Source organism: Camellia sinensis, chromosome 10 (assembly GCF_055761805.1).
Source record: "Camellia sinensis isolate YWXY chromosome 10, ASM5576180v1, whole genome shotgun sequence".
Classification (NCBI taxonomy): Eukaryota; Viridiplantae; Streptophyta; class Magnoliopsida; order Ericales; family Theaceae; genus Camellia; species Camellia sinensis.
In genome coordinates this window covers 56,867,169-56,939,257 of record NC_138970.1, presented here as the reverse complement: position 1 = coordinate 56,939,257, position 72,089 = coordinate 56,867,169, and the positions used below count along the sequence as shown (strand labels likewise).

General features: G+C 36.6%; 3 protein-coding genes and 1 long non-coding RNA gene across 11 annotated transcripts; 3 read left to right on the top strand and 1 right to left on the bottom strand.

Annotated features, from left to right (window-relative positions):
* The first annotated feature begins 11,962 nt into the window (after window positions 1-11,962).
* On the top strand, window positions 11,963-13,495 carry LOC114264062 (uncharacterized). The gene is made up of 3 exons (XM_028204671.2): window positions 11,963-11,993; window positions 12,078-12,226; window positions 13,202-13,495. The coding sequence occupies exons 1-3, from the start codon at window positions 11,963-11,965 to the stop codon at window positions 13,493-13,495; spliced, it is 474 nt and encodes a 157-aa protein (XP_028060472.2).
* Window positions 13,496-25,844: 12,349 nt separating this feature from the next.
* On the top strand, window positions 25,845-54,399 carry LOC114264025 (transcription factor-like protein DPB). 8 transcript variants are annotated; one of them, XR_014342043.1, is made up of 11 exons: window positions 25,847-25,971; window positions 33,316-33,567; window positions 33,747-33,814; window positions 44,371-44,414; window positions 45,222-45,287; window positions 45,382-45,522; window positions 46,188-46,256; window positions 50,883-50,981; window positions 52,085-52,350; window positions 53,486-53,556; window positions 53,907-54,399. XR_014342043.1 is itself a non-coding variant. In XM_082891442.1 (10 exons), the coding sequence occupies exons 2-10, from the start codon at window positions 33,413-33,415 to the stop codon at window positions 54,091-54,093; spliced, it is 900 nt and encodes a 299-aa protein (XP_082747568.1). In that variant the 5' UTR covers window positions 25,845-25,971; window positions 33,316-33,412; the 3' UTR covers window positions 54,094-54,399. The 8 variants fall into 8 exon arrangements, 6 of the variants coding, with proteins under 6 accessions (XP_082747568.1, XP_082747571.1, XP_082747570.1 ...); XR_014342044.1 differs by having other exon boundaries at window positions 52,085-52,168; window positions 53,907-54,360; XM_082891442.1 differs by lacking the exon at window positions 52,085-52,350 and having other exon boundaries at window positions 25,845-25,971.
* Window positions 36,991-37,930, bottom strand: LOC145801126 (uncharacterized). Its single transcript, XR_014342045.1, has 2 exons — window positions 37,589-37,930; window positions 36,991-37,274 (listed from the first exon to the last, which is right to left on the bottom strand). It is a non-coding gene; the product is annotated as an uncharacterized LOC145801126 (long non-coding RNA).
* A 6,197-nt stretch (window positions 54,400-60,596) lies between the features above and the next one.
* On the top strand, window positions 60,597-62,745 carry LOC114308329 (dof zinc finger protein DOF5.1). Its single transcript, XM_028253897.2, has 2 exons — window positions 60,597-60,988; window positions 61,229-62,745. The coding sequence occupies exons 1-2, from the start codon at window positions 60,935-60,937 to the stop codon at window positions 62,204-62,206; spliced, it is 1,032 nt and encodes a 343-aa protein (XP_028109698.2). The 5' UTR covers window positions 60,597-60,934; the 3' UTR covers window positions 62,207-62,745.
* Window positions 62,746-72,089: the final 9,344 nt, after the last annotated feature.

Genomic DNA, 72,089 nt, shown 5'->3' with positions numbered 1-72,089 from the left:
CACCTATACCCGCACGTGCGGAGCGTCCTCCTGCACCTCTAGCCGCACCTGCCTTTTATGCAGTAGGCAAACCAGAATTTCCCTTAATTCCCACACATGAGGCCTCACCTTCCGCACGTGCGGCCCTCTTCCTGCATGTGCGGCCCAAGTTCCCCGCATGTGCGACTTAGCCTCCTAGCCCAAAATCACCCCAACTCGACTCGGGACACCTCGGATTCAACCCCCTACTTTCCAAAACAAGAGAAACTTGACACGGAAATAAACATGCACAAGGATTTTGAGAAAAATTTTCAAATGCGACAAACCTCAAACCGTTAACAAGACTCTCGGCAAAACCCAACACTCTAGCAAAGGCAAACCCAAGGTTAAACAAAGAGGGATGAGATGAATAACATACTCGGTCATCACAGAAATGGTGGAGATAATGGAGTATATACTGTAAATGTAGATGAAGAATACCATGAGAACAATGTCTATGGGTTTAGTGATGAGAATATGGATTGAAATGTAACTGTTGATGATGAACATGCATTAGAAGGCATTAAGAGTTTGAGTGATGAGGGTAATGAGGAGTCAAATGAAGATGATGATGGTGTACTTAGTGATTACCAATCTGATAATGATGAAGTAAGATATTCTAGTACTGATGATGAATTTGGTAGTGAAGTAGACTGGATGGATGATAAAGAGATGGCATATCCAGGCAACCAATTTGATAGTACCTGCAGTGTGAAATAGCCATATTTCAATCAAGAAGGAGAAGTTGTATTAGAAAAGGGAATGATTTTTCCAAATGTACATACGTTCATAGCTACATTGAGGGACTACACAGTGCAAACTGGTTTCAAGATAGTGAGGGACAAGAATGATAAAGCTAGAGTGACAACCCATTGTGTTGTTAAGAGATGCCCTTGGAGGATTCATGCATCTCCTCTTCCAGATGAGATCACTTACAAGATCAAAACCTTGGTACCTAATCACACATGTAGCAGGATGAACCAAAATAATGAAGCAACATCAACTTGGATTACCAAGAAATTGGTTGACAATTTTAAAGAGAATCCACACATGGGGTTAGATATTATGCAAGTGAAGCTCAACAAATTGTTTGGAATTGAGGCTTCAAGAATGCAATTGTATATAACCAAAAGAATGTGCAAGGAGGAGCTGGAGCGTGATCATGGGAGCCAGTATGTGTTGCTACCAACATATGTTGAGGAAATTAAGAAAAAAAAACCCCGATAGCTTAGTTGTCATAAATTATGACCTGCCTCCTACCCTAGTCTCAGAAGATGGATAAGAACTACACCATATTCCTCAGTATCCATTGTTCCAAAGGATCTTCATATCATTTGAGACAATGCAAAAATGGTTTATTGATGGATGTAGGCCCTTCATAGGGGTGAATGGTTGTCACTTGAAAGGTCCCTATGGTGGAGTGTTAATTTCATCAGTTGCCTTAGATGGAAATAATGGTTTGTTTCCATCGGCATTGACAATAGTAGAGGGTGAATGTAAGGATAGTTGGTCTTTCTTTTTGGAGAACTTGAGAATAATCATAGAAGATGCACTGCCTTCTAGGCCATGGACTATCATGTCTGATCAACAAAAGGTAATTTACTTACATATTTAACATCTGATATACTTACATAATTCATTATCCTCTATTTCAATACTTGTAATGGTTACTAATATTTCATTGTTTGTGTGTACAGGGCCTTGACAAGATTGTGACTGACATTATACCTGAGGCTACTCATAGAAAATGTTGCATGCACTTGTTCAACAATTTCAGAGCCAAATTTTCTGGATTGATATTGAGGAAGCAACTTTGGAAGGCTGCAAGGGCATACAATCAGAAAGAGTATGATCACGCTATGCAAGCCATTAAGGACATTTCAAATGATGCTTTCATATGGTTACAAAAAGTTCCAGTTGAAAGAAGTTCTAGGCATGCATTTGATGGTATGACAAGGAGTGATCACATCACCAATAACATGATAGAGTCCTTTAACAATCGGTTGGGAAATATAAGATATTAGCCAATTCTAACCATGCTGGAGAACATAAGGTGCAAGTTGATGGGTAATTTTCAGTTGAGATATCAAAAGGCTCTACAATGGAAGTTTAATGTTACTTTGAACATATTAAGAAACAGTTTAAGGTCACACTGAAATGGTCAAGATATTGCAAAGTAGAGTATGTTGGAGGTCATGAGTATGAGGTGAATGATAATCAAGGAGTGAATCATATTATCCATCTTGGCATGATGACTTGCGTATGTAGAGAGTGGGAAATATCTGGGCTTCCATGCAAACATGTTGTGGCTACAATTAGTCATAGTAGATTGACCTTAGAAGATTTTGTCCACCTATACTGTTCTAAGGAAACTTACTTGAGAGCCAATGTCATGACCGAGTATGTAAAGTCGCCTTGTTCTTCTTTGATTTATGTTAGGTTACTCTTGTTAGAGTGTCGGGTTTAAATTGAAGTCTTGTTAACTGTTTGGGTTTGTTGTAATTGAAAACCATTCTCAAAATCCTCATTCTTATTTATTCCGGTGTCAAGTTTCATATGTGTCGGGCGGCATGAGGTTGGATCTGGGATTTTCTGTGCAGCTGGTAGAATTTCTAATGGGAGGCAGGGCCACACATGCGGAAGAGGGGCCGCACGTACGGGAGATGAGGCTGCATGTGCAGAAAATAGGGGTGGTCTGGGTGCAATACTGGAATAATTGCATGTGAAGTAGTAGGTGTGGAGAAGGGAGGGCTGCATGTACGGGAGTGGAGGTGGCACGTGGGGTGGAGGTGGCACGTGGAGCGGAGGCGTGCCGCACGTGCGGGAGTCTGCTGAGTCCGAAAATTTCCTCATTTTCTCTTTCTTGGTCTACGTGTATACAACTTTTACACATTTCTCTCCCTCTCTAAAACACTTTTCTCTCCCTTCTGTCTACATTTCCTTCACCAAACTAGATTAAATCCTTGATTTCTTCAAATCCATTGGAGTTTTGATCCTAGTCCCTTCTTCAAAGTTGGATAACTTTTTGAGGGCTAAGTTTTGTGCGGTGGAGATCAAGTTTTAACACCGTTGATTTTGGGGGTTTCATCTTACTTCTTCTTCAAAATTTGAGGTAGGAATTTTCTTAGAGTTATATATATATATATATATTTGCAAGATTATGTTGATTTGGAACTCTTTTGGGAAGTATAGAAACTTTGATTTTGGCTCATGTGTTGTGAATGATTTTAAAGGTGGGTTTCCATATTTTAAAATAAATAAATAAATAAATAAAAATCCTTGAGATTGTGAGTTATATTATTGTAGAGAAATGTTAGCTTGAAATAATTTCTTTCAAAATGAGGAGGAAACCTAGTTTATGGAAACCCTAGAAATTTGGGAAATTTTGAGAAAATATGGTGATGTTATGAAATTGATATTTGACCAGTATTATGACAAATGTGGACATGAGGAATTTCATGGTATATGAGAATTAGTGGGTTTGGAAGTTTGCTAATGGAAATGCATGAAATGTGGAATGTGTTGCTCTTCGATAGAGATTGATGAGCATATATTTATCTTATGAAATTTCATTGAAAGAGAGTTGGGAATTGTGATCATAAATGGAAAAATTAAGTGGAAGAATATTTTAATGCATTGATATATATATATATATATATACATATATATATTACATTGGCATTTCAATTCGTTTGATTACTACGAGTTTTGAATTGAGAAATTGAAAAATCTTGCGTTGAATTATTTTGGGATAAATACGTTGGTAAGACTGGATAGGGTATGTAGATGAAATTGATTAAGTTGGCCTGAGTGTCCAAGGTGAAAGACCGGAAACACTCGCGGAGGAGGTACCACGTGTCTTCCGGTTAGCTATCGGTAAAGTGTTGGTTTTTGGTAGTGCTAGTTATGCCTACTTGCAGATACTAACCTAGAGATTACTTGAGTCATATTTACCGCCCCTTAAACTTGATGTAAAATCATTGAATTGTTAAATTTTTAAATTTTCATTGAGCATGATGGTTTTAAAAAACATGATAACGTGACTTTCTTTTAAAAGCATGGCATGGCATATGCATTTCACCTTGTGAGAATTGTATAAAATGTATATACTTTGTTAAGAATTTTCTACTGGGCTTTATGCTCACCCTATGGGATTTTGTGCAGGAAAAGATGTGGTGATTCCGCCAAACTAAGGGCATGGATGTGTGTGTTGAGAGCACAAGGCTCTAGCTTGTTGTGATTATATTTTTTGCAAGCCAAGGGTAATATTTGTATGGGTTCGAGTAACCATTTTGTGTAACCGGCCTTAAGTTTTGGAGTTTGTAACCCCTTGAGGGCATTTATTTATTTTAACTGGATGTTTTACATGTTATAGATTCATGTACTAAAGCCATTGAATGCATAATTGCATGTGGAACTATTTTGTAAATCACATATGATTATGTATTCCAGTGTTGGAGATTCACTTTTATTTATCATAAGGAGTGGTGGTGGATGTATTTTATTGGGCATATTTTCTTGGGGCGTTACAACTTGGTATCAGAGCTACCGGGTTTGAATAATTGGGGCTTGTGGGAAGTGGTTGTTTTGTCACGATGGGTTCATCTCGTTTGATTAGGAAATATTACATATTTTTGTGGTTATGTGATAACATACTTATATGACTAGATTTGTATGGGGTTGAACTTTTGGGATGTGATTCGTGCCTATTAAATTCCTTGAGGTCTTATTAGAAGGGTACTTGATCAATACTCGTTCTACGAAGAATTCTTGGTATTTCGTGGGACAAACTTCATCGTAAAGGAATAATTTGTATGTGTTTACGTGACTAAGTACTTATGTGGAGTGGAACTAAATTGTTTATATGGTAGATAAATGTATATAATTGTTGTGGTCAAATGTGTGAAGCCAATTGCGAGCACATTTGAGGTTATGTGCTAAATTGTTTACTTTATTCCTTAATTAGGATGTTAGGAAGGGGTGAAGCTCATGGTGGTAGAGATAGGAGGCACCGTAGGCCTCACCGAGGTGTACATGAAGTACCGGTCCATGAGGTTCTAGTGCAAGAGAAAGGATTCGGCCAACCTAATGCGGCCGAGCAGGCGGGCCAAGCTATTGTGGCCGAACAAGTGGGGCAAGTAGGGATTCTAGAGCAAGCAGATCAAGCCGTAATGGGGGCCCTAGCTCGAGAAATGGCAGAGGTTTTGAGAGAATCAATGAATTTGTTGAGGGTGGAGAACCAAGCCTGAGAGAACGCTGTAGAGACAAAGGCGAGTTTTCTTACTAGAGAGTTTTTGTGGGCCAAACTGGATGAGTTCCATGGGGGCCCCGAGCCTAAGAAAACGGATGAGTGGCTCGAGCAAACGGTGAAGACATCTGAGATGCTTCACATTGAAGATAGCGAGCTAAGGGTGACGTTAGCGAGTTACTACCTCAAGGGAGGTGCGGGCCAATAGTGAAAGTACACCAAGGGTAGAGTGGAGCCGACATGGGAAGCCTTTGTGGTTACTTTCAAAGACAATTATCTACCTCCCACTAATAGGGAGAGATTGAGGCAAGAGTTTCAAGACCTCAAGCAACTTAACCTAGCTGTGGCCGAGTTTGAGGCGGCCCTCACTAGTTTGTCCCTGTTTGCGCCGAAGTTAGTGGCAATGAAAGAGCGTCGTTACATAGAATTTGAGAAGAGGTTGAGAACTAAAATTTTGTTCAAAGTTGCCGAAAATATGATTCGGAACTATGACCGTCTTGTGGAGGCAACGGCACATGTAGAGATTACTATGCAGGCCAAGGAGGAGAGACTTCGGGGTTCCAGGTCTAGGGGCCAGGAGCCACAGAGAGATTTTAGACTAAGTAAGAAGAACAGGGGCATCTTTTCATCTCAGTCCCAACCACAGTAGTCTAGATCTACTTTTCCCTTGCCTAGTGCGGGCTTGGGAAAGAATGCACTGGGTGATTTCTTATGTTTCAAGTGTGGCCAACTAGGTCATAAGGCTTTTTCCTGTTCACAGAAGGAAGGAGGGCTACAGATGTTACTATCACCACCACCTAACCGATCTCAGGGTCAGTCTCAGAGTAAAGGGCAAGGACTTACTTGTTTTGAGTGTGGTCAGTCGGGGAATATGAGGAGGACATATCTGCAGTTGGGAGGCATATATAGTGCATCAAGATCGAGGCAGACTCAGAGCCACCAACAGGCTTATTCAGTTCAGACTTCACAGGCTAATCAGGGAGCCACTTCGACTCAGTCAGTGTAACAGGCCCATGCTCCGAGAGATGAGCAAGTTGATCAACGGCCACAGGGGCGCGTGTATACTGTTACCGCGCCAGAGCAGTTACCAGGATCCTCAATTGTGAAAGGTATTTTTGTTGTGTGTAATTCTTTGGCTAATGTGTTGATAGATACAGGTGCATCATATTCATTTATATCTACTGCATTTGCTTTTGTATTGGGGTTAGAAGTGGAGTTAACGTCTCCGCTCAAGGTAGAGTCGCCAGTTGGAGGTATGGTTGACTTAGATCGAGGATGTTGTGGTTGTGAGATAGAGGTTTCCTGGTGCCGACTTCCGTTTGCTTTTGTGTTGCTAGACATGCTGGGTTTTGATATCATCTTAGGTATGGATTGGTTGTCTTCGTACCGAGCTGTGATTGATTGTTACCGTCAGAGAGTTACAGTGTGCACCTCAGGTGGTGACTGTTTTTATTTTCTGGGAGATCGAGTGGATAGGGTCTGTAGACAACCCATTTTTGACCGACCTTAAGACTCAGATGTCATTATTTGTGCATTCGATGATTGTGCATGTTTATGCTCATTTTGGGTGACCGAAATTCTTGGCGGAATGCTGTGTCTTTGGGCCTCTAAACCCTCTTTGTTTTGTGTTTGTTTTTGAACCAAACTTTGGTCCCTCTTGCCTAGAGGGAGAGAAGGCCTTGTCGGCTACTTTTGGCACTTGTCGGCCACTTTTCCTCCTTGCCGGCCACTTGAAGTGGTTGGTTGGCTAGGGGAGGTGGCCGACGACCATTTTTCTCCTTTTTCAGATATTTTCTTTGCCAGCTGTGCCAGCTGTTGATCACTGAAGTCATCTTCCATACACGTGTATGGAGGGATGAATACAAGCCTTTGGCTTGTATTTCTATATAAGGGGAGGTCTCTCAGAAATTTGATGAGCAAATTTTCCTCTCTCTCCCTAAAATCCTTTCTCTCTTCTTGTTTTGTTTTGAAAGTGAGCTTTCTCTACACATTTGCACTAAGACCCTTGATCAAACACCTTTACCTTGGAGCTGAGGTTCTTGGAGGCCTTGTTTGAGCTTCTAAAAGTGGTTTTTAGCTCAGAACTTTTGTTGTTTGTTGATGTGTTTCAAGGGTAAGGACTTGTCCCTTTTAAGCTTTGCTTTAGTTCATTGTTTGGTCATCTTTACATGCTACTTTGAGGCTGGTTTTAACCTCCAAAAAACTCTGTTTTGAAGGTTTTAAAATGGTGGTTTGAGCCTTATTTAGTTAGAGGGTGGTTTCCCCCATTTGCTTTTTGGCTTGTAAAGCCTTTTGTGCCATCTTTCAAAGCTTTTGAAATAACATTTTCTTGGCCTTTTAACCACTAAATTTTAGGGGAATTTCAGTGGTAAAAAGTTGGTTTTGAGGTCCAAAATAGAAGGGGGTGACCTCCTCTCCTTGTGTCTTGCTTGCATGTGTAGTTGGCCTAGCATGTGAGCATGTTTTTCTACCTCCTTATAACTTGATCTCAGCATGTTTTAGCCACTGATTGAGCATGCTTTAACTCTATTTTGGGTGGTTTTGGTCATATGAGCTTAGTCTTGCATGGTTGTAGCGTAAATGGCTTTACCAGCTTTGTGTTTTAAGGTCTCTAACATGCTTTATTTGAGTTGTTTGCATGACATAGCATCATTTAGCATGTAATTTTAGTGCATATATCACTGTCATACTCTCACATATACTACTTTTTCATTACTTTTGAGAGTTGTACTTTGTGTCTTGCTTGCAAGCCAACATGTGCGCATGTTTTTCTTGCCTTTTGTGCCTAAATTTCAGTATGTATTGGCTACTGTTTTGGCATGATTTAGCTCTGTCCAGAGCTAGTTTGATCATTTAAGCTTGATATTGCATGCTTCTAGTGTAGTGCTCTTCACTAGTCTTAATGCTTTTGGCTCTTAACATGTTGTGCATGTGTTGCTTGCATGTTTAGTATTATTTTAGCATGCCATTTCAGCATTAAAAAAGTCTACAACCTTCTTCATTTCTTCATTTTTCCATTTGTTTTGAGGGTTGGTTAACCTTATGATTATGTTTAAGCTTGAGATGGAGCTTGTGCTCAATGGCTTTAACTCTCTTTAAGGGTTCGTCCTAGTCAAAGGCATGAACTCTCTCATGTCTTAAACCATTCTTTGGTTAACCCTCTCTCTCATTAGAGGACTCTCACATTGGACTTGATCGGTTAAAAAACTAATCGGTAATGTAAAATGTGTAAACAAGAATTGGACAAGTAAAACATGAACAAGATAAGCATTTGTGTTGCATTGCATGTGTTTGGATTGGACGTTAATCCAAACACAAGAAATGCGGGATGTTTCACACTCAAAGTGATGAAATGTGTCACATTTCTTGGTCGCCGTCACCCTTGATCATGCATGATAGGTTGGTGGCCATTTGACTCTTACATGTGCATTCATTAAGCTTGTACAAGCTTGGTTCTTTGGCCATCATGCATGAAAATGCTTGATTGGTGGCTTGAGAGCCAAGTGTCATTCTTCTTTGAGCTTAAGACATGATAAAGAGGTGGTAGTACACACATTTCCTTGAAAATACATTGCTTTGCCTCTATTGCTCTCTGTTGCAGTAAAACCATAGGCCTGGAAAAAGCAGTGGCCGACCGACTGACCACATAAAGTGGCCGACCACTTATACTAGCTGACCGACCAGTTTAGGTGGCTGACAGCCACCTTTTGTGGCCGACTGGCCACCAGTCCATTTTTGTGTAAAATGTTCTTGTTTTGAAGCAGAAGCAGTCTGCAACATTAGTTCGATGTTCAGAGATCATAACAAATGCAAATAGAGGCAGCCGTTGGCAAGGCGATGGATTTTCGGAAGGAAGCAACCGAGCATGCATGTCTCCCTTGTCCACGAGGCCACTTTATCGCTTTATTAGTTAGTTGTAGCTAATTAATACATGTGTTGTAATTAATTAGTTTAAATCTGTGTTGTAATATTTTAGCTAGCTTAGAATAGTTAATTGATTTATTTCAATTGTGTTGTAATAATTAATTAGCTAGAATAGTTAATTAGTTGTTTTGTAATAATTAGCTTAGCTTAGTGTAGCTCAGCTTATTCATTCGGACCCTCCTTCGAGAGGACATAATATTGTAATAAGCGTGCGTGTGTGTGTGCATGTCTTCCAATCCCATGTCATTCTCCCTTTTATTTATCCGCTTTTAGTGATTAGATTAGGCCACATTTTCAATTAGCATACCTTATGTTTGCATGCGTGCATCATTCATTTGTCTTGCATGCACCGGGCTCGGCGCATCATACAAACTACATTGTATTTCAATACTTCTTTGAATACATGTATCAAATTGTTGCATTCATATGCCATCTTAGATAGCCGAGCCTATTTTGTTGCATTATTGCATGTTTTGCATTAGGCATCTTGTATAGTTAGGATCATGCATTGTTTCTAACTAGATTTTGTTTTGGCTCGAAGTACACTATAAGTTTTACGCTTTAGCATACTTGCATGAGTGTGAGTGTTGCCATGATAGCATGCTTTCCATGAGGCTATTTGCTTATACGCTAAACTGCATGAATGCTTGTGGATGAAGGCTTTGTTGCTTGAATTGGAACAATTCAATAAATGTGAGTTTTAAGCCCACTTTGCGAAGTGGCAAATCATGTTTTAAATCCCATCATGTTTGGTGGCAAATCTGCACTTTAGCCCACTTGAGGGTGGCACTTTCAAACCATTTTTGAAAACAAACATGAGTTGATTTGTTCCAAGTCTTGCGACTTAGTCTATACTTGTGTGTGCGTCACATAGTAAAGTTAGTCTAATAACTGGATAAGAACACGTGTTTATAAAATAACATATCATGCTTAATAGAGGCCGATCCTTTGATCGGGCGAGCAGGGGTGCTCATTTCAGGACCTTTCCCTCTCGTACCTAAGTTCTCGAACCGAGGCAACTTTGGTGATGACGGACACGTGGCCTTTGGCACGAGTCGGGGTTTCCTAAATTTCCCAAAAATAAAATATTTAGGTGGCGACTCTGTAATCTGACAAAGCAGTTTAATTTTGGCATTATTTGATTTAAAATAGATTTTCCAAAATGATTTGCCGGATTGGACTCTTTGGTGTTTATCAGTCTCACATTGCACTTTGTGAGATTAGATTTAGAATCGTGACAGGAGTCCGAACTTTAGGACCAATTCGAGCTCTCTAAGAGGGAGGTGCGAAGAAAGTCGAGTTCACAGGTCTTGTCACCAATTTTTGACCCTCGTAGTAGGAGTGAACTTAGTGGTCTTTTTGCAGCTCTCTTGGATGGTGAGAGTGATGGGGGCCGTATTGAATTGCCAAGGGTAGTTTTTGAATAACCGGATGTCCTTCCCAAGGATCTTACTAGTTTTCCATCCCACTGGGAGATCAAGTTCTGCATTGACTTAGTGCTTGGCGCGGCACCAATTTCCATGGTACCTTATAAGTTTGCAGTGGCCGAATTGCATGAGTTGAAGATTCAACTCCAAGAACTTTTAGACAAGGGCTTCATCCGCCCTAGTACATTACCTTGGGAATCGCCAGTTCTCTTTGCGAAGAAGAAGGATGGGTCGTTGCGGTCATGTATTGATTACCACTAGTTGAATCGAGTTACTGTTAAGAATAAATATCCTCTACTCAGAATAGATGACCTATTTGACCAACTTAGAGGTCTCGTTGCTTCTCGAAGATAGACTTGAGGTCAGGGTACCATTATTTGAGAGTCCGGGAGGAGGACATCCAGAAAATGGCCTTTCGCACGCATTATTGCCATTATGAATTCCTTGTAATGCCTTTCGGATTGACAAATGCATCCGTTTCCTTTATGGATTTGATGAACTGAGTTTTTTGAGAATTCTTAGACTGCTTCGTGGTCGTCTTTGTGGACGATATTTTGATTTATTCAACCTCCGAGCAAGAATAAGAGAGCCACTTGCGGTTAGTGCTTGATTTGCTTAGGAAGCACCAATTGTATGCCAAATTTGAGAAATGTGAGTTTTGGTTGACCGAGGTGAAGTTTTTGGGGCATGTGGTGTCAAAAGAAGGAGTAACTGTAAACTCTTCCAAGATAGAGGCCGTGCAGGATTGGGAACAACCTAAAACTGTTTTTGAGATCCGGAGTTTCTTGGGGTTAGTCAGGTAATATCGCCGTTTTGTAAGGGACTTCTCTAGACTAGCCGCACCTTTGACTAGGTTGACGAGGAAGGGTGTCAAATTTGTGTAGAGCGAAGCTTGTGAAAAATCATTCCAAGAACTTAAAACTAGATTGACTACCGCACCGACCTTGGTAATTTCGAAAAGAGGTTTGGGTTATACCGTCTATTGTGATGCATCCCAAAATGGGCTTGGTTGTGTCTTGATGCAAGAGGGAAATGTTGTGGCCTATGGTTCATGACAATTGAAAACTCATGAGAAAAACTACGCCACCAATGATTTAGAATTAGCGGTGGTAATTTTTGCCTTGAAGATTTGGAGTCATTATTTGTATGGTGAGAAGTTTGAGGTTTTCTCCAAGCTCAACAGCCTAAAGTATTTGTTTTTCTAAAAAGACTTGAATTCACGCCAACGGAGGCGGATGAAATTTATGGAGGTCACGACTTTGAGTTACACTATCATCCGAGGAAGGCCAATGTAGTGGCCGATGCCTTGAGTCAGAAATCAGAGAGTAGTTTGACAAGTGTGGCCATGCGGGAATGGGATATTCTAGGCGATATCGGTAAGTTTGACTTGCAACTAGGTGAGGCCAGCGAGGGTGCTACCTTGTTTACTTTAATTGTTCAATCTGCCTTGATTAATAAAGTCATAGAGGAACAACAGGGGGATCGTGAGGTAGAGTCAATCCGTAATAGGATCTCCAATGGGAAGGAAGAGAAGGGTTTGAACATTCACTCAGATCTGAGTGTACATTATCTAGACCGGTTGTTTGTACCGGAATCTTGTAGAGAGAAGGTACTCCGAGAGTTCCATCACTCAAGCATTGCGGTACATCCAAGAGGCACCAAAATGTATCATGGCCTTAGTCGTCAATTTTGGTTGAGGGGTATGAAACGAGATGTTGCCTTATTTGAATCAAAGTGCCTTGCTTGCCAACAAGTGAAGGTTGAACACCAAAGGCTAGCAGGTTTGCCCCAACCCTTACCAATAGCGGAGTGAAAATGGGAGTATGTTATCATGGATTTTGTAGTTAGGCTTCCAAGAACTCGACGGGGCAATAATGTCGTTTGGGTGATTGTTGATAAGTTGACTAAGTCTACACATTTCATTCCGCTGCGTACCGGTGACTCAGTTGGGTATTTGGCAGAGTTGTACATTAGAGAGATAGTTCGACTTCCTGGGGTCCCTGTGACTATTGTATCGAATAGAGATCCTTGTTTTACCGCTCGGTTGTGGCAAAGCCTTCAAGAGGCATTGGAAATTAAGTTGACCTTTAGCACCGCTTATCACCCTCAAACCGATGGGCAGTCAGAGTGTACCATTCAGATTTTGGAGGACATGCTTAAAGCTTGCGTCCTTAATTTTAAAGGGTCTTGGGAGAGACACCTACCATTGATTAAATTCGCCTATAACAATAGTTATCAAGCTAGTATTGAGATGGCACCGTTTGAGGCCTTGAATGGTTGACCTTGTAGATCACCAGTTTGTTGGGCCGAGGTGGGTGATGCACCGTTATTGGGTCCGAAAATTGTTAGAGAGACAATCGAGAAAGTTGCTCTCATTCTGAAGAGGTTAGCTACAACTCAAATCCGACAGAAGAGTTATGCCGATACGAGGAGATGACCCTTATCTTTCGAAGTTGGTGACCACGTGTTCCTTAAAATCTCACCAAGGCAGGGTTTGATGAGATTTGGTAAGAGTGGTAAATTGTCTCCAAGGTTTATTGGGCCTTTCGAGATATTTGAGCAAATTGGGGAAGTGACATACCAGTTAGCGTTACCGCCACAACTTTCGGGGATTCACAATGTGTTTCATGTATCCATGCCTAGAAAGTATGAACCCGACCCTTCTCATATGCTTGATTGGGTTGATTTTGAGGTATATGAGGATGCCTCTTACGAAGAGCAACCGGTTCAAATTTTAGACACCCGGGAACAAGTGTTGAGAGGAAAGACTATACCATTGGTCAAGGTATTATGGAGACACCATAGGGTCGAGGAAGTGACTTGGGAACGAGAGACGGAGGTCCGCTCCAAGTATCCAGATTTGTTTGAAAATGTTTAATTGTTTTAATTTGTGATATTCCATAGTGTTGGAGGGAAATGTGTTACATTGTTAATCATGTGTTATTGTGCATGTTGTTATTTCAAACATGTGATTATTGTGATTGTCATAACTATGGTTGGAAAATTTCATGCTTATACTCATCACGAATCGTTGTTGTTAATATTGTGACTAAGGCATTTGGAAACCACGATGTTAATGGTGAGTTTTGGTTGAGAATTGGTGTTGTGATTTGAAATTATGTTTAGTGTGGTTTGATTACTAGAAATCCTTTCTTGTTTGAGAAGTTGATTAAATTTCAGGGATGAAATTTCCTATAGTGGGGAGGTTGTGATGATTAGGTACGTAAAGCCGCCTCGTTCCTCTTTGATTTATATTGGGTTACTCTTGTTAGAGTGTCGAGTTTAACTTGAAGTCTGGTTAACTGTTTGGGTTTGTTGTAATTGGAAACCTTTCTCAAAATCGTCGTTCTTATTTATTCCGGTGTCAAGTTTCACATGTTTTGGAAGGCATGAGGTTGGATCAAGGATTTTCTGTGCAACTGGTAGAATTTCTTACTAGGAGGCAGCGTTGCACGTGCGGGGGCATGGGCCGACAGGGGTGGTTTGGGTGCAATACTGGAATAATTCTATGTGAAGCAGCAAGTATGGGGAAGGAAGGGCTGCACGTGCGGGGGTGGAGGCCGTACGTGCAGGGAAAGGCGCACACGTGTGGGAGTCTACTGAGTCCGAAAATTCACTCATTTTCTCCTTCTTAGGCTGTGTGTATACCACTTTTACACATTTCTCTCTCTCTCTAAAACACTTTTTTCTCCTTCTCTTTACATTTCCTACACTAAACTAGATTAAATCCTTGATTTCTTCAAATCCATTGGAGTTTTGATCATAGTCCCTTCATCAAAGTTGGATAACTTCTCGAGGGCTACGCTTTATGCGATGGAGATCAAGTTTCAACACCGTTGATTTTGGGGGTTTCATCTCACTTCTTCTCCAAAATTTGAGGTAAGAATTTTCTTAGAGTTATATGTATTTTTGCAAGATTATGTTGATTTGGAACTCTTTTGGGAAGTATGGAAACTTTGATTTTGGCTCATGTGTTGTGAATGATTTTAAAGGTGGGTTTCCATAATGTTTTTTTTAAAAAAAAAAACAAAAAAGCAAAAAAATCCTTGAGATTGTGAGTTATATTATTGTAAAGAAGTGTTAGCTTGAAATAATTTCTTTCAAAATGAGGAGGAAACCTAGTTTATGGAAACCCTAGAAATTTGAGAAATTTTGAGAAAATGCAGTGATGTTATGAAATTGATATTTGACCAATATTATGACAAGTGTAGACATAAGAATTTCGTGGTATATGAGAATTAGTGGGTTTGGAAATTTGCTGATGGAAATGCATGAAATGTGGAATGTGTTGCTCCTCGATAGGGATTGATGAGCATATATTTATCTTGTGAAATTTCATTGAAAGAGAGTTGGGAATTGTGATCATAAATGGAAAAATTGTGTGGAAGAATATATTGATATATATATATATATATTACATTAGCATTTCAATTCATTTGATTATTACGAGTTTTGAATTGAGAAATTGAAAAATCTTGCATTGAATTATTTTGAGATAAATACGTTGGTAAGTCCGAATAGGGGGTGTAGATGAAATTGATTAAGTTGGCCTGAGTGTGTAGGGTGAAAGATCGAAAACATGCGCGGAGGAAGTACTATGTGCCTTCTGGTTATCTACCGGTAAAGTGGAGGTTTTGGCAGTGCTAGTTATGCCTACTTGCAGATACTAACTTAGGGATTACCTGAGTCGTATTTACTGTCCCTTGAACTTGATGTAAAATTATTGAATTGTTAAATTTTCAAGTTTTCATTGAGCATGATGGTTTTCAAAAAGATGATAATGTGACTTTATTTTAAAATCATGACATAGCATATGCATTTTAACTTGTGACAATTGTATAAAATGTACATACTTTGTTAAGAATTTCCTACTGGGCTTTATGCTCACCTTATGGGATTTTGTGCAGGAAAAGATCTGGTGATTTCGCCAAACTAAGGGCGTAGATGTGTATGTTGCGAGCATAAGGCTCTAGTTTGATTATATTTTTGCAAGCCAAGGGCTATATTTGTATGGATTCGAGCAACCATTTTGTGTAACCGGGCTTAATCCTTGGACTTTGTAGCCCCTTGAGGGCATTTATTTATTTTGACTAGATGTTTTACATGCTATAGATTCATATACTAAAGTCATTGAATGTATAATTGCATGTAGAACTATTTTGTAAATCTCATATGATTATGTATTCCAGTGTTGGAGATTCACTTTTATTTATCGTAAGGAGTAGTGGTGGATGTATTTTATTGGGCATATTTTCTTGGGGCGTTACAACCAATGGTGGGATAATACATCTCATCTTAGACCATACCATGTGGACACTTATACCTGGGGACCCTTTACAACCCTCATCTCTGAAAAGATTGCCAGGAAGGCTAAGGAATGCTAGAAAAAGGGTTGCTCATGAGCTTCTAGCTAGAACAAGTCACAGTAAGAGGTCTAGTACATTGAGATGTAAATGGTGCATGCAATTTAGACACAATAAGAGAACTTGCCAAGGAGGTCCACTAAGGGGCAGAGCTAGTGGCAGTGGCACAAGTGGTTCTAGGGGTAGTGGCATAAGTGCTAGTAGGGGCAGTAGCATACCTGTGGATAGGGGTAGAGGTTCTGTGAGAGGCACTTCAACTGGAAGGGGTATAGGGGTGTAAATCTGGCCTGGCCCGGCCCATGTTAGGCCTCACGAGCTATCGCCAAAATTCGAGTTGGGTCTGGCCGGTCTATGGGCCAAAAAATTAGGCCTAGGTCCAGGGGTATTCAGGCTGGTGGGCTGGGCCTTGAGTTGGCCCAGTGGACCTGGGCCTAACCTCCGGCTTGGGCGGGCCTGACCATTTTTTTTTTATTTTTTAAAATTTTTTCTATCAAATTTTTTTTATTTTCCACTAAAAAAGACACTGGGCCTCAGGTAGGGCCTTGAGCGGGCCGATAGACCGGGCTTCAAAATGATAGCCCAGGCCCAAGCCCACGCCTAGGGTCTCGGGCCCGAGCCTAAACATGCTGGGCCCACCATGGGTCACGGGCGGGCTTCGGGCCGCCCACAGGCCGCGGGCCATTTTTACACTCCTAAAGGGGTACTTCAAGTAGAAGAGGCAATTCAATTGGGAAGGGACATTCAACTAGAGCAAACATTTCAACAAGTAGAAGAAGAAGTGCAACTAGGAGAATTAGGGGCTAAGGATGGCAATTTGAACCCGACTCGATAGGGCACTCAAGCTCGAATTGAACAGTTATTCCTCGAAAAATATCCCCAATGGGCCGGGGATGGCATTAAAAAATGAATCCCCGATAATATTCGGGCCGAGGACGGGGATATATGTTCCAGCCCCGACCCGACCCAGACTCTGGTCCCGACCTTTACCTTGTTTAGCCCCGATGTAAAATTACTATTATGTCCCTATTTATATATATATGTGTGTAGGGTTTGATTGACACACTCACTCACACAAACACAACACTGCTATGCTAATCTATGTCTGTCTGTCTGTCTGTCTGTCTCTCTCTCACCGTCGCTGTTTAGTTTAGGGTTTCACCTCCCTCTCTCTCTCTCTCTTGCACAACGACGGTTGCCGCTCCTCCGTCACTGTCGATCCTCCGTTACTGCCTCTACTGTTTAGAGTTTCGCCTCCCTCTCTCTTTCACACACGATGGCTGCTGCTCCCTCACCGCCGATTTTCAAAGGGTATCTCTCTCTCTCTCTCTACGCATTTTGATCTAGGGTTTACATACATACATACATACATACATATATATATATATATATATGAGTGTATGTATAGTCTCTCTCTAGGGATTTCAACCTCTGTTTTTTTTTTCTCTAAATTTATTTATTTTAACTATATATATGATCTGCTATTGATATGTTTTCGACGATCTATTATATATATATAATAACGATCTGTTATTTATTTTAAATATATATATATATGATTTATTTTAAATATATATATGATCTTTTTTCAACCTCTATCATTGATAGGTATGATATGTTTATTTTAAATATATATGTCATTGATGATATATATCTAGTTATTTATTTTCTATATCTTTTTTTTTTTATATAATTATAACCTGAGGCTAAATATGATAGTTTGAGGGGGTAATTTGACACAAAATTTAACAAACCATGAGAATTTGAAATTCTAACTTTCTAGATTTCTATTATTTTCATGTAATATGATATTGATGCCTCTGTTAACATTAATTCAATCCATATTATTTTTATAAAGGTTAAAAATGTCAGATGTTAACTCTCAAGTATCATTTGAGAGCGAGAAGTCACAACAATCATCGCCAGCTACAAACTCACCTACAAACTCACAGTCTCCACTCTCTTATCAAAATGTTATTGATTTAGAAGAAGAGTCTAATACTTGTGGATGAACTAAAAGAAAGCCTAGTGTTGTGTGGGAACACTTTAAGAAATAACAAGTCAATAGGGTGTGGAAGGCATTATGTAATTATTGTAATATGCATCTTGGCGGTGATTCAAAAAATGAAACTAGGCATTTGCATGATCATTATAAGAGTTGTACTAGGAAAAAAGTGATGTACATGTGGCAAAAAGTTTTAACTAAAACTTAATAGAGAGAGTCCAAAAATGAATTCTTATATTTTTTATCAAGATTTTCTAGGAAAGAGTTGTCACATGCCATAATATTGCATGAATATCCCCTCTCTATCGTAGATCATGTTGGTTTTGAACGATATTTAGCAGCACTTCAACCATTGTTTAAAGTACCTTCCCGAAATACGATAAAGAGTGATATTTTAAAGATTTATGATTATGATAGGGTGAAGACATTGAGTTTGGTGGAGCATAATAAAAGTAGGGTGATAATCACAACTGATATGTGGATTGCTAGCAATAAAAAAAAAAAAGGATTCATGGCTATCACCGCACACTTTATTGATGATTCATGGACTTTGCAAAGTCGCATTTTGAGGTATATATTTGTAAATTTGCAAATCATTTAAAAGTTCTATCTTATTTAGTTCAATTTGCATGTTATTAATACTTGTTCATGAATATTATATTTTAGGTTTATTTATGGTCCATGTCCACACACAAAAAAAGTTCTTCGTGATACTTTGCTTAGTGTATGATGGACTAGAATAATGATAGAAAAATCTCTACTGTTATTATTGATAATTGCTCCACAAATGATGCCATGATTACCATGTTGATGGATAAGTTGAGTAATACATCGCTTTTGTTGGGTGGTACTTTGTTTCATATGCGTTGTTGTGCGCATATTTTGAATTTGATTGTGAAAGATGGATTGGATGTCATACGAGTGGGTATGGAGAAAATTCGAGAGAGTGTAGCTTATTGGACAGCAACACCAAAAAGACAAGAAAAATTTGAAAAAACAGTCAATCAATTGCGTAATCTACATACTAAGAAATTAGGACTTGATTATGTAACTAGGTGAAATTTAACTAACTTGATGCTTCAGGTTGCCTTATTATATAAGAATGTGTTCTCTCGGTTGAAAAATAGAGAGCCCCAATAGAAAACCATGCCAAGTGAAGAAGAATGAGAGTTTGCTAGAGAGATTAGTGAGAGGTTTAAGATATTTTTTTTCTATCACAGAGTTGTTTTCTGGTACTAAATATGCCACAACCAATGTTTGTTTTCCAGCTTTATGTGAGATTAGGATGACACTGTCTCAATGACTCTCTTGTGAAATTGAAGTGATTAGAACAATGACATAAAAAATGGTGGAAAAATTTGATAAATATTGGTTAATGATACATGGTGTTATTGGAGTTGCTGTTGTACTTGATCCTAGGTATAAGATGTGTGTATTGGAGTTTTATTTTGAAAAGCTTTATGGAGACAAAGTTGAAGATGAAGTTGATATGGTTCGTTAGATTTGTTATGATTTGTTGCAAGAGTATCAACACCGAGTTGGTATAGAGACCGCTGTTGTTGGTGACTCTTCTATTCATCCAGAAATTGTTACAAAGACCCTTTCAGTGTATGATTTGTTTATTAGTAGAAAGAAAAGTAAAAAAATGAAGAATGTAAGATCAGAGTTGGACCATTATCTAGAAGGTGCTATTTTGCTAAGAACTTCAGGTTTTGATGTTTTGAATTGGTGGAAAGCCAATGGACCAAAGTATCTGACCTTATAGGCAATAACTAGGGATATTTTAGCTATTCTTGTATCCACTGTTGCTTCTGAGTCAGCATTTAGTACTGATGGAAGGTTGGTGAGTTCATATCGTAGTAGACTTTATCCAAACACATTAGAAGCATTAATGTGTGCACGAAGTTGGTTGTGAGGTGCAGAGATGAAAGGTACTCATATTATTATTTCATTTAATCTACATATTATTATTTCACTTTTATATTACTATGGAATAATTTCAGTATTGAATTTATATTCTTTACTTTTTAGGAAATTCAACATTGGAATCGGTGGGCTATATGACTATATATGATGATGATGAGATAGACTCGGATGAGTCGTGTGCCACTTTTTGTGTTAGTTGTCATTTTTTTTTTAATTGTTAACATTTTTTACATCTTATTATTAGTATTGATTATTTGTTTTTTTCCTTTGTTATTTAATAGGAATTCAAGTTGAAGGAGATGATGAAAGTTATGGTATGGCTGTATCAGATTATTGGAGAAACAATGTTGTTGTTATTGTTGTTGGTTTTTTTTTTTTTTTCATAATGGATTTAGTTTTTTATATTGTAATGGATTTTTATTTTATTTTATTTTATTTTTTGGGTAACTTATCCCTTGCGAGCTGTGCTTGGAACTAATTATTCTCTTTGCAACTTGCTCAATTTTCCTTTGTGTAAGTTGTTGGATGGAATATGCTATTTGAATATGTTGACAGATATGCTATTGATAGATTGCCATCCCTATTTACAGATATGCTATTTGAATATATTGGAAATATGTTGACAGATATGGTATTTGAAAATATGTTGACAGATATGCTATTGAGTGGAGCTTGAATATGCTATTTGAATATCTTTTGTGTAGAGCTTAAATAGGATATATTGACAGATATGTTATTTTTTAATTTGAAGATGTTTATAGATCACTGTTAATCTTTTCTTTGAATAAAAAAAAAATTGATATGTTACTGTAATTCGGGGTTTTTTCGGGGCGTCGGAGGGGGGGGGGCGATGGGCTCCCCGTTGGGGATCGGGGGTGAAGACAGCAAAATTTATCACTTTTGGAGATCAGGGACGGGGAGTGTAGTCCCCGCTCCCGCCCTGCGTCGCCCCACCTCGCCCCATCCCGTTGCCATTCCTAGCAGGGGCGAGGCAGGGGCAAGGCCAAGGCCAAGCATGCACATGTAAGTCTTTCTTGTTTGTTTAGTCTTGCCATTTATGATACTCGTGCATATTTATTACCTTACTTTGATTTGCAATTTAGGATATTCCAAGAGAGACCCTCCAATGCCTACTCAGTGTGTAACACATGTCACACAAGATTAACTTAGTTGGTTAGTTAGTTATGAAGTTACAATTTTTTTTTTCTTATTTTTTTACATTGCATGAATCCAACGTTGGTTTATTTTTTTATTTTTTTCTTTTCTTGCAGAGGGCTTAGCTAAGATGATGATGTTTTTTGTACGAGTTCTTCTCATAAGTTTAAGGTATATAACACATGTTGTTGTAGTGCACAGTTAGTCTCAGATAATCTTTCACTTTTTGTATTTTTGTAGTGGAAATGAAATAGTAATCATAGCAACAAATAGTCTCAGATGATGCACTCATTTTTTTTTTTTTTTTTTTTGTAGTGGTATGAAGTCTATTCACTTGGTGTTTACATTTATATTTTGGGAATTTAGTGGGATGATGTAATTGAACAGAGTACAGACATGATGCTCTATGGTGCTTACATAATAGTTAACTAGCTGCATCATATTGATATATTGATGATCACATAAGGTCCATTACAAAACATTTCTACAAAACATTACAAAAGCTTGAAACTCCTACCAATTCCCATTACATTTTCAAAGCAACCATTAAGAAAATCAAACATAACACAATATTCGTGATCATTACAATCTTTATAAACCCGATGTTTGCTTCAAGTACTTGCATCCTTGATTGCATAGCTCCTATTTGGCTCATTAAATTCATTGTAGCATTATCTTCTTTATGGGTGTAACATACTTGGGGAGTACCTGCGCACGTTAAACAGTTTGGACTTCTGAGATCTCTTTGATTTAGTCTCACGAGTGCAATGTGAAACATAGATGAGAGTTCAAATTTGACAATTTTATAGAAAATTCATTTTATTACAAAATTATTGCCACAAATGGAAGGCATCATCAGATCTTAAAGTCACCACCTAATATTTTGGAAAATTAAGAAACCCATGACTCGTGCCAAAGCCACTGTTCGTCATAACCAAAGTTGTCTCGGTTTAGAACCTTAGGTATGAGAAGGAAAGGTTATTAATTGAGTACCCCCGCTCACCCGATTAAAAGATCGAGCTTTACTAACCATGATATGAATTTTATTTTCTTTATATGTTAATGTTCTGATTATTGAATAAATCCTAAAATTTACTATGTGAAGCATACAAGTATAGACTATGTCACTCACTTTGGAACAACTTGATTTTATGTAGTTTTGAAAGAGTTTTGAAGATGTACAATCCAAATAAATTGAGATTACAAGCATGAAAATCAACATCATTACAAATTAAGCGACACAACCTCCATCTATTGGCATTCATACAATTATATCACACAAGCATATAGCCACATGGTAAGATGCTAAACATAATAAAAATATTATGTACAAGCAGGATGCTAAAGCATAACAACTTACATATTTACCGACGTCCCGCGAACAACTACAAAACAAAGTTAGTAAAATATGCATGATCCTATATACAAAATCCTAATGCAATACATACACAAGAATGCTTATAAAGATTTGACTTCTAAAACATGACATGTGAAACATTGTAAAATATGCGATAGCACACAAAATCATGTAATAATCAATTAAAACACAAAGATGCAAATTTAGCCGGATCTAAGCATGAATCATGTATATAAAAGTATGGATGACATATAAGATATATACATATGCACAGTTATGGAAAGCGATTAAAGAATGTGATAGATAAGAAATAGGAGTGGGAAATTATTACAACATTTGAAATATTACAAATCCAAGGAAAATGAATAAATATTACAACATAGTATAAAAATCCTCACAAACACTCAAAATAAAATAAACATAACAAAACAGCAGCTTCAAGCACCTCAAAGACCATCGAAGGTTGATCTTCTCAACATCGGAAGGCTGCCCATTTTGCCTAGAGGTCGCGGACGCGATGGTGTACTTTTAGGTGGCTACCTGACCAACCAACGGGCCGGGTAGCCCGGTAAACTCGGCCAAACTCTGTTTTCTTAGATTTCCACAACAAAAACAGAACTAAAAACAATATATATTGGAGTCTCAACTCACCACTTTCAATTAGATTACAACAATATATAATACAACAAGAAATTAAAGCAAAATAGTAAAGAAATCAAAGCAAAAGAGCAAAATAAGTAAGAAATGCAAGAAAATGAAAAGTTTGTGAAATTCACCTTCCAAGAAAAAGATGAACTCGTTAGTTCACAAACTCCCTCTTGATCACCCTCAAGTGTAGGAAGTGTGTTCTCAAATCCCCAATTCGAAATTATGGAGTTTATGGTATGGAAAGTGGCTAACTCTTTAGTTTTTCTCACTTTCAATCACTAAACACTCTTCCTTATGATCAAGGCAATTGGTCTTTGGCTATATCAGAATTTTTGGAGTGGTTTGGTGTATGGAAATGAGGAATTTCAGTAGCTATGGAAGGCATGGGGTGTATATGGAATATAGGAGTATTTTTGGCTCAAAAACTCAAATTTTCTCTATTTTTTTCACCATTTTCTCACTCTTTTCTCTTCAATTTCGCGGTCCTATCTCTCTCTCTCTCTTACAATATGATCATTCTATATAGGCAATGAGGGAGAGTGAAAGTAGAAGGTGGGAAATAAGAATGTGATAGGAGGGAAAAATTTCAAGGTGGTTGCATGGGATACTCCTTTATGGATGCAAACAAAACTTCTTTTTGACAATGGGGGGTGAGTGGAGATAATGGAGGATGAGTGGATACACTTGAATGGGTTAAAAAATGGCTCAATGGGGTGTCCCTACTGTGCCAAAACCAAAAAAAATGGCCTACCGCTGTTTTGGGCCGAGTCAACAAAATCTGGTATTAAACCCAACTTCAAACGGACATATCTCCCTTATATGGACTTGGTTTTAGGTGGTTCTCGGGTTTAAATTGAAGCCCCAGAAGTCTACTTTCCAATGATGATGGTCTTACATCTAAATTCCAAGTGTACAGAGAGATATGCCTAATTTAGTGAAGGTTGTTCATTTTCCTTGGCCCAGGTCAACAAAATTTGCTCTTAAGCCCAACTTCAAATGGGCATACATCCCTTATCCGGACTTGGTTTTAGGTGGTTTTTAGGTCTAAATTGAAGCTCCAGAAGCCTAATTTCCAATGGTGGTTGCCTCACATATAAATTTCAAGTTTATAAAGAGATATGCCTAATTTAGTGAAGGCTGTTCATTTCCCTCGGGCCAGGTCAACAAAATCTGCTCTTAAGCCCAACTTCAAATGGGCATATTTCCCTTATCCAAACTTGGTTTTAGGTGGTTCTTGGGTCTAAATTGAAGCCCCAGAAGTCTAATTTTCAATGGTGATAGCTTCACATCTAAATTCCAAGTGTACAAAGAGATATGCCTAATTTAGTAAAGACTGTTCATTTTCTTCTTAATGATTTGATGCTCATTCTTTTCCTAAACCAGTTTTCTTCTATCCTCTCCCGTTTCCTTCGAATCCAAACCTATCCAAACCTATAAAGAAGATGTTTTTAAATATTGTTTTCAAAGAGTTCACTTCTTTTTCATTTATTTTCACTTTGTCCTTACTCGATTTATTGAAAAATGTAATATTTTAATTAAAATGGGAGTCTCGGAATATCGTAGAAACATTTGAAAAAATATTTTGAAAAGAGGGTTTTAAGGTCTAAAATAGTTTGGCCAAAAATGTATGAAGGTTGGAATTAAAGCTCAAATTCTATTTTTCTTGTTGAGGACTGCTGGGGAACACATTCTGATTGTCATCATTGGATAATCAACAGAAAGCATTTAGTCTTAGGGCTGGTCAAAATGGGATGTCTACAATAGGGTAAAGTGTGTTTGTTAACAGTAGCTTCAGTGTTTTCTATCATTGTTTCTCTTTCAATAGATAAGTTTACTGGTTTGCACCAGTCCTAGAAAGAGCATTTCCCATGTGGGCATAAATAATACAATTTGTCTTTGTTTTTCTCTGATTCAGTGACTTTAATTGCTACTTTGCTTCCACAATAGCAGATCTTACTCATATACTTCATTATCCTTCATCCATTACTTGATGATGACATATCCATATGATCCTACATTTCATGAAATGTGAGAGTTATAAGGTATTTTTAGAACATATATTGCATTATTTGTAACTAATTCTTTATTTGTGGATTGTGGTTGTGCTTTATTCAGGACTGTGGTTGTAAGTAATTCAGGACTGTGGTTGTGCTTTATTTGTGTTGCACTTGGTTTTGATTTCATTTTTTTAATGGAAATGGTTTGTTGTGCTTAATGTCAATTTATTTTATTTTATTTATTTATTTATTTTTTATAAAAATACTTAAAGTGAATGGTAACATACTTGTGTTGTTCTTGGTTGTGGAACTCTGTCTTATGCTTCTTTCCTTTTACTTCTGGCTACTTTTTTGATTTTTCTCTTAGCTTGGAATTTCTGAGTTGTGTGTACTGTGGAGCTGTGTTGTGCTTGGTATATATAGCCGAGTTCAATAGCCTTGAGGATATTATTGGTATTTTTGGATTTATCTTTGATGATATCAGTAGGTTCTGTTACTTGTGTTAACAGAGGTTAAAAAATAGGAGAATCTTGACAATGTCAATTAAAGTAAAGGAGATTTTTGTAATTATTCAAACTATAAGGGAAGTCTTTACATTTGTTAAAAATCTTAGGGGAGGTGAGTGTAATTTATCCTTTTTTTTTTAATTTCAAGAAACAGGACCGAAACGGAAATAGAGAGCAGCGTAAGGACTATATCGTCAAAGTGGGTGTTGAGAGAATTTCTTTCAGTGTGTAAAGAAGCATCCGTATATAAAGGAAAATCAATTCGTATTTCAAATAGCGGGAACAAAATAGTGTTGTTTCCTGAGAAAAAAGAAAGGGCAAAAAAAAAAAAAAAAAAAAAAAAGGTAAGTCAGAAGCTTCGACTAACATCGTCAACTAATCAAAACAGTCCGATCTTCAGGTAGGTCACTTTGTTTTCGCTTCAAGTTCTATCTTCGTATTTGCTTTATAGATTTGAACTCTCATTTTTATACAAGTATTTATACACAGGCATATACATACTTTAAAGTTGTTTCCTTTTTTTTTTTTTTTTTTTTTCCTTATAAGAAATTGATTTGTTTTTCATTGTTTGATCTTCATTGAAAGATACTATTATATATCTCAACGTTGTTTTGCTTTCGAACTGCTTGTTTTTTGAAGTGTATGTTGTGTAGTGTTATGCTAACTGATTGAGATCACACCTATTTGACCTTTACCTTTATCTAATTGAGGTTTTGATTAATAGAAGCAAGGTTGTTAGGTTTCAGTGTGATTCAAAGGTTATGGAGTGTGAGAGTACGAGTAATGAAGGGACACCTAGGTTTATTAAAACAGAGGAAGAGGGCTTTTATGGGTATGAAGTGTTAGGGTTTCACTTGAATGCCCATTTAGAAAAAAGGAATTGGGTGTTGTTATGTATACACCCACTAATTTAAGCCTCGTTTGGGAACCCTCATTTTTAACCAAAAAGTCAAAAAGTTACTAAATTAGCCAAAAAGCCAACAACCCATACCAAAAAGTCAAAGATTCTCTTTTCTCTCTACTTTTTGCAGATCTTTTCGTAAAAAGCCAAAAAGTCATTCCAAACATACTAGTTTTTTTTAGCTCATATTTTAGTCAAATAGCCAAAAAGTTACTAAATTAGCCTGTTCCTAACTGAAAGTTAATTGAAAGAAGTTTGGGTTTTAAGCACTTTGATAATTACTCATTTTTATTTTTATTTTTTGGGTTAGTTGTTGGAGAACATTCGGTTTTGAACACAAATTGGGTAGGCATCAAATCACCTGGATGATCTGCGTTACATGTTCAAAAGGATGAAATGCCGTATGTGCATATTGATTTGCCAAATTCTTAAAGCATTGAGTGGAGAACTCTTTCTTCTTCTTGTTATTTTAAGCAAACAATGGTTTGCTTTTAAAAAAAAAAAAAAAAAATCTGATAGTTAATGACCTTTATTATGTATTTCTTTACAATAATACGATTTTCCAAGTAGGCCCTTCCATGATTGTCTTCCTAGTGAAAAGAAGTCTTGTTTGCGTGTTCGAGTTTTTAAAATTATTTCTGAACTGTGGATGCACTAGGGCATGCTTGCCAGGTGTCTAGGCCGTGTTGTGTCCAAGATGGCACATTATCCTAGCTCCTCTATGGAGGTACCCTGTTTCTTAGTGTATGAGAGGGTTTGAGGATGTCGCTGGAAAAGTCGTTGGAATCTTTGAATGTCCGTCGGAAAATTCAAATGTCGCCGGAAAACTCGAATCTTCTAAAAATGGTGAGATGCTTAGATTCTTTAATGGTCGCAACTAGAAATACAATAGCAAAGAGATGATGGAGATAAGAGATTGGGTGATGAAGAAGGCAAAGTAATTAAAGAGAATAATGACAAGGCTCTCCCGTGGATCTCTCACTTTCACTCTCAAGGTAGATAATAGAGAAGGGAAATTAGTTCTCTCCCAAGAATTGTCTCTCTAAAATCCATCCCTTGGAAAGCTATAGGTGGGTGCTATTTATAGGCACCTCATGATGTAGGATGGAGCCCATGTGTAAGGCACATGGGGAACATTCCCTCTAACTACCTTGTCTGAGGAGGTGACCTCTACGAGGATGAGGAAAACCCCGAAAAGGAGATCAACCTCTCGGCGAACTCTTCTTCTTAGTCACACCTAACCAATGATCCCTAATCATCCCAAAGGGTCAGGGGTAGTCCCAGGGGACGCCCTGCTGCAAATATTGCCGAGTCTCAGGGACCCCCTAGATCGTGCCACCTCGACCCGAGTATAGGCTAGTTTAACCGAAGAGTGAATTTATCTCCACTCACCGTCCTCGGGATTGGATCCTTTGTTCAGACTCCATCACACCCATGGTTCTGGTACATAGATCCCGGAAAGCTTCGAGCCCGCAAGTGTTCTGGGACTCATTAACGGAGCGACTTCTAGATTGTGTTCGAATCTGTTCGAAGCCAAGTGTTTTGGATCTCTAGGTTTGTGGATTTGAACCCTTTCAAGTCCGAGCTTAAATAGGTTTCTAGGTTCGTGGATTGGAACCCTTTCGAGATTAGAGCAATCTGGCCCATTCAATGATGATATCTCTGGGCCCACTAATTTTATGCTTTCTGACTGGGCTTCGATTGGGCTTAATCAATTAGACGGGTTCGAGTTAACCCCTCTTATATTTTGCCCCTTGCGTGTACGGGAAGTCTATGATCTTCTTGGACATGCACATTTGACCTTCTCGGATAGGCACTTCTTGTAGTGGCATTCGGACATGCACATTTGATTTTCTCAGACAGGCAATCTTTGTAATGGTTTGTGCTTAGGCTGTTGTTAATACGCCTCTAAAGCTGTTAACGTTCTCACGAGTTTCATGGAATCCATTCTATTGCCCCTTTTTGTCCTTTTGAAGAAAACGAGTACTTGGTAACAGTTGCTAGTTCTGTCTTGAAAAGCTATCCTAGAGCCTTTGCCCTTTTTAGATGCAAGAGTTATCCTAGGGTATTGCCCTTTTCGGACGAAAAAACTATCCTAGGGTGTGGCCCTTTTTAGACGCAGAAGCTATCCTAGGGCCTTTGCCCTTTTTGGACGCAGAAGTTGTCCTAGGGCATTACCCCTTTCGGATGCAGAAGCTATTCTAGGACATTTGCCCTTTTCGGATGCAAAAGCTATCCTAGGACGTTTGTCCTTTTTGGATGTGGAAGCTATCCTTGGGCATTGCCCCTTTCGAATGTGAAATGTCTTTCCTCTCCACGTTCTGATTTCAAAGATAGCTTCAGAGTGTTGTTCAAGAGAAAATCTCTTCGATGTATTCTTAAGGAGTCAAGACCTTTTCCGATGCCTGAGACAGAGATAAGAAGTTGAGGTCATTGGAGAGGAAGAGAACACAAACTAAGAAAAACCTTTTTTGGCTCACTCTTAGATGGAGGAAATTAGCGAAGAAGTTGGCATAGTCCAAGAGTTATTCCATTCGGCCCATTTTGAGATACATGCAAATATAAGACTTGAAGAGGCAAGTGTCATAAGAGTAGATGGTATCTCTAACTCGATTGGTAGCATGACCTCTGACCCGAAGATGAGGGAATATCAAAGCGTTGTTATCAATTGTTCAGACCGAGTTACTCCCTGAGATGATATGGTAGTTGGTCTCAGCCTACATAAAACTTTGTGGTTGAGCGAATTTCTTTGAGGGTTAGATCAGCCGTCACATAGCCAAGAGTAATTCTCATTTCTCCTCTGAGCCTCGTAATTGCAATGGGTTGGTTCACAACATGTTTCTCGGGGATTCCGACCTTCTCAAGTGTTGCTCGGGTCATGATATTTAGCGAAGTCCTTTTATCAAGGAAGGTTTTCTCAAACTTGGCCATATTAATGTAAGTTGTAACATAAAGTAGGCAATTATGAAAGAATGTGTACTTTCAGTCTTCCTCAAAGAAAGTTATAGCACTTGAATTTCCTCGATCTTTCCTAGAGACTGGACTTTTGGTACCAGTACATTCTTCGTGAAGTGTTTCATTAATACTGATAATGGCCTTGCTAATTTCAAATCTAGCCATCTCAGATAACCCGAGCAGATCAAAGAACTTCTTGAATCTTCACACAATTTTGCAAAATTTTCACATGTTGGTCGGGATCGACCATTACCTTCGGTGGTTCATAGTTGCCAACTTCTTTGATTTCATCATAGTAATCCCTAATCCCCTTCTAGATCTAAGGTGCCTCCGAGGAAAAGATCATCGTCTTCATAATGGTTCCTCTTCTGTCCTCTAAACCCCTTCCCATTCGAGATGACTTGTAACTAGCTTTGTAATTGGACTTGAAACTAGACTTATGAGCATGAGAAGTGTTGATATACAACTTCATGAACTTGGGGATAGTGTACCCCTTCAGATATAGATAACTTAACATTTCCACCAAGTATGTCCGGATCGGATAAGGAGAGAAGAGTCTTTTTTATCCCACTCTTGATCGAGCATGATTTTCGATATAGTTTTGTTGGACAGGACTTTCTTGGGAGCAACATCCTTGGGAGTGACTTCTTTGGGAGCAATATCCTCGAAAGTGACTTTCTTGAGAACAACATCCTTGGGAGCAATATCCTCGGAGGTACCTTCCTCGGGCTCAATATCCTCGGAGGTGACTTTCTCGGGAGCAATATCCTCGGAGGTGACTTTCTCAAGAGCAATATTCTCGGAAGTGACTTTCTTGGGAACGACATCCTTGGGCAATATCTTCAGAGGTGACTTCCTCGGGAGCAATATCTTCGGAAGTGACTTTCTCGAGAACAACATCCTTGAAGCAATATCTCCGAAGGTGACTTCCTTGGGAGCAATATCCTCGTAAGTGACTTATTCGGCAACAACATCCTTGGGAGCAATATCCTCAGAGGTAACTTCCTTGAGAGCAATATCCTCGAAAGATATGAATTCCTTTGGAAATAGAAATGAAAGACTAGAGATTGTTGATAATCAAACTATACTCAAGAAGAGATTGAGAAAAATGGTGTTTGTATGAAAGATTAAAACAAGCAATCTAGAAAGAGAAAGTTGTAGAGAGACAAAATGGTAAAGAGAGACAATTGTAGAGAGAGAAAGTATTGTGTATGTCATCAATGGCAGAGAAAAAGTGTTGGGTAAGTGTGTATATAGCCATAGAAGCATGGAAGGTATTTGGAATGCTTTACCCATTTGGATTAAAGACATGTAAAGTTGATGGAACAACAAAGTGGGTTTGTAATGGTAATGGAGCAACAAAGTGGGTTTGTAATGGTGATAAAGCAACTAAGTGGGTTTGTCAATTTCTACAATTTAAAACATCATAGGAAACCATTTGAACACCAATTTGGACATTTGGAAACCCATTTGGGTGGCAAAATACCATTGCTAATCAATTTCTCACCAATTTGAGGACTTGGAAACCCATTTGGGTTTGATGGAATATCATTCCCAATAAATTACACATCATTTTTGGACATTTGAGAACCCATTTGGATTTGGTAGAAAAGTAGAGAGTATTACCCTTTGTATGTTTTGAAACCCTTGAATAGCTTCCATGAAAATAGCTTGGTCTTGAGTTTTGTCACCATCATTGACGAAACCTTCATGTTGATGAACTTTTTCTTTCATTTTCGCCGGAGTAGTATGCATTCCAGATCTCATTGCTACCATCAACCAATCCGCTTCCCCAGTGAAGTCGCCAAAATGTATGAGAGGGTTCGGGGATGCCGTCGGAAAATTCGAAGGTCGCCGAAAAATTCACTGGAATCTTCGAATGTCTGTCGGAAAATTCGAATGTCAGCGGAAAACTCGAATCTTCTAGAAATGGTGAGAGACTTAGATTCTTTAACAGTCACAACTAGAAACACAATAGCAAAGAGATGATGGAGATAAGAGATTGAGTGAAGAAGAAGGCAAAGTAATTAAAGAGAATAATGGCAAGGCTCTTCTATGGGTCTCCCACTTTCGCTCTCAAAGTAGATAATGGAGAAGGGAAATTAGTTTTTTTCCAAGAATTGTCTCTCCAAAATCTATCCCTTGTAAAGCTATAGGTGGGTGTTATTTATAAGGGTTAATTACACTAATAGTCCCTATAGTTTGGGACTTGTGTCACTTTGGTCCCTGACTTTTCAATTGTGATACATTTGATCCTAAATTTTGAATCTTGTTCCAAATAAGGACAATTGAAAATATCATTAGATTTTTCAAGGGTAAAATCGCCAATTTGATAAAATATAAACTAATTTGACAAAAATAAATGTCAAAAAAATATTTTTAATTTTTAAAAAATTATTTTTATCTACCAATGATAAAATTATGTAAAATTAATAAAAATTACATGATTATTTTTTAAAATTAATTTTACATGATCATCATCTAAACACATAATAAAAATTAATTTGATAAAAAATAAATAAATATCTAAAAGATTTATCAATTTTACATAATTTTATTTTTAGTAGGTAGAAATAATTTTTAAAAATTCAAAAATATTTGTTTGACATTTATTTTTGTCAAATTAGTTTATATTTTATCAAATTGACAGTTTTACCCTTGAAAAATCTAATGATATCTTCAATTGTCCTTATTTTAAACAAGATTCAAAATTCAGGGTCAAATGTGTCACAATTGAAAAGTTAGGGACCAAAGTGACATAAGCTCCAAACTGTAAGTGTGGTAGGTAGAGTTGAGTGTGTTAGGTGAGAGTTGAGTGTGGTAGGTAGATGTAAGTGTGTTAAGTGAGAGTTGAGTGTGGTAGGTGAATATGTTTTTCTCTTCTATATATAGGAGAGTCATTGTATACAAAAATAAATCAATCAATAGTATACATCAATTTATTTTCATATACATCAATTTATTTTCACATGGTATCAGAGCTATAAGATTTAGGCCTATACTCCTTTTCTTTCCGTACCTACCACACTTACACAAACTATAGGGACTATTTGTGTAATTTGCCCTATTTATAAGCACCTCATTATGTAGGATAGAGCCCATGTGCAAGGCACATGAGGAATATTCCCTCTAACTACCTTGTCCGAGGAGGTGACCTCTCTGAGGATGAGGAAAATCCCGAAGAGGAGATCAACCTCTCGGGGAACCCTTCTTCTTAGTTACACCTAACTAATGATCCCCAATTATCCCAAAAGGTCAGGGGTACTCCTAGAGGACGCCCTGCCGCAGAAGGGTCAGGGGTAGTTCAAGAGAATGACCTGTCGCAAATGTTGCCAAGTCTTAGGGACTCCCTAGATCGTGCCACCTTGACCCGGGTATAGGTTAGTTTAACCGAAGAGTGAATTTATCTCCACTCACCGTCCTCGGGATCAAGTCCTTTGTTTGGACTCCATTATGCCCATGGTTCTGGTACGTAGATCCTGGAAAGTTCCGAGCTTGCAAGTGTTCTGGGACTTATTAACGAAGCGATTTCTAGATTGCATTCGAATCCGTTCGAAGCCATTTTAGATCTCTAGGTTCGTGGATCTGAACTCTTTCGAGTCCGAGCTTAAATAGGTCTCTAGGTTCGTGAATTGGAACCCTTTCGAGATTAGAGCAATCTGACCCATTTGATGGTGATATCTCTGGGCCCACTAATTTTATGGTTTCTGATTGGGCTCCGATTGGACTTAATCAATTAGATGGGCTCGACTTAACCCCTCTTACACTTAGTCCAGGACTTTAAGTGATTTTTCACTTTGCAAGATGGTACAATTTTTTTTTTCTTGTTATGTCTGGAGCTCTAGTTGTTTTTTTGGTCTCTTTAGCTCATACACTTGTTTATTGCAGGCATACTTGACTTAAAGATACTGTGTTATTGCTTGGTATTTTAAAGGTTTATTTCTTAACTCCTCTCTTGAGGTAAAGAGTGCAGCACTGGATTGTGATGGATAACGGGTGCTTGGGAGATATTTTTGATGGCTTTGGTCAAAAGCATTCTGGTGGAGAGGGTTCCATTCCAGCTTTGACAAGCGACAATAGTACTGCAGCTGCTTACAAAGATCCTCAGATATCAAACCAGTTGTCTATCCATCATGATGGGTACTTATATCATTATTTTTTTCATTTTTTTCTTTTCCTTTCCCAAATAACTGTGAAGACTATGAGTTCTTTTTATGAATTTCTATGTTCAGTGCTAGTTGGTGATTTTGCAGGTTGATATATTATTTTACTGATGATTTATTTTGGTTTTGACCTTATAATTTCTTTTCCCTAAATAGTAGTGCCACAAAGAAGAAAAGAGTATCAAGAATCATTGGCGGGGGTCTGCGCCAGTTCAGTATCATAAGTCAGTAATTTCTTTTATATAGACTTGATTGATTCCTGCATATTTTATAGCATCAGGTTCTATTCTAATGTATGCACAATTAAATCATTCCATTAATGAAGCTTGGCTATATTAATCTACTTAGAAAATATGAGGAAGAAGAACTCCGAAAATATGAGGAAGAAGGAATATATTTCTGTTATATTCAAAACTTCTTATCTTACAAGACCAAATGACACTCCTTATATAGGAGATATTACAAACATCATTATAACCCATTATATGCCACTTACATATTATATATTACCACTATCTACCACTATCATATTATATACATGCCACTATCTACCACCAACACCACTATCATATTCTATACATACCACTATCTACCACCAACACCACTATCATAATATATACATGCCACTATCTTATTATATACATTAACACAAATTTCCAGCACTCCCCCTCAAGCTGGTTTGAAGATATCTTCCATAGCCAGCTTGCTAGTCAGCTTATCAAATTGCTTCTTGTGTAGTCCCTTCGTTAGCACATCAGCTAATTGTTCACCTGTTGGAAGGTAGGTCATACAGATTATGCCAGCATTGATTTTCTCCTTGATGAAATGTTTATCCACTTCTATATGTTTTGTGCGATCATGTAGAACTGGATTATGAGCTATAGATATAGCTGCTTTGTTGTCACAATAGACCTTCATAGGTGTCGGGTGAGAAAGCTTTAATTCTTCAAGAATTCTTTTAATCCACATTACTTCACAGATTCCATGGGCAACAGCTCTGAACTCTGCTTCTGCACTACTTCTTGCTACCACATTCTGTTTTTTACTCCGCCATGTAACTAGGTTCCCACCTACAAAGGAGTAGTATCCGGATGTTGATCTCCTGTCTGTAACACTTCCTGCCCAGTCTGCATCTGTGTATATTTCAACTTGAAGATGTCCATGTTTCTTGAACAGTAAGCCTCTCCCTGGAGTTCCTTTCAAATATCTTAAGATCTTATAAACGGCCTCAAAGTGCTCTGCCCCTGGTGAGTGCATGAACTGACTTACCATGCTGACTGCAAAGGCAATATCAGGCCGCGTATGAGACAAGTAAATCAATTTCCCTACAAGTCGCTGATATTGTTCCCTCTCTTTGACTTCTTCAGCCTTAGCAGCTTGTAACTTCAAGTTAGGCTCGATCGGAGTCTCCACCATCTTACAACCAAGCATACCTGTTTCTCCAAGGAGATTAAGAACATATTTTCTCTGGTTAACAAATATACCTTCCTTGGATCTTGCAAATTCCATTCCGAGGAAATACTTGAGGGCTCCCAGATCCTTAATGTGAAACTCTTTTGCGAGTTTCTCTTTGAGGGCTGCTAACTCTGCTTCATCATTACCAGTTAAAATGATGTCATCAACATAAACAATCAAAATTGCAATTTTACTGTTTTTTGAATGTTTATAAAATATTGTGTGATCTGCTTGACTCTGCGAGAAGCCACAACTGATAACTGCCTTCCCAAAGCGTTCAAACCACGCTCTTGGTGATTGTTTGAGTCCGTATAATGACTTGTTCAATCTGCATACTCTGTCGCTTCCAAGTCTCTGCTCAAATCCCGGCGGTAGGCTCATGAACACCTCCTCTTCAAGATCACCATTGAGAAATGCATTTTTAATGTCAAGTTGATGTAGAGGCCAATCTGAATTTACTGCAAGAGATAACAGTACTCTGATGGAATTTATTTTAGCAACAGGAGCAAACGTCTCCTGATAGTCGATCCCATAAGTTTGAGTGAAGCCTTTAGCCACCAGTCTCGCCTTGTATCTCTCAACGCTTCCATCTGCGTTACATTTTATCGTAAACACCCATTTACACCCAACTGTTTTCTTGTCTTTGGGCAGATCAACTATCTCCCAAGTACCACTTCTCCTTAAAGCATTCATCTCCTCCATGACTGCTAATTTCCAATTCGGATCATCCAATGCTTCCTGTATATTCCTTGGAACAAACAAGTGTGAAATCCTAGATGTGAAAGCTCTATGGTTTTTAGACAGTCTTTGATAGGAGAGGTAATTTGCAATAGGATGTTTAATGCAATTTCGGACACCTTTCCTAATTGCTATAGGAACATCAAGGTCGGAAATAGAAGGAATAGGATTACCTAAAATTTCGATGCCAGAACTCGGGTGGACATTCGGGTCATTAGGATGGACATTCGGGTTATTATTCCTCAGATGAAATCGCTTCCTAATATAAACCTGAAGCTCAGGATTTAGATCATTTTGTAGTACTTCTCCCCCTAAACAAGAATCTTCTTGACTAGGCACCATAGAACTTGGTTCTCCTAAGTGATCATTATCAGACAGATGTGGTTTTTGTGTAGGATAAATGACATTGGGAAGCGGGATAGAAATATCCCAAAAACGGTCTTCTACTCCACTTGTCTCCCCCTGAAGAGAAGTGTTGGGGAAATAGGATTTTGTTTCCACAAATGACACATCCATACTCACATGAAATTTCTTGGTTTGAGGATCGAAACACTTATACCCCTTTTTGTTTGAGGAATAACCCAAAAAAACACATTTTATAGCACGGGGGTCAAGTTTTGAACGAAATTGACTGGGAACATGAACATAGGCAGTACATCCAAAAACTTTGGCGGGTAAATCAGAAAATAACCTCGTGTCAGGAAAAAAAGTTTTGAGACAATCAAAAGGTGTTTTGTATGTTAACACCTTTGTAGGCATCCTGTTTATCAAATAAGAGGCTGTTAAAATTGCTTCACCCCATAAATATTTAGGAACATGCATGTAAAACATTATAGCACGTGCTACTTCAAGTAGATGTTTATTTTTTCGTTCTGCAATGCCATTTTGTTGAGGGGTATCCCGACATGTACATTGATGAAAAATCCCCTTTTTTTCCAAAAACTCACCCAACTGCTCATTGAAATATTCTGTTCCATTATCAGAATGTAAAATACCAATTTTGGTTTGAAATTGGTTTTCAATCATATTGTAAAAATTTGTGAATAAATTTTTCACGTCAGATTTTTTATTCATCAAATAAATCCAACATAAGCGGGTATGGTCATCAATAAATGTAACAAACCATCTTTTACCAGAAAGAGTAGTGATTTTAGAAGGGCCCCAAACATCACTATGAATCAAATAAAAAGGTTTGGAAGCCTGGTAAGGTTTTGGCAAATAAGTAGAGCGATGAAATTTTGCAAAAATGCAACTTTCACAATGAAAAGAAGAACAATCAATCCCTTTAAATAATTCTGGAAATAAATGTTTCAGATAAAGAAAACTAGGATGTCCTAGCCTATAGTGCCATAGCATTATTTTTTCTCGAACAGAGATTGAACTAGTACTATTAAAGCTCTGAGCTTTTTTATTACTAACAGGTACTTCATCAAAGTAGTAAAGACCTTCAAGCATCCTAGCACGCCCAATCATCATCCCCGAGTTCTGGTCCTGAAATTCACAATGGGATTCAAAAAATGTAACACGACAATTAGAATCCTTAGATAGTTTACTGACAGACAAAAGGTTACAGGCTAAGTTGGGGACGTGAAGAACAGCATTGAGATTAATTTTCTCAGTTAGTTTAATAAATCCTTTTCCTGCAATAGGTGAAAAACTACCATCGGCTATTCTGATTTTGTCATGACCAGAACAAGGGAAATAGGTACTAAATAAATGGGAAAAACTAGTCATGTGATCGGAGGCACCGGAATCTATGATCCATGGAGAGAAGTTTAGGCAAGAGAAGGCTTTAGGATTTCTACCTGTTTGTGCCAACAAAACACTAGGAGTACCGGATGAGGAGTTGGATTTTATCAGCTTTAAGAGTTGATCAATCTGCTCTTTGTTGAAGGGACTTGAATCGGCTTCATTAGCGGTAGGAAAGCCACGATTCTTCTCTCCTTGTTTGCTGCTTTTCCAGTTGACAGGTTTGCCATGGATCTTCCAACACGTTTCGCGTGTATGGCGAGGCTTGTTGCAAAAATCACACCAGACCCGTGGCTTATCATCAAACCTGCGCTGGTAATTTGCAGCCTTGTTGGCCGCAGCATCGCTAATTAAAGCAGAAATTTCAATTGATTCACCAGTACCTTTTTTCTTAAGCATGACGCTCCTTCGGCTTTCTTCCCTTCTGACTTCGACAAATACTTCGCCAATGGATGGGAGAGGAGGTCTGCCAATTGTAGAAATTTAATGTATAAAAAAATAAATGATTGTATTATTGATTGATATTTTGATACATTGATTTATAATATTACAAAGCAGAGTAGCTCATTATATAGGAGAGGGTTTGGGTAGTAGGTGAGGAGTAGGTGAGGGTAAATTGGTGGTAGGTGTAGTAGGTGTGGTAGTAGGTGGTGGTAGGTGTAGGTAAATTCTAACAGCCCCCCGCAAACTCAAGGAGGATAGAAACTAACCAACTTGAGTTTGAAGAGAGAAACAAAACAAGAAAATACATAAAAATAAAAAAGGATAGGAGACACTGTATGGTCGTGTCAGACCGTTGGTGAAGACACTGAATGGTTGTGTCATAACGGTGTAGAGGACACTGGATGGCGGTGTCAGACCGATGTAGAAGACAGTTTATGGGGTCATGTCGGACCGTTGTAGAAGACAGTTTACGGGGTCTTGCTGGACCCTTGTAGAAACTAACCGGAATGTCGGACCGGTGTAGAAGATAGTTTACGGGGTCATGTCGGACCGTTGTAGCAGACAGTTTACGGGGTCTTGCTGGACCCTTGTAGAAACTAACCGGAATCAATGTCGGGACAGTTTACAGAGTCTTGTCGGACCCTTGTAGAAACTAACCGGAATCTATGTCGGGACAGTTTACAGAGTCTTGTCGGACCCTTGTAGAAACTAACCGGAATCTATGTCGGGACAGTTTACAGAGTCTTGTCGGACCCATAAAGGAGCTAACCGGAATCAATGTCGGGACAGTTTACAGAGTCTTGTCGGACCCTTGAAAAAGCTAACCGGAATCAAATGTCAGGACAGTTTACAGAGTCTTGTCGGACATGATGATGGCGAGGCACGTGGGCGCCTTGGCTTGCGCGCCCGTTTGTCGTCTGTCGGTAAGAGGCGCGCGATGCGCGTGGCTGCCTCGGCTATAAGACAGAGGCTGAGGCTGAGGCAAAAAACACCTGTGAGAGATATTCTGAGAGAGATTTCTGAGAGAGATTCTGTATAACACTCTGTTGCCCAGAAAATGGCTTCGTCTTCGTCTTCTCGTGGACTGCTCACCCTCTTTCCCGACCTCAACGAGTCAACAAGAGAGAGAACTGGTGCGGTGGCACTGGAACCTCAACCAAGCGCCCCGGAGTTTGCTCCGTTGAACTTTCCGATGCGGTCGGTGGAGCAAAGAATGGCAGTGCAGTCAGATGTGGAGGCCAATCAGTATACTCTGAAGGCATGTGTGGAAAGCATGACGGCGGTCACAAACTTGTCGAACCGGCTGCAGAGTAGGACAAATGAGGTGCAGCATTTAAACTCCCAGCTGGCTCTGCTCCAACGCATGTATAAGGATGCGCGAGCAGAGATAAGCGTGCTAAGGGCAGAAAACAAGGAGCTGAAGCGGAAGGCCACCGTGATGTTCCGATTTGGAGGGCTGCCATATGCTGCAGTGGAGGAGCAAGGAGTAGTGATCATGCCCAGTGGAGTAAAAAACACGGAGGCAACACCGGCAAGGGCCGCCCAGGACGGAGGCAAGAAGAAGAGACCGGCGGCAGAGTAGAGAAGAAAAATCCCACTGTGGGTGTGGTTGGTTTGTTTGTTTGTTTGTTTGTTTGTTTTTTTTTTTTTTTTTTTGATGTAAAATGGTGAACGGGGTGAGCCCCGACATGAAGAAAAGGAGTTTGGTGTGCAAGTCGTCTTCGGCTGTGTTTTGTGTTGTTTTTTGTTTTTGTGTACAGAAATAATAATAGAAAAAAGATGAAAATTAAGGTGAAAGAAAAAGAAATAAAAAAAAAGGAATAATAATAATAATAATAATAATAATAAGATGAAGATATTGGAAATCAAAACGAAAGAGTGGGTTTCTTGGCCCACGGTTTGGTAAAAATTGTTTTTTTTTTTTTTTGTTTTGTTTTGTTTTGTTTTGTTTTGTTTTTTTTTTTTTGTGGTAATAAGAATAATAATAATAATATATGAAAGGGGAAAGCAGGTGCGCTGGTGTGGGGTTGGAAAGTGAAATAAGGAGAGAGTAAGAGTGGGGTACAACATGATGAGGTTGGGTCCATGGAATGGAGAGAGAGAGAATCCACAGTTCGGGAGGCCTGATCTGATTCTGGGCGTGAAACCTCATACAGATGGGTCAGGATACGCTGTGATCTTGTAAGATGAAGTAGGTCTTCAAGCCTTCAGCAATGAGAAATGGTATACAGTTCCCAAAATTCCTCACGCTCTCTCTGTCTCTCTCTTGTGTTTCTTTATCTCTCGAGAGATCTCTCTCATCGGCCATGCGGAGAGTCAGAGCAACTGCGGCGGCCAAGGCCGCCCCGACGACGGCGGCGAAACCAGCTATGACTGCCGGAGTACCCAACGGATCTGGATCGAGAAGCCCAGCGAAGGAGATTAGGGTTCGCGGTGTGAGAAAGAGACCCTGGGGAAGAAGGCTAGGGTTTGGCTCGGGACCTTCGATTCCGCCGAGGACGCGGCACGCGCTTACGACCAATTGCCTCACTGTCTCTCGCTCCGATGATTCCGTAGGAGGAGAGAGATCGATGGCGATGCAGCAGAAGAGTTGGAGACATGGATTTTGTGGTTGTTGTTGGTAAGGACTTGAGCCTGCGGAAGCGAGGCTCGAGGTGAGACGGAAGAACAGAGTCGGAAGTGAAACCAGAGAAGACCTCCGGGTACAGGGAAGACCCGTTTGGCTCGAGCAGTGGCCGGAGAAGCTGGAGTGTGCATCAGAGGCATTCCAATTCTATACGCCGTCGCAGATTGGCTCGAGTTGACTAGATGCATGGGACGTGTTCTGGGTGCCTCGCCGGAGTTGATGATTGGTTTCCATGGTGGTCTTGAGGTTTGGGTTACATGGCAGACTGAAGATGACAGTGTGCTAATAACCACTTCAACCCCTGCCGCTGCCATTTCGGTGAAAACGTCCAACTCTCACTCTGTCCAAATCACCACCATCCGCCTAAATGGTGATAATTTTCTCCGCTGGTCACAATCTGTCCGGATGTATATCCGTGGGCAAGGAAAGATCGGTTACATCACTGGTGACAAGAAGGCTCCTGCTGTTAATGATCCGCTGTTCGACAATTGGGACGCTGAAAACTCCATGGTTATGACATGGTTGGTCAATTCCATGGAGGGGGATATAAGCTCTAATTACATGTGCTATACTACTGCACAAGAATTGTGGGATAATGTTAGTCAGATGTATTCTGACCTAGGAAATCAATCTCAAGTTTTCGAATTAACTTTGAAGTTGGGAGAGATTCGTCAAGGAGATGATTCCGTCACCAAATATTTCAATTCGTTGAAAAGGTTGTGGCAGGATCTTGACATCTTCAACACATACGAATGGAAATCGGTTGACGACTGCAACCACCACAAGAAAACTGTGGAAGACAGCCGTATTTACAAGTTTCTTGCCGGTCTCAACATTGAATTCGATGAAGTGCGAGGAAGAATTATTGGCAGACCTCCTCTCCCATCCATTGGCGAAGTATTTGCCGAAGTCAGAAGGGAAGAGAGCCGAAGGAGCGTCATGCTTAAGAAAAAAGGTAATGGTGAATCAATTGAAATTTCTGCTTTAATTAGCGATGCTGCGGCCAACAAGGCTGCAAATTACCAGCGCAGGTTTGATGATAAGCCACGGGTCTGGTGTGATTTTTGCAACAAGCCTCGCCATACACGCGAAACGTGTTGGAAGATTCATGGCAAACCTGTCAACTGGAAAAGCAGCAAACAAGGAGAGAAGAATCGTGGCTTTCCTACCGCTAATGAAGCCGATTCAGGTCCCTTCAACAAAGAGCAGATTGATCAACTCTTAAAGCTGATAAAATCCAACTCCTCAACCGGTACTCCTAGTGTTTTGTTGGCACAAACAGGTAGAAATCCTAAAGCCTTCTCTTGCCTAAACTTCTCTCCGTGGATCATAGATTCCGGTGCCTCCGATCACATGACTAGTTTTTCCCATTTATTTAGTACCTATTTCCCTTGTTCTGGTCATGACAAAATCAGAATAGCCGATGGTAGTTTTTCACCTATTGCAGGAAAAGGATTTATTAAACTAACTGAGAAAATTAATCTCAATGCTGTTCTTCACGTCCCCAACTTAGCCTGTAACCTTTTGTCTGTCAGTAAACTATCTAAGGATTCTAATTGTCGTGTTACATTTTTTGAATCCCATTGTGAATTTCAGGACCAGAACTCGGGGATGATGATTGGGCGTGCTAGGATGCTTGAAGGTCTTTACTACTTTGATGAAGTACCTGTTAGTAATAAAAAAGCTCAGAGCTTTAATAGTACTAGTTCAATCTCTGTTCGAGAAAAAATAATGCTATGGCACTATAGGCTAGGACATCCTAGTTTTCTTTATCTGAAACATTTATTTCCAGAATTATTTAAAGGGATTGATTGTTCTTCTTTTCATTGTGAAAGTTGCATTTTTGCAAAATTTCATCGCTCTACTTATTTGCCAAAACCTTACCAGGCTTCAAAACCTTTTTATTTGATTCATAGTGATGTTTGGGGCCCTTCTAAAATCACTACTCTTTCTGGTAAAAGATGGTTTGTTACATTTATTGATGACCATACCCGCTTATGTTGGATTTATTTGATGAATAAAAAATCTGACGTGAAAAATTTATTCACAAATTTTTACAATATGATTGAAAACCAATTTCAAACCAAAATTGGTATTTTACATTCTGATAATGGAACAGAATATTTCAATGAGCAGTTGGGTGAGTTTTTGGAAAAAAAGGGAATTTTTCATCAATCTACATGTCGGGATACCCCTCAACAAAATGGCATTGCAGAACGAAAAAATAAACATCTACTTGAAGTAGCACGTGCTATAATGTTTTACATGCATGTTCCTAAATATTTATGGGGTGAAGCAATTTTAACAGCCTCTTATTTGATAAACAGGATGCCTACAAAGGTGTTAACATACAAAACACCTTTTGATTGTCTCAAAACTTTTTTTCCTGACACGAGGTTGTTTTCTGATTTACCCGCCAAAGTTTTTGGATGTACTGCCTATGTTCATGTTCCCAGTCAATTTCGTTCAAAACTTGACCCCCGTGCTATAAAATGTGTTTTTTTGGGTTATTCCTCAAACAAAAAGGGGTATAAGTGCTTCGATCCTCAAAACAAGAAATTTCATGTGAGTATGGATGTCTTCCTCGCACTTCATCGAACTCAATGTTGAGGCCGGCAAGAAACTTGTAAATACGGCTGTCTTCCACAGTTTTCTTGTGGTGGTTGCAGTCGTCAACCGATTTCCATTCGTATGTGTTGAAGATGTCAAGATCCTGCCACAACCTTTTCAACGAATTGAAATATTTGGTGACGGAATCATCTCCTTGACGAATCTCTCCCAACTTCAAAGTTAATTCGAAAACTTGAGATTGATTTCCTAGGTCAGAATACATCTGACTAACATTATCCCACAATTCTTGTGCAGTAGTATAGCACATGTAATTAGAGCTTATATCCTCCTCCATGGAATTGACCAACCATGTCATAACCATGGAGTTTTCAGCGTCCCAACTGTCGAACAGCGGATCATTAACAGTAGGAGCCTTCTTGTCACCAGTGATGTAACCGATCTTTCCTTGCCCACGGATATACATCCGGACAGATTGTGACCAGCGGAGAAAATTATCACCATTTAGGCGGATGGTGGTGATTTGGACAGAGTGAGAGTTGGACGTTTTCACCGGAATGGCAGCGGCAGGGGTTGAAGTGGTTTCGGATGTGACTTCCGACATGGCTATGACGGTTTTAGGGCTGCTGTGTTTTTTGTTGCTCTGATACCAACTTAGAAAATATGAGGAAGAAGAACTCCGAAAATATGAGGAAGAAGGAATATATTTCTGTTATATTCAAAACTTCTTATCTTACAAGACCAAATGACACTCCTTATATAGGAGATATTACAAACATCATTATAACCCATTATATGCCACTTACATATTATATATTACCACTATCTACCACTATCATATTATATACATGCCACTATCTACCACCAACACCACTATCATATTCTATACATACCACTATCTACCACCAACACCACTATCATAATATATACATGCCACTATCTTATTATATACATTAACACAAATTTCTAGCAAATCTTTTAATTAATTAATTATTATTTTTATTTCTGAACAACGATATATAAAATTGCCATGTGAAGGCAGTCACTTGTGCAAAATAACACTAAGGCTAGGTTTGGGTAGCGGCCTTTAACTTTTAGATGAATCTATGCATTGAGTAATATTAGTGAGGACAACTCTACAACTATAATTAATTACTCTTGTTTTGGTGAAAATTTAAATCTGCTTCAATTGTTTCTCAGTTTGTAAGAAAGTGGAGAGCAAGGGAAAAACCACATATAGTGAGGTATTTTTTCTTTCTTTCATCCCTTTCCCCCTTTCCATGTCTCTCTTGTGACGCAGATTTTAAAGCTTGTTTTGCTAAAGGTGAAAAGAAGCACTAGGGAAGAGAGTTGATATTTCGCCGTGCTAAACAATTTCTTATCAATTTAACATTGGATTAAGCATTGTATTGCGGATGTACCATTTCTTTGTGAATAGTGATTTTGAGAATTTGTTTGAAGACTATATATAAAGACTATTTTTGGCTTGGTTTATGCAATCTATTTGGAAGCTTTAGTTCTGGACATCAAGAATAATTCATTATCTCAAAAAGCCCGAGGGATTAAATTTTTTTATCATTGCCTATTCTGAAATGTTGTTTCACGTCAAAATCAAGTTTCAAGTGGGATTTTGTGTATTATTTGTAGCTTTTTAATTGAAGACATGGAATTCAATTTCCTAAAATTAAGGAACAGTTGTTGTATGATTGACCTCTTCCAGACCCTGTTGCAAGCGGGAACCTAATGCACGAGGAATGACCTTTTCTCTTATTTGGAAGATGATTGGGTTACAGTTTGTGTTTCATAAGTATAGACGTATTTTGCATTTTATGAAATTGTGTTTTTGACAAGCTCTTAATCTTAAGTATGGATTATCAAAAAAAAAAAAAAAAAAAAAAAATTCAAATCTTAAGTATGAGTCAGATATGTGAGTCTAATTTTCTCAGCAGTTTTACTTGTATGGTGCATGCAACTTTGTGTATTATTACATTTATTTATATTTCATCTGAGTTTATGCTGAATATATTTGTTGCATGGTTCATGAGGCACAGGTTGCTGATGAAATCATAGCTGAGCTTACTGCAACAAATAATAATTCAGCAGTATCCCTGGACGAGGTTTCATTTTACCCTACAATTTGATTTTTTAACTGTGATTTTATTATGCAAGACGATTGAATGTCTTAAGAAGAGAATGTTTCAATTTCTTTAGTTTGATGAGAAGAATATACGGCGGCGGGTATATGATGCACTAAATGTTCTTATGGCAATGGACATAATCATTAAAGACAAAAAGGAAATATGGTGGAAGGGGCTTCATAGTGCAAATGTGAAGGATATGGAAGAAATTAAGGTTGGCTTCGAAACGTCTTTTTATCATATTAATGAGACAACCCTCTCCCTCTCTCTCTCTCTCTCCCTCTCCCTCCCCCCCCCCCCCCCTTTCCTTGCGTGTGTGCCTAGTGAAGCTAAGATAAGATGTCTGTGGATTGTCTGGTCTGGATACTTGCCTTGAGGTTGAGGGCACCTTTTAGTTATATGTCTCCATGTCGTGCCTTAGGGTGGTGGGTGTACTTTAAGGAGGCTGTGGTTTGGTGGCTTAAACGGGAAAGCTGGCAAACAGATGAGGCCACTGAAACTGCGATACTGATAGCATGCTCTAGCATGAATAATTAGACGTATGGTTAGCAGGATCATCAACTTATACATCCTTGGAGTTAATGCTCAACCGTGTGGGCCAAAGCCCCAAGGACGGAGGTGATGATTTTATGAGACACATAAATCCCCCAGCGAAAAATGAGGCTGCATCTTTTTCTGTCTATTGTCCCTCATATGTTGTTCGTTGTACTGCATTCATGACTTTGTCCACAATTATTGGATGGGTTTTCCTCATAGTTTGAGCTTTTGTCCCTTTTCCTATCCTACACCCTCTCTTTCATCACCCATCATGTGTGAAGGTCAGAATTTCAGAAAATGGTAATTTGGATTTCATTTATTATTTATTTTTAATCCTTGCAGGCATTGCGTGTGAAGGCGATGAATAGAATTGAAAAGAAAGCAGCCTACTTGAAAGAATTGGAAGAACAAGTAATGTCATTTGTAATTTCTTCTCTACATCATAGTGAACATTATTCTAACCAAAATTTGTCAAAGTTTTGAGAGAATATTTTTGCATTATAGGGTAGAATAGAATTTGATAAAATACATTTTCATGATAGTTTATTATATGAAAAGGAAAATTTGTATTAATTAGTAATTGGTATTTGTTTAGAAAATAACTTCTGACAATTTTAGGACTTTTTTGCGACATTTTGTTTCTTTTTTTATTTTATTTTTGTTCTTTATACTTTGAATTAGTGTATTCTTGCTCTTGTTCAGAGTTGTAGGTATTTAGAATAAATGGTTATGGCTTACAACTAATAGATTAATAGATAGGTCATTCTTGCTCTTGATTTTTGGTATTATTGATTATATTAGATTGTCAATATGCATGCTGCATAGAAAATTGTATTTATTGCAGCTATTCCAGTAAACTTTGCTTTGTTAGAACTTAGAAGTTGAATTGATTCATGAAATATTTTTAGGACCATGGGCGAAGAATTATCTATACAAAGGATCATGATTCAGTCACTTTTACTTGAATGTGCATATGTTAATCATATCTCTAACTTGGCAAAACTCATTTTGGGCGCAGGTTATTGTCTTGAAAAGAATAATGGTCATCATATAACTTTTGCAAAGCTGGGACGACATATATAAATTCTTTTCTTAGAATGCTTTTTGTAAGAATATTTTAGAGTTGGTCAACAAAAAAACTGGCTCTTTGTAGGAGTTTATCTATTGGAAATGCATTCATTTATAGATCTGGTTCTTGTTCTGGTTCTGTTTTTTTTTTTTTTTTTTTCTTTTCTTTTTTCCCTTCTAAAACTTTGATCTATTTAATTTCCAAATAAAGAATTGGAGATCAGGATATATGTGAAAATTCTTCATTCACTAAACAGGCTAGCTACATATGCATTGTATAAATATCGCTGACTTATTTTTCATTTGAACGATGACAAGATAGAAATACAAATACCATACTGTAGAAATTTAATGTATAAAGAGAAATAGAGAATTGTATTATTGATTGATTTATATTAATGTTATGGTTACAATGATTCCTATATAGGAGAGGGTGAGTGTGTAGTAGGTTGTATTATTGATTGATTTATATTAATGTTATGGTTACAATGATTCCTATATAGGAGAGGGTGAGTGTGTAGTAGGTGAGGAGTAGGTGAAGTGGAGGTGGTAGTGGTGTAGTGGGTTAGGTTTAGTGGAGTAGGTGAGGTGGTAGTGGTGTAGTGGGTTAGGTTTAGTGGAGTAGGTTTAAGTGGGTGAAGTAGGTGGAGAGTAGGTGGATTTTAACAGCCCCCCGCAAACTCAAGGGGGATAGGAACTAACCAACTTGAGTTTGGAGAGAGTAACAAAACAAGAAAATACATAAAAATAAAAGAGGATAGGTGACACTGTATGGTCGTGTCAGACCATTGGTGAAGACACTGGATGGTGGTGTCATAACGTTGTAGAGGACACTGTATGGTGGTGTCATAATGGTGTAGAGGACACTGGATGGCGGTGTCAGACCGCTGTAGAAGACAGTTTATGGGGTCATGTCGGACCGTTGTAGAAGACAGTTTATGGGGTCATGTCGGACCGTTGTAGCAGACAATGTGGTGACAGTTGTTGTGACAGTTTACGAAGTCTTGCTGGACCCTTGTAGAAACTAACCGGAATCAATGTCGGGACAGTTTACAGAGTCTTGTCGGACCCTTGTAGAAACTAACCGGAATCAATGTCGGGACAGTTTACAGAGTCTTGTCGGACCCTTGTAGAAACTAACCGGAATCTATGTCGGGACAGTTTATAGGGTCATGTCGGACCGTTGTAGAAGTTGCACCCTCAAAAGGTGTGCCCAATTTTGTCAAAAGGCGTGCCATCAAAAAGCGTGCCCAATTCATCAAAAGGTGTGCCGGACATGATAGCGAGGCACGTGGGCGCCTTGGCTTGCGCGCCCGTTTTGTCGTCTGGTGGCAAGAGGCGCGCGATGCGCGTGGCTGCCTCGGCTATTTAACCAAGACGGAGGCTGAGGCTGAGGCAGACACAAAAACCTGCTAGAAAAACTCTGAAAAACTCTTCGTTTTCTGAGAGAGATTTCTGAGAGAGATACTCTGTAACACTCTGTTTTCTGAGAGAGATTTCTGAGAGAGATACTCTGTAACACTCTGTTTTCTGAGAGAGATTTCTGAGAGAGACACTCTGTAACACTCTGTTGTCCAGAAAATGGCTTCGTCTTCCCGTGGTCTGCTCACTCTCTTTCCAGACCTTAACGAGTCAACAAGAGAGATAACTGGTGCGGGGGCCAGTGAACCTCAACCAAGCGCCCCAGGGTTTGCTCCGTTGAACTTTCCGATGCGGTCGGTGGAGCAAAAAATGGCAGTGCAAACGGATATTGAAGCTAATCAGTATACATTGAAGTCCTGTGTTGAAACTATGACTGCGGTCACAAACTTGTCGCACCGGCTGCAGAGTAGGACAAATGAGGTGCAGCAGTTAAACGCCCAACTGGCTCTGCTCCAACGCATGTATAAGGATGCGCGAGCAGAGATAAGTGTGCTAAAGGCGGAAAATAAGGAGCTGAAGCGGAAGGCCACCGTTATGTTCCGATTTGGAGGTCCGCCATATGCTGTAGTGGAGGAGCAGGGTGGAGTGATCGTGCCCAGTGGAGTGGGAAACACGGAGGCAACACCGTCAAGGGCCGCCCAGGACGGAGGCAAGAAGAAAAGACCGGCGGAATAGGCGAAAAAGTGAGGTCGGTGGGTGGCCGTCTGCAGAAAAGAAAACAAATCTTGTGGTGTTGTGGTGTTGTGGTTTGTGTTGTTGTGGTTCTTTTTTTTTTTTTTTTTGTTAAAATTGTGATCGGGGTTGATCCCTGAGATGAATAAAAGATGGTTTGGTGTGCAAAGCTATATGGTATGAATGGAATTTGAAAAAGATTAAAAAATAATGTGAAAGAAAAATAAAGAAAGAAATAATAAAAATATATTTGAAATCAAAATGAAAGATGGGGGAAATAAGGAAAGTGGTTTGGAAAAAAATAAATAAAAATAATGGATTTTGAAATCAAACGGAGGAGAGAGAGGGGACAAGCCCATGTGAGAGAAAGAGGGGAAAAATGATAGCCGATGCACCCAAAAATAATCTAGCTGCTATCCACATGCGCTTAGGGGAAGGAAATGGTAGCAAGAGACGGCCAACACCATATATGGCTATAGCAAAGAAATGGAGTATCAAGCTCAATGGGCTAGGATTTAGACCAGAGAGTAAAGCCACTGGTCCTGTTGAACACACACCTCCAAGGCTCAAATAATCAAAACATGCTTCACGCATTTCCTTCCTTGCTTGATCAGGAGATGCACAAAACACCTTATGCAGGGCTCCAGTCATTCCTCCACCAGTTAAAGGATGACGCATGTTGAAAGCATCACCTATTAATAGTGCTCCAGGAGTAGGGTAAGGAGCAGCTGGCATACTTCTATTGGGCATTGTTCTAATACTTCCCTTATCAATTGCAGCTATAAATGAATCATGCAGCTCAGGTGGAACCTGGGGAGCCACCAGAGGGAAGCAAAGCCGAAGGCTGCTGCAAAGCCGAAGGCTGTAAAAGCGAAAAAGGAAAAGAAGGCTCCGGCTAAGACAAAAGCTGCTGCGCTAAAAGCTAAAGCCGCTGTGAAGCCCAAGCCAGCGGCAAAGGCCAAGCCAGCTGCGAAACCAAAAGCTGCTGTGAAACCGAAGGCTGCCGTGAAGCTGAAAGCTGTAGTGAAGCTCAAGGCTGTGGCGAAGCCCAAACCAAAGCCGAAGGCGAACGATCCTAACAAGAGGCAAATGAGCATGGAGGAGAAGCATAGATTGAGTGTTGGGTTGCAGAGTTTGCCCCAGGAAAAGATGCCACAGTTAGTGCAGATTATGAAGAAGAGGAATTCACATTGGCCTCAAGAGAGAGGATTTAGGCAGTGATGGGAAGGTATGTGTAGAAAATGAGCGGAATAGGTTGAGGTCCGGCGGGCGGCCAAGGCGAGGTTGCCGCCCGCCGGTGAAACGAAAAATACTAAGTGCTTAACCTTGCTCTGATACCATGTAGAAATTTAATGTATAAAGAGAAATAGAGAATTGTATTATTGATTGATTTATATTAATGTTATGGTTACAATGATTCCTATATAGGAGAGGGTGAGTGTGTAGTAGGTGAGGAGTAGGTGAAGTGGAGGTGGTAGTGGTGTAGTGGGTTAGGTTTAGTGGAGTAGGTGAGGTGGTAGTGGTGTAGTGGGTTAGGTTTAGTGGAGTAGGTTTAAGTGGGTGAAGTAGGTGGAGAGTAGGTGGATTTTAACACATACCATACCCCTGGCCATTCTGATTGCCTGACGCATCTTTCTTGAGTAATAATTGAGATTCATGTGAATGTTAAGGTGAAGAATCAGTGCATTTTTTGGACAAAAAAACAAGGGTTCGGTTTTGTAGGATTTTTGTTTTAGTTAACATGGCATATCTTTGGTGGTAGTTGTTGATCTATGTTTCTTTCTCTTGTTTATATATATATATTATAAATCAGGTCATTTTCCTTATGCTAATTTGTTTGTTTGTTTGTTTGTTTGTTTGTTCTTTCCAAAAAAGATTGCAGGTCTCCAAAATCTGATGTTGCGTAATCAGCAACTGCTCAAGTCTGGAAATGCTCCTTTTGGAGGGTTCTCTTTGCCATTTATAGTAGTTCGGGTACATGTTTCTTTCATTTTTTTAGCATACATATATAATATGTATACTTTTGTTAGTTTTCATTGCTTTTTCTAATCTAAATAATAGCAGTTTGGTTTTTGCAACTGTCTTATTCAGCTTCTAAGAGCACATGATGATTTATTGAACTGTTAGAAGTATGCCTATGTTATTTATTTGCTATGTCATTAAGTTTGTAATATCATTTCAGTAATTCTGGCTATCATCTAAGTAACTTTTTTCTGGCATAGGGGTAAATTTGTTAGGGGGAATCACATCCCAGTGAAACAGATTTAAAAAAAAAATTGCAGAGACATGGTGCAACTCAGAGTTGCACCCACATAACTTTTGAGTTGTACCCCACCCACCACACAACACCCTCCATGTTCTACAAATGATTTTTGGTCTCTTGCATTGTTATAGTTGCACCCCACCCACCGCACAAGGAGTTGCACTCCCCATGTTTTACAAATTTCTTTTGGTCTTCTACCTTGCATTTTTATTTCCCCAATATTTTATAGAACTTCACCAAAGGCTTGGGGATCAACCAGAGCACTCTATTCACTTTTTTTTATCTTCATCTTCCAAGTAGCAAATCCTATTTTTAAAATTCTTTTAGCACTATTAATCTTAAGTAACATTGCAACAATCTGCATGCATCTAGTCTCACAGCAATCAGTATTCCTCGTTCTTCTTGATACTTATAGAGGTGATGGGATTTATCACTCTATACTATCACTTCCTGTAATTTTTTCATAATGGAATTGGTCTTGCTGTCTCTTCTTTTCAAGTCGTTGCTTTGTTACGCCTATTTTTTTGCTTTGTTGAACTCAACTAGATGGAACTCTTTCTATTTCTATGATTGGTCGAAGAACTTCAACAATTTGATTAATGGTTACTAGAACTCACTGGGCTTATTTTCAGAGTTTGGAATTATATTTGGATTACAGAATTAATGCCAAGTAGACAAAACACTAGTTGTAGTGGTGGAATTGTGAGGCCTCAGGGGATTTTAAAACAGCTATTAATGGCTTTGTTTCTTAGAGATTACTAATTTGGAAGTAAGTTGCGTTCTTGATATTGTGATTAATTTTGTTCTATGGAAGGAAATGAATCAGGCTACGTGCTGGCAAATCATGGACATTCTCTTGAAGAAGATAGGGTTTGCTTTGGACTTCTAGGATGATAAAGTTGAGGATTCAAGCATTCTATATCTTTTGCTGAAGTTAGGTGTATAGTTATATTGTATGTGCACACATGCGTGTGTGAGTCTTCAATTCCTCTAACATGTCACATTTACTTGGGATCTATGTTGCATGGACTTCTCTAAAAGCATGAAGTAGCTGTGTTAGACATGCAACACTTGGATAAGGTACATGTGTTTGACATGACTAATTGGACATGCCCCGAGCAAAAATGTCTATTAATTCAAGTATACTAAATGCTTGCTTATAGAACTCTTATATTATGTTTTAAGCATGCTTGCTTCAAAAGAGTGAAGTGCCTATGCATAATGTATTACTCTATGCTACGTAAAATCTCACTTCAACATGGAAATAAAAGAAGAGTATTAAGAAATATGACTATTCAGTCATGTTCCATTGTCCTTGTACTTGGAAGTAGATGAATATGATGCTTGGACACATATCCACATCCGATGCACATAATGGATTCCATGTAACTAGCTTAGGATTGCAAATCAGGTCCAGCTGTGTCTATTTATTGATCTATTCAATTTGTAAATACTAGGACCAGATCAGAATCAGCGGACAAGATTGAGTTATTGAAATCTCTGTTATCTGTTATTCATCTTCTGTTAACTGAGTTGCTGAATTCTCCAATTGTTCTCTTTTGTTCCCAAGAGTGTGATGAACAGTTTAACTGACACACCATGTCTGTTAGGGTATTTTATTGATTTTTTATGTATCTGTGTGACAAAGAATTGAATTAGATGTACATCTAAATCTTACTGCATGTTGGAAATATCTATTCTTTCCTTTTGTTGCATACATTTTTTGAGAGTATACACCTTAAGATGTTCATAGATTGTGTGTTGAAGTACATATAATACAAACCAAACGATGTATCTGATTTGCGACATCACGGGGTTTGACATTTTTGACACAATATATAATTGGATCTGGGTAAATAAAGGAATAATCTCATCAAATATGATTCGGTAATGACCAAATTCAAATGTGGTTTTTCTTTCATGATATGATTTGTGATCGTTCTACCCATTTACAGTGAAATCTTTGAGGTATTGGTTATTTGTTGGTGTGTGAGGCATGTGCTCAGTGGCTGTAAAATTTCATGTGCGCGCATACAACAGTAACTTTTGTTTCTATAGGTCCAATTTTATTTCATTTAAATTGCTCTTAAATGATAGAATTGTGTTTGTATATAGATTGTACTTCCCTGGTGACAAATGGGCACTATTTTAATTTTGCAATTTATTTTGTACACATTGTACTGGGAAGTATGTTTTCTGATCTCTCTCTCTACAGACAAACCCTCATGCTACAGTTGAGATTGAGATTTCTGAGGACATGCAGTTAGTACATCTTGACTTCAATAGGTACGGTACTTTGCTTGCTCATTGGTATATTGGTAATGTTTTTTTCTTCTATATAGAAACTAAAATGCATGTAGCTTCATATTCAGGGCTTTATAAATCTAGTAATTTGGTGAAATTCATCATTCAGTTTTTCTTAATAGAGATAGCAAAAGAGGGGAAAATAAGTAAAAGAAAGGAAGAGTGAATCAAGAAAGCCTTGAAGTATATCATCTAGCTATAGATTTTGCAAAGTAGATCAGACATTGTGTGTTTTCCGGAAATGAAAATAGAAAATAGAAAATAAAAAATGAAAATACAATCAAACAGGCCTGAAGTTTCCCATAGTTGATTTTCTATTATCTTGTTGGCAGTACACCGTTTTCCTTGCACGATGATGCTTACATTCTCAAGCTATTACGGCGCTACCAACTTCCAGAGAGTACACTCATTTCCCCAAGTTCTTCAGTTCTCTCTTCTTCAAGCATTGATGTAGCATCTGGTGGAACTAAGCCGTTCTACTGGAATTCTGAAACAGAGACAGCAAAAGTATATGAGTAGATCCATGGTATGTATAGCTCTAAAACAAACACACACATATAGATATATCTATGGTATCATGAAATATCGGTTCAAGTTTCTTTAATTTTTTTGGTTAAATAGGTATGGGTATTGCCAATGATTGGTAATAGGTGATTTTTGTAACTGGTCATGTATCCAATTCATACCACTATTCATCTGTGAGTTTTTGGTGAAAGAGGTTTTAAATAATCTATCTATGTTGTCGAAATGGGTTTGCAATTGGTATTGATAATCTTTTGATGAGACATTTATAGTAAATGGAACATTTGGATGCTTCAATTTTAATTTATGTCGTGTTTAAATACAAGTTGTAATTCTCTTTGTTTTTAATTTCACGAGGTCATAAAATGAATTCAATGCTTTACATCTAGTGATTGCTTTAACATTAGGGGAAATGTTAGTGACAAACAATCAACCACAAAAGATCTCAATAAACCTGTTTGTCTTACATTGTGGATTCCAACGATTTGTGGGATCTTATGTAGTGATTATGTGACTTATTTCAGAGATTGATGTATAATTTTACTCATTTTCGATTTACGAATATGTTATGGTGCCTTAGCCTTGTATCTATCGTTGATTGGGTTTGTTCTTAATTTATCATCCCCACTCCAAAAGTTGGTTTTGATAAAAATTCAAATAAAGTTTTAATGATCAAATTTGAAGTCATGTCATATTGACAACTAATTTTAATCCAAATTGGTGAATCCCATGGAATAGTAACAACTCACATTTGTTGTTTTGTGCACAAAATTCCCCTTTATAAAAGTTTGGTGTGCAAAATGACACGCTATATGATTTGCACAAGCATTCACAAGTCATGTGACATTCTTTTGTAATTGGTGAATGCCTCTTAACTTTGTCTAAAACTCATATGAGGTCCAATACTTTGCTTTCTACAACAAAGCATAAAGTTTGTTTTTATAGGATGTGGGATAGCATAGGGGTTGATATCTAACTGTTGTTGTATTTGTTAGATTGCATTATTATATTATCCTCCTGTATAATTAAAGGTTGAAAATTAAAATTTTTGAAGTATGTATATAATTATATTAACCATGGCAAGGGATATGTGTGATTAATTCTATCTTTATACTGATTTAAGGTTTTAATGTTTGATTTGTTCATCGACACTATTGGGACAAAAATTGGTGAAAAAATGAGTATAGGTTCGAGTGGGGGTCCGTTGGATAGGGTGGACAAACATTGGGTTGGATTTGGGTCGGGTCGGAACTACATAATAAGAGATTTTGTGTCTGTTAGAGTCTGGCCCAGTCCTAACATCGAACCTCTATATCTGTTCAAACCCATCCAAAGAATAATTATAAATCTCAAATCTATCTATCGATCTATACGTTAAAAAAAAAAAAATTAAATCATTTAATAATTAAATTTAATTACACATTATATTTCTTAAATAAATATTTTAACATCATAATAATTGAAATATTTTGTATATAAATTGAAAGATTTTTTTAAATAAATTCAATTACACATCACTACAAATGTGAGTTTCAATAGAATTAATAAAGATAAAGTATAGATCTCAATAAAAAAAAAAAAATTTAATGTATTATAAATAAATAAATAATTTAATAACGGGCCATGTTGGGCTAGATTGAAAATATAAATTCTAAGCCCATTAATATTTTGGGCTAAAAATGTTGGCCTAGCTCGGTCTTGTGGGCTAAAACAACCTTTCTAAACTCTAGAAAAATAGAGCTAGGAAGGGTGGGCTAGGCGGGCCAATGTTCACCCTAGCCGTTGGGTAATATAAATTAGGGTAAATCACACTTTGCCCCCTTTATGCTTGGTTACTTTTTCACTTTGGCCCTTAAAGTTTATATTTTTCCACTTTGGCCCTTTATGTTTTAAGTTTTTCTCACTTCACTTCTAAAGTTAATTTCTGTTCAAAATTAGACAGAAAATGACACAATAATTGTCATATAACATAAAAAAATATATTATTATATTAAAGTTTAAGTTTATATCAGAGGTGTCAGTTATATATAATAAAATATTTAACTTCACTGGTGGGAAGGTGTGAAGCTTAGCAAGAAAGAAAAATTGCTTTGGAAAGTCATTCCCTCAGCTGTGTTTTGGTCTCTGTGGAAGCTGCGAAATGAGTGTATTTTTCAGGCTGCTAAACCTCACTTGGAGGACCTATGTGAGTTGGTTAAAATCAGAGTTGCACTTTGGTTGAACCAGCGATTCAAGGCCTTTAACTTCACTGTCCAGGACTTCCTGTCCAATTTAAGACAAATCAGGTACTGTTTGGGGAGTAAATCTGTCCTATGTGGCTAATTTAGATATCAGTTTGCTTCTGGTTTTTCTTGGAGTACTTCCCTTGGTGTTTTTGTTCTGGTGGAGTTCTTCTTCTGGTCTGGTGTGCTCTGCTCAATTCTCTTCGGGGCTGTTATGGACTGCTGTTTTGGCCTGCCGTTTTCAGCTTGAGCTTCTTCTCAACTTAGGGTCAGGTTGGGGTTGGTTTTGGTGTTTGCTGGCCCTGTTTTGCATTTTGATTCTTCTGCTTTGTTCTTTTTTTCTGTTTCGGTTTGGTTCCTCTCCAAACCCCTTTCCTCTCCTTTTTTTGATGTACTCTCATCTTGTATGGTTTGGTCATCAATAAAGGTTTTCTTGGCTGCTTCAAAAAAAATATATAATAAAATATTTTTATACTACGTGATTGTTAATGTCTAATTTTCTATCTAATTTCTAATAGAAATTAACTTCGGGAATAAAGTGAGAAAAACCTGAAACATAAAAGGGTAAAGTGGAAAAATATAAATTTTAAAGGCCAAAGTAAAAAAGTGACTAAATATAAGGAGCGCAAAGTGTAAATTATGTCATTTATTGTATTTCATATTTATTCCTGGTTATGACATATGAAAAAGTTATTGAAAGTGAAATGGAAAAAAGAAAGTGAAAGAAAAATTTATTTTTTGAGTATGCATTTTGATTAAAAAATATATATATTATTTTGAAAAAAAAAAGACTCGAAACTATAGATTTTTTAGTATTTTAATTTAAAATTTCTTTTATGAGAAAATAAATTCTCGTGTACATTACAAAAACTATAACATACCATCCTGATATGGACAAGAAATTTAAATTTCTTATATTTATTTTTTCTAACACTTTTCATCACATTTTAATTACACTTAACCTGTGAAACAAAAAAGTGTTAAAATTATGGTAAAGAACCAATTTTCAATAGGGTTTGGATTGTTTTTAGTCTACCAGAGGTGTTGTTGGGTTTCATGAGACCCATCATTTATAATAAAAAAAAAAATCAGATTGATTTGATAAACATATTCGTATTTTTTGATGATATGTGTCTGCAAAAATTGGATGATTAAAATAATTTTAAAAATAAATCTCCATTTTTTAGTAGAAAAATATCTTAAAATTACGAGTTATGATTATCGAATTAATTGGATTTTTTTATAAATATAAAATTGAACAAAATAAATAATTGAGATAATTAGTTACATAATTTTATCATACTAATTATTAAATTATTTTGTTCAATTTGTGAACTCATGAGGCCCAACAACAACTTCCGTCTATTTGTGAACCGGAGAGAAATTTTTTCCATTTCGATAAACATTTGCTCACATTAATAAATAGAAAATAATATGCAAGTTCACTTTCTGAACATATGTAAATGAAATAATTGGTAGATGATAAAGTAAGATATGAGAGATAAATTTATTTTAGATATTTTAATATGGAGAAAGATCCCCTCAACTCCAGATTTTGGACTACCGTTTGGGTTTGTGGGGCTCACTATGGCTCCTGTTTTGATAATCTAAACTATTCATATTATAGGCATTTTGTGTATTTTGTTTACAAAAAAAAATTACGTCGATCCAATAGTTTTAATTTGTTCAATTTATTGCGTTTATCACTAAAAAAAATGTATGGTTTATTTTTAAAAATACAATTATTATGTAATTTTTAGTAAAAAATTGAATAAGTTACAATTATTGGATTGATCTAATTTTTTGTGTAAATGAAATACACGAAATACCCGACACAATGAACAGTTCAAATTATCAAAACGAGAACCGAGCTTAAATAGTAACCTTCTGTCCAAAATCTGAATTTAAAAGCACCCTTCTCCTTTTAATATATTGTCACAGTATTATATTTGAAAAATAAGTTTATTTTTTAGATTTAAATAATATTACTCTTAATAAATATATATAAGATATGTGAGAGAGATAAAGAAATATGTTTACATATAATATTTTTCAATATATTCCCATGCAAAGGAGAGGGAGAGAGAGAGAGAGAGAGAGAGAGAGAGAGAGAGGGGGCAAGGGAACAGACTGGACTGGAAAAAAAGGTTGATTCAGTCGTCACACTCGGTTGGACTGTTTTACACCCCACCAAAGCACCTACCACTCTCCCTTTTCCTTAAACAATTTTGTTTTATATTAGTTTATGAGTGATTTTTGTACGTGGATAGAGTATATATTATGTAATATTTTTTATTATTGTGATTAATTTTGATAGTATAATTTATTATATTTATATTAAATATTTTGAGAATAATATGAGACATATATATTTATGATTGATAAAAAAAATTATCACTTAATATCTTAACTGACATACAAAAATTTCTCATTTATTTACATATATTAGTTGTGCTTTATACTAAGAATTACAATTAAACTTATTGTTCCTTAGTGCATGTGCTAAACCAAATTATATGTTTGAAAAGCTCTCTCTCTCTCTCTAAATCACACACAGTCACTTTTCTTCATGCAGGAAGAGAGTCACTAAAATATATATATCTCTTTTATATTTGGGAAGTTTAGTTGGGTGTATGGGTCTCATCACTAATTTTATTTTTATTTTTAAAAAAAATTAAATTGATTTAAATAATTAATTATATATTTTTATCATATTTTTTTTAAAAAATAAAAATAAATGATAAATATAATTTTAAAATTGATCAGTAATTTTTTAAAGACAAAACTATAACTACCAAATAAATTTAGTTTTTCACACAAATAATCTACACACATGAACCTATCATATGAACTACTTGTTAGAATAAAGCTTCTCTTAAAAAAAAAAAAAAAAAAAAAAAACTATTAAACTAAAAAAAAAATTATCTAAAAATTTATTCAAAATGTTAATGTGTGGATTAGATTCAATTTTACATAATAGACCCACACTTCAAATGGTTGAATCCTCTAGCCATTTTCAGCGGATTATGGTGCAAATGATTAACCATCCGTTGGGATGAGTGGGTTTTGTTTTGATAAGCCTCGTTTGGGAAGGCTCTGTTTTAGTCAAAAAGTCAAAAAGTTACTAAATTAGTCAAAAAGTCAACAACTCATACAAAAAAGTCAAAGATTCTCTTTTCTCTCTACTTTTTGCACATCTTTTCGTAATTAGCCAAAAAGTCATTCCAAACATACTAGTTTTTTTTAGCTCATATTTTAACCAAATAGTCAAAAAGTTACTAAATTGGCTTGTTCCCAAACGAGGCCTCATAGCAGTTTCTATATTTTTTTTCTTTTATTGATGTATGATGTAAAGTTTTACCTTAATTCTTATCAATAAATTTATTTTGTTGATAAAAACAATGTATGTTAAACATACAATATTTTTTTCTAAAAAAAAATTGAATAATATTAGAGATCTTGAAAAAAAATCATAAAATGCTTCATGAAGATTTCTCATCATTTGATTAAAATATGGTGTTTTATTATATGTGTAATCTAACTGTGGAGAATCTTTCATGATATTTTTTTCATGATTCCTAACATTACTCAAAAGATTTTAATTAAATTTTTGAGTACCTAATATTGTTGCTATCTTAATAGCCGTTTAGACCATCTCCAACGGTTCATCAAACCTGATATCAAATTCAAAATTTGATGAAAAAGCTACTTTTTTGAGCTCCAACGGTTTCACCAAATCGATATCAAATCCAGAATTCAGCAAATCTGGTACCAAAATGAGAACAGGCGAGGCATTTTACCAAATCACTGTTCCTAACCGTTGGAAGAGACCAACCAGTCAACCAGCCGGTTGCCCGGCCGGTTGACCAACCGGTCGACCGCCTAAAGGTTCAAATAGTTCGAAGAAAAAGGTTCAACAGTAAAAAAAAAAAAAAAAAAAAAATTTGCCTAACCGGTTGACCAGCCGGTCGACCACTAAAAGGTTCAAAAAGTTCAAAAAAAAAATCAAAAAAAAAAAAAAAAAAATTTTTTTTTGCTTAACCGGTCGACCAACCGGTTGTCTCCGGCACAAATTTGATGAAAGTGCACCGTTGGAGCGAGTGGTATCAAATTGATAAAATGGGTCATTTTTTACTCAAATTTGATGAAAAATCTGATTCACCGTTGGAGATGCTCTTATAAAAATAAATATAATAATATCATGTAATTTTAATTATGAAATTAATTTGAATTTTCTTATTGAATCTACATACATATCCTACTACCCAACTTGACAGTAATGTTTCTCTGCTAAGATGGAGAGAAGCCACAGTATTAGTGACAACAAGCTTAAAGGCTAAGAAAACATTTACCCTCTCCTCTCGAAACCCTAAAAAGCTATAAAAAACAAAAACAAAAAAACAGAGAAGAGTGAGAACAAACAACTACCTAATTTACATATATATATAGCATAAAGCTCCCTCTTTTGTTTTTGCTCCTTATTTTCTCGCTTTAATCTCTCTCTCTCTGCCAACCCTCTCTTGGTGGTGATAGATTCGCCCCTACAACACCTTCAAGAACCACACACACATCAACCTTTACAAAAGAGAGAAAGAAAGAAAGATCAAGAAATAACCATGGTCTTTCCCTCCATTCCAGCTTATCTTGATCCATCCAACTGGCAACAACAGGTATATGGGTTTTCTTCAAATTTTGTTTCCATGTCTTCTTTCTTTGCCAATAAAGCAAAAAAAAGAAGAAGAAACCCTTAAAAAATCAAAATCAAAAGATAAATATTCCAACCCCCTTTTTGCTCCTCTGTTGTTCTTTATTTTGAAAACTCGTCTTTGCTATTTCTAGTTGAATATACCAGATATTTCATTCTTGCTTTTGTTTTTTTGTGTTTTTTTGTTTTCGGTTTCATTTCACAGCAACCAAATCCACAAACTGGAGGAGGTACCGGTGGAAACCCTCATCTTCTTCTTCCGCCACCACCTCCACCACCACCCCCAACACCTGCACAGACTCATGCAGGCAGTGGTGGGCCGGGCTCGGGCTCAATCAGGCCTGGTTCAATGGCTGATCGAGCCCGAATGGCCAACATACCCATGCCAGAGGCTGCCCTAAAATGCCCGCGATGCGATTCAACGAACACCAAGTTCTGCTACTTCAACAACTACAGCCTCACTCAGCCCCGCCACTTTTGCAAGACTTGCCGGAGGTACTGGACTCGAGGCGGCGCTCTGAGGAATGTTCCGGTGGGTGGTGGTTGCAGGAGAAACAAGAGAAGCAAAGGAAGCAGTAGCTCGAAATCCCCGGTCAGCAGTGGCGATGGACAAACTAGCAGTGGTGGATCTTCCAGTGCAATTTCATCTAACAGTACCGGAACCGCCAGCCTATTAGGGCTGCCACAGCAGATGAAGTTCATGTCTCCGCTGAGTCAACTCAGTGAGTACGCTGGTGGTGGTGGAGGCGATATCGGGTTAAATTACAGTGGAATTTCCGCACCAAGTGACATGAATTTTCAACTACCAAGTGGGTCATTTGGTGGTGGTTCTTATTTTTTGGGTGGTGGTGAGCAGTGGCGGTTGCAGACACCGCCACCGCAGATCTCATCGCTGATGGGCTTGGATTTTCCGGCGGGGCTGTACCCATTTCAGGGTGGTCTAGAGCCACCAAGTTATGGTGGTGAAGGTAGTCATGTTAGGCCAAAGATCTCTGGTTCAGGGCTTGCTCCTCAGGTGGGTAGTTCATTGAAAATGGAAGATAATCAAGAACTGAATTTGTCAAGGCAGTTTTTGGGAATCCCAGGAAATGATCAATTCTGGAGTGGTACTACTGGTACTAATGCATGGACAGACCTCTCTGGATTCACTTCTTCTTCCACTAGTAATAATAATCCCTTGTGATCTATAAAATTTTTACAGTAATGCTATACAAACAAAATTCATATACATAAACTGTTTACAGATTGACGTGGTTTGTAATTGCAAAAATGTCAGTACCACGTCAATTTGTATGAGTTCTGTATAAAGAATCTGTATGTTTAGCATTTTTCTAAATGGTGTGTTATGATGACCAAAGTCCCATAGTGAAGCTTAGTTTTTTTTTCCAAGTAAAGCTTCAAGAGTGAAGATAGTTTAGAAGTTAGAACAAAGTTCCATCCAAAGTCCTAGGATGGGAAATGGGAGCCCTAGATTTAGGCCAAAGTGGAGGGTTTTCAAGATTGAGTGAGGAGTTTGTCTAATCATGATCAACTGAAAACCCTAGAAATGTTAGTTGATGCTTTTCATATATATATATATATATATATATATATATTTTCTTTTATTTCTTTTTTGTAAGTTTAATTTTCTTTTGTTATGTCTGAGCATGCATGTTCACCGACGTGAATGTATGAGTGTTGTTGTAGTTTCTATATTGGAGATGGAAAACCTAATTTTCAGAAGTGATTAGTAGCATTTGGCTCAATGATTTTTATGGAATTCTATTCTAACAAAATCCCACACTTCGTCTTCTATATTCTTTCAATAGAGACAAATTTTGCATAACCAACTGAAATTCTCTCTCTTTGAATTGCCCTATGAATCGTATATCTAACAAATGAATCCAAAAGTGGTTTTACAGATCAGTGTACCAAATTGCTCAATATTCCAAGGGTGAAAAATCAAAATCGCAGCTGGTTTGGTTGAATCAACATTTTCTTTTTGTAGGGTTATCGTAAACTCATTGTATCCATTTTGAGATTTTCATGTTATTTGTGAGTTGAGAATTATAGTGCATGCTATGGGTGAATTAAGGCCAACTTCAGCAAGTAATGAGCCAAGTGGCTCACATATATGTGTGATTATCATGTATGAAAATGATGTCCCAATAATTATTTGGAATCCAATGTCAAGAGCATCAGATGGAGAGTTAGTTTTTTCTATGACATCTTGTTAACTTGGGTGCCATTTGGTGGCTTAAATTGCGCATTTTTGGAGGATTTAGTTGCATATGGTAAGAATTCTACATAATGTTAAGGCAACTGCGACCCTTTTTAATGGAGTTCAGTTTCTTTCTCATGATTTTCTATTGCTTTTTATTAACACAAGACATATTAGCAAAAACTATAATGCAGCTGTTCGAGTGACAATAGAAGTGAAATGACACTAAAACAACATATTCTAAAATGAAGTGATTTTGCTTCAACTTGAAACAGATGCCATTGTATTACCACAACAAGAACATTGCAAAGAGATCCATTGCAAAGAATCCTGATCCTTTTTTTATGATACAGTTTTATTGATCCCACATATACTTGAGTAAGCTTCTTGTTAATTAGGATCAAAGAGAATAAGGTTCTTCTATCATATTGTATGATTGAAAGTATCCTATGGTCATGTTTGTTTGGGCAAACAGAATTAGATGGGATTAGCATTGTTAGGACTGCTAGTTCTGAGACTATTAATCTCTTAGGATAGTGTATTATATTTCATATTTGGATTGACTCAAGATTACGAAGAATGAATAACAAAATCCTCAATTTTGTAATTTAACTATTCAGTCTGAGCATGACCTTTTTGTATCTCACTCTCTTAGTATTCAATAATTCTCTATATGAGGGATACTATGTTTGGGTGGATTCTTAACCAAACATGAAATTAAGTATTTTATTATATTATTATTCCAATCCCCATACCAAATACTCTCAAACAAAGATGACCTATATGCTATTCTATTCTTTAAAATGCCTAAAAAAAAATAAAATAATCATTTTAACCAATATAAACAAATTAAGAAGTTAAATGGCATGATGATAGTTCATTCTGAGAGGATTTCCTATTACTCGTCTAAAAATGAAAGTAAACATGATATTCATAGTTTAACTCCCAATGTTTTTAACTTCTTTTTGTACCAAAAAAATCAATGTTTAACTTTTTCACTAGCCTATCAACAAAACACACAAAAAAAAAAAAAAAAAAAAAAAACCAAACAAACAAACAAACTTTTACTAGGTGTTGCTTCTTTTAGTGATTACTTCAACAATGAACATCTACTTGAGTTGGAAACTTATGTGCATTAAATGATAGAATGCGACTCATAAGCACTTCTGCCACAAAATTGCTTTCAAACAAACTTGAATTTGTCTCTAAAAATGATTGGAGTGTCTTGCATAGAGTAATGCTAGAGACTCTTAAAAATCATCCTTAAACTTACTCACACTGATATATTTTTAGTTAGTTAATTTCTGAATAAATCAACCAATGACATGCAATAATTCACGTAATTGAAGTCATTTTTATGAGTGATATTTTAGAAGTGTTGAGCATTTTAAGTCTTGCATGTACTGCAGTAATAGTGAGCTTGGCAACTAAATATTTGGTAATTAGTATGCATGTTTGTGTAAAGGGGTGTGTGGCCAGGGATGCTGATGAGAAATTAGGCACAAGACATTCTATTTTGAAATTTGTATATCTTATTTTTAATGCATTTATAATTACACGATTTATCTTAAAATTTTTATATTACAAAATTCCTATGAAATTATGTGAATGAAGGTGCATTAAAAAAAGAAACATAAAACCCTTGAGTACAAAATCGAACCATTAACATTTAATTGGACCACTTTTGTTAAAAATTAAATAATAAAATTATCTCTCTCCAATAGCTTAATTTTTGAGACAATTATCTCTTATTAAATTAAATTAAATTAATAATAATAATAATAATAATAATAATAATTATTATTATTATTATTTTTTGTGATGCTGTTGCAAATTTGAAAATGAAAAGGTGTATCTGAGCTATGTTAATCATTCATCACCATGTAATTTAAATCTATTTTCTAGGGATAAAAGCCTAGAGTAGTGATACTGTGCATTGCAATATTGCTTGTAATTCAAATATTCACTTTCCTCTATTTCCGGAATGCTTTCAGAAGATCCACCTAGAGGTTAGTTATATTATTACTTTCAACTCTCCAAGAAAATCTGTTGCTCTCTTACTTGCATGTTTTTTCAATCATTCTTCCATACATGAGAGAGAAAGAGATAGATAGAGAGAGATTTTCCTTCATGATTATGCAATAATAACAATATTAAATAATTTATCAGACAAAAGAAATCATGTAGAATGATGTAAAAAGTGATGTTTTCTAAATTATTAATAAGAAAAATAAGTGTTTTAATTTAAAATAAAATGATCATAAAAAATCATATTATTCTATAAAAATTTTGTTTATATGTCATTATTCAATAATAACGGCAAAACACAAAATACTCAAATATAATTAGTGATTTGAGTGCCCATATCAAGATTTTATTCATTACACCTTATTTCGGATGATAGAGTGAATCAATTGGTACAATTTATTGGGATTTTTTTATTTTAAAAATCTATGTCGGTGTATTTAATGCAATTTCTATTTATAATTTATAAGACAAAAATAGTTTTAGTTGATTTTTTTTAATTACTTCAAAATTAAGAGAAATGTATTTTTAACTTTTGGTTTATTTAATTATTAACTTTCAATTTGAGAAAAATTACATCAAACAAGTCTATTAGAGTTTTCTGTTACAACAATATAAATTCATAAAAAGTACTTAGAAAAATGCGTCTAAAGACCATAATCATTCTAGGCATGACCCACATCCTATCAACTTTAAATTTACAACAAACATTTTTTTTTTGAGATTTTAAAATTTTACTAATTCATATCACTTTCCTTTATTTTATTCAAAAAAAAAAATCTTACTAATAATTGTCCCTAAGACACAAGTAAAAGCAAAAAAAAAAATAATAACATAAGACACATTTTACAAAATTAATGTAGTTTTATTGAAATTAATACATTTTAACATTTTCATATATTTTTTTCAATATTAAACAATATTCAAGAACACTTATTAACATTCATAAAAAAATAAAAAATATAAAAAAAATGAAGAAACTACTTAAGATGTTGGGTGAGTAGGAGAGTGGGAGAGACAAGAGTCTCAAAAGACACCAAATGGCCACTCAATTCCATGCCATATATACTCTTCAAAATTTGAAAGTTCAAAATCCAAAAAAACCAAAGTAGTCTGAAAATTTCTTGGATTTTGTTCCATTCAGGCCCCGAGAATGATGCAAAGACCAGAAATAGCAGGGACCAGGAGAGAAATAATGTAATGTAGACAACTAATAAAAAATCATAAATAAATTATGTAATCAATCTTTATTTTAAATTGACCTAATAATGTAGTGAAATTACCGTCACATAAAATTATGACTATATTTAAATAAAAAATCAAAAATTTATTATCAAAAAGTTAATTCTTTTATTTATTTTTTTATATGCCTTTTTATAAAAAATTAAAAAATCAACTAAAATAGTTAGTTCTTAAAATAACATTAGTTAAAAGAGTTTTTTTTTTTTTTAATGATCAAGTATCTGACTCAATTTATGCATATTTCAATTAATCTTAACTCACACAAAGTGTTTCCTTTACATGAATCAAATAAATCTCTAAGCATAGGTTGCAAATATAATCCTAAAAAATTGATTACACCTAATAAAAATTAAACATAAAACTTAAAGAGAATACATTTCTAGGTCAACCAATTTTAGTCAAAAGAAGTCGGAATTTAGAATGGGTTTGGATTTGTTGTGGTCAGTACTTCTACGGTCTCTCTCTGCACGCTAATTTAGAAGCATGTGTGCTGTGTTTCAGATCATAATCAGTTTGACGGAGCTTTGAGATCTTATTTATTTCATGCGTCTGACATACTTAACTGTATCTCTAACAGAACTTGTTCTCTTCCACCATCATTGCCCGTTTGGAAAGTAATTTATTTTAATAATTTTTTAAATTTTTTATAAAAAAATAAAAAAAAAATGATATGATAACTTATAATAATTTTTAATTTTTTAAATGAAAATTTTAGGTTGTCAAACGAATTAGTTTTTGACTGTTTTAATAGGTTAAAATAGTTGTATTTAGAAAAAGAGTTAGATTTTTTTATAATTAGATGTGATGTTTGTAAGAAAAAAAAATGAAATGATTATAAATTTGATGTGATATTTTGTCTTATTAATTATTTTAATTATTTTTATCTTTTACTACTATTTTAAGCCAAAAAACTAGAAAAAAAACGTTATTTATATATATATATATATATATTTAATAAATTTTTTGTATAATTTTAAAAGACGAAATGAAGAAAATAAAAAAAAATCTAAAAATAGTTCAAAAAAGAAAAAGAAGAAGCAAAAGCAAAAAATAGTAGATTTTTTTGACTTGGCTTTCTAATTTTTTAAAGAATGTTTCAAATTTTTAAAATTTTTTTTTACCTTTTAGATATGGATGGGGAAAAAAAAAATTGACATCATTTTTCACAAAAAGAGATGACTTTTTTAACTCACCCCAAACAACCTAACTCTGAACAACAAAGATATGGATCAAGAATACTTCAATTTTCAATCCAAAAAAAAGAAAAGAAAAAAGAATACTTCAATCTATTCAAGATCAAACCATTTGTTGGGTGGTTGAGGTTCTAATTTTTTTTTTTGGCTGATAAAAATAAATATTTTATAATCTTATTGTTGCGCATACAATTTTATTTGACAAAAAAAAAATTTATTCAAAGAAGTGATGACTAGTCTAGAATCGATTCTTATATAGTAAGACCCACAAGTGAAATATAAAAATGTGGAAGGTGAAAAAGAAATTCAAATTTATGAAGCAACAAGACTCACACAAATCTAAGTGGTTGTACTAGGAAATCTAGTGCATGAATTAGTTCAACCTCTTCTCACAAATCTAGTGCATGGACCGAAAAAACTAAATTGATTTTGTGTGGTTTAAAATTCAATTGTTATATGGTAAGACAGATACCTAAAATGAAGGGAAAATATAAAAAAGAAGAAGAAGAAGTGAGAAGTAAGAAAAATAAATAAAAATTCATCGCGGTACGAGATTCATCTACACAAATCTAATGTATAACCACTTGTAAATTATTTTTTGAACAAATTTTACTTTAGCCATATGGTTGAGTCGATGTGTGGATTACTCTCTATTATTTAAAAATAAGCGCATAGCATCTCTATAGTTTGTGAGCTAAAGTGCATCACTTGTACTATTAATGACTTGAGTAAAAAGGTTAAAATATCATTGATGGAAGTAGAAGATAGTAGATAGTTTTTCTTGGTATATACTAGCTTTTTAATTCAAACTTTATAATTAAATTTTAATTTTGAGTTGAAGTGAGCTTGTTCTACTGAACACACACCAAGCTAGCTCTGTTTAGGTGGCATGTTTTGATATGAAACCCACACAAATGAAAGTGTATCCAAGACCACACATTAATAATAATAGAAATGTTATTATACGATTATTGTAACAAAAAAACACAATGCTACGAGATTAAGAAAGTTGTACCAAAAAACAAAAGTGAGAGCATCTCCAACCGTGAATCAAAAATTTCACCAATTCTGAGTTCAAAAATGGCCATTTCCTGAATTTGATACTTCAGGCTCCAACGGTTCACCTTCACCAAATCTATCCCGGGACAACCGGGTGGTCGACCGGCCGGTTGACCGGTTAGGCCAAAATTTTTTTTTTTTTTTTTTTTTTTTTGCGAATTGTCTGAACTTTTTTTGAACTTTCTGAACTTTTTTCGGGACAACCGGGGTGGTCGACCGGCCGGTCAACCGGCCAGTTGACCGGTTAGGCAAAAAATTTTTTTTTTTTTTTTTTTTTAACGGTTTGAACTATTTTTTCTGAACTGTTTGAATCTTTTACTGGTTGACCGGTTGGTCAACCGGCCGGGCAACCGGTTGGTCGACCGGTGTAGCATTTTCAACGGTCAGTAACAGTGATTTGGTAAAATCTGTGTCTTGATCTCAGTTTGATGTCTTGTTTGCTAAATTCTCATTTTGGTATGACTTTGGTGCAACCGTTGGAGCGTGAAAAAGTGGGTTTTTCATCAAAATTTAAATCTGATGCTGGGTTTGGTTCAGCGTTGGAGATGGTCTGAGAAAATAGAATTTATAGACCAAATTTATTCTTTTTCTTATCTGCACAAAATTGAATTGATGTAAAATATTATATATAAGTAGATTTTTTACTTAATTTTTAGAACATTTACACACAAGTTCTAATTTATGAACTCATACTTCATTTTTGGAAAATAATCTTTTTAGCCTAAAAGTCAAAAGGTCACAAAAAAATCCAAAAAGCTAACAACATATACCAAAAAGTCAAAAATTCTCTCTTCTCTCTACTTTTTGCACATCTTTTTGTAAAAAATCAAAAAGTCATCCCAAATATACTAGTTTTTTTTACATCATATTTTAGCTAAAAAGTAAAAAAGTTACTAAAAAAACTTGTTCCCAAATGAGGCCCTAACTAAGATTTTTTGAATCTTCAAGTTCTATTAAAATTTTAATAGTCCGAATTGCTCTTCAAATAATTATTGTTTAACATTTATGATTATCTATACAAGAATATGATGATTTGACATTTATTTTGATTTTCAAAACTTTAAAACATTAATTTTCAAATTGAAAAAACTTAAAAAAAAAATTATGTGCAAAAAAAAAAAAAAAAAAAAAATGAAAACCAATCACCTTGCTTGTTTCCACTTTTCAAAAAACACTTTTCAGAAAATTCTACTTTCTTATTTTTTGTATTTTTTTGTTTTTACTAAATTTTTTTAATATTTTAAGCAATTTTTTTACTTTTTAGACACACCTAACATAAACACACCTAAAAAGTAAAAAAATTATAAAAAAAATCTTTTAAAAATTCACTAAATACCAAAAATACAAAAAAAATACAAGAATTCAGCACATTTTTTATATTTTTATGTATTTATTAATTTTTTAAAATATTTTTTCACAAATTTTTTACTTTTTAGATATATCTAAGTAAGGTGCATCTAAAAAAGTAAAAAAAATATTTAAAATTTTAAAAATATTCACCAAAAACAAAAAAATACGAAAATTAAAAAAGTCAGTTTTCAAAAAACTCAATCCAGAAAACTCATGAAAAAAATAAAAAAATTAAATTTTTTTCTGTGCAAAATTAAAAATTTTGTGTCTATAAAGGAGCATGATAATGGAACATTGCTGTGTAAAAATTAAAAAAAAAACTTTAAAAATGAAAAAACTGATAATGTTCTCAGTTTTAAAACTGAAAAAAACTGTTAATATTCTCGGTTTTATTAGATAGTTGAATCAAATCAATAAGTAGAAGGGTAAAAACATTTAACCTCATGCTCTTTTTTTTTATCTGTTAGTGAAATAATTATCTGGACATTATTATGCAAAATTGATAATGTTCTTAGTTTTAAAAATTAAAAAAGATTGATAATATTCTCAATTTTTTTAAATAGGATTTATTGGTTCAAAAAATCTTAAATAAGACCTGAACTACCATAACATTTGTAAATAGGACTTTTAGGTAATTAACTCTAATTTTTTAATCACTAGACACAAGCTTGAGTCTCACGTATAATTGTTATAGGGATATTCCACGAGTTTTAAGTCTAGTAATAAAAAAAAGGAAAAATTACCCATAAATCCTATATAGGGAAAAGTTAAACCATTTAGTCCTTAAAGTTTTTTTGTACACCATTTAATTCTATTTTGTTGGCAGATTTTTTGGGGTGTGATTGATCCCATTTGTTTTTACATGAATATCCTTTGCATGATTGGTTCCATAAACATTTGGTTTTGTTTTGAATTGGGATAGGTAATGTTAACGTATGGGGGGAGGGATGTTTGATTGATTAACATTGATTTCATTGTTTTGGAGAGAGAAAACGGAGATATTGCGTGCGGTAGACGTCATTTTTTCCAATGAGCACCATTGTTCGTCGCATTGTAACTGTACATTTCGAGGTGTTGTCTTGCTGTGTTTGTACCGGTGTTGTTAGGCCATCGTAGCAGGTGTGTGTTTCTGTTTGTTTTTTTTTTCTCTCATTTATGTCTTTATTGTTGGTTGGTGTTGATTTTTGATATTGTTTCTTTATCCACGGTTGTTGCTGTGATGTTTGGTTTGTCGTGGTAATTGCAATGTGTGTGTATGTGTTGTGTCAGTGGGTTGGGTCTGATTAATTACACAAATTCTATGTAAAAAATAAGTTTTTTGTTTTGTATTTCTGGTGTATGTTGCCATAGTAATGGGTTCAACAAATGTTCACAGGTATGGACGAAGGGATATTGTTAATGTGTTCTTACGATTTAGTTAATATTGTTATTTGGTTGCATCACGATTCGACATTTGTACAGACTGTTGATGATATTTGTGGGAAGTTCAATTGATTAGTACCAGGGGTAGTGTGTTTGTTGTTCGATATTCTCGGGTATAAGAAGTTTAAGGTGGATAGTGACGATGATATTCAAAACATGTTGTGTCTTGCTAAGTCGTTTGGGATAAATCACATTGAGGTCCTCATTCAGAAACGTAGTGTTGGGGTGAAGGGTAATTGTGGTATGGTGGATTCCACAGAGGATGGGGGAAATTCTCGGGATGCTAGTCGGAATAATTGTGTGGACGACCAGATGGATTTGTTACCAACATATTGTCTGAACAGATCGAAGACGTTTTTGTCGGCGCAATGGACGTATAGGATTACCTATGTGGGACAATGTTTCGATGGTGGAGCAACTGAATTCTGTGAAGTTCTATGTAAGTATGCTTTGGAACGTGGTTTTCAATTCAAATACGTTAAAAATGATTCCGTTCGAATTACAGTAGTGTGTAAGTTTGCGGCGTCAACGGATTGTACATGGTTAGTTCATGCAAGGATGTTAAGGGGGGTGTC

Excerpts from the sequence above, each read along its gene's own strand:
- LOC114308329 (XM_028253897.2), top strand. The coding sequence starts at position 60,935 with ATGGTCTTTCCCTCCATTCCAGCTTATCTTGATCCATCCAACTGGCAA. Across the intron at positions 60,989-61,228 it reads CATCCAACTGGCAACAACAG|CAACCAAATCCACAAACTGG; the intron begins GTATATGGGTTT and ends TTCATTTCACAG.
- LOC114264025 (XM_082891442.1), top strand. The coding sequence starts at position 33,413 with ATGGATAACGGGTGCTTGGGAGATATTTTTGATGGCTTTGGTCAAAAG. Across the intron at positions 44,415-45,221 it reads GAAAAACCACATATAGTGAG|GTTGCTGATGAAATCATAGC; the intron begins GTATTTTTTCTT and ends CATGAGGCACAG. Across the intron at positions 45,288-45,381 it reads CAGCAGTATCCCTGGACGAG|TTTGATGAGAAGAATATACG; the intron begins GTTTCATTTTAC and ends CAATTTCTTTAG.
- LOC114264062 (XM_028204671.2), top strand. The coding sequence starts at position 11,963 with ATGCGGGAATGGGATATTCTAGGCGATATCG. Across the intron at positions 11,994-12,077 it reads GGATATTCTAGGCGATATCG|TCATAGAGGAACAACAGGGG; the intron begins GTAAGTTTGACT and ends TGATTAATAAAG. Across the intron at positions 12,227-13,201 it reads CGGAATCTTGTAGAGAGAAG|TTAGCGTTACCGCCACAACT; the intron begins GTACTCCGAGAG and ends GTGACATACCAG.